Raw genomic sequence first — 58,681 nt, 5'->3', positions numbered from 1 at the left:
ATGTTGTGTTCGCCCCGTATCTCGGGAAGTTTATTCTTGTTTCTTTTTATGATACTTTGGTTTGTAGTAAGGATTGGAAAGACCATTTAACACAGCTGCATGACACACTGGAATTGCTAAAGAAGCATTAACTCTTTGCCAAGCATAGTAAATGTGATTTTGACAAGGACACAATTGAATATTTGTCAAGTTAAGGGGTTTCTACTAATCCTAGCAAGGTAGAATGCATGTGGAATTGTCCCAAACCAAGAACAGTGAAGGAATTAAGGGGTTTTCTGGGCTTAACAAGTTACTATAGAAAGGTTATCAAAGGATATGGGGTTCTTAGAAAACCTTTAACTGAGTTACTGAAAAAAGATAATTTCAGCTGGACATCCAAAGCTACTTATGCTTTTAATGCCTTGAAGCAGGCTATGACTTCGGCCTCAGTGCTGGCTTACCAGACTTCACCAAAAGTTTTGTCATTGAAGCAGACGCATGTGACAAAGGAATGGGTGCAATCCTTATGCAAGAACAATGGTGAATTGCTTACCTTAGTAAGGCCCGCAGCCTAAGGAATCAAGGACTCTCTGTATATGAAAAGGAATTTCTAGCTATATTGCACGCGGTTCAAAAGTGGAAACATTACCTCATTGGCCAACATTTTATTAATAAGACTGATCAACAAAGCCTTAAGTGCATTTTTGAGCAAAAGGTTGACAATGCACTACAACAAAAATGGATTTCCAAGCTCTAGGGTTTAGATTATGAAGTACACTACAAAAAAGGGAAGGAAAACAAAGTGGCAGATGCTCTGTCTCGCAAGGAACAAGAAAATTGTTGTTCTGCTATGACCATTGTCATACCCAACTGGGTTATAGATATGCAGAGGAGCTATGAAGGAGATAAAGAATTCCTTCCTATCATACCAGCCAAAATGATAAAAGATACAACCTATCCCTCTTACACTTTACAAGGAGGTATCTTGCGGAAAGATGGCAAAATCTATGTAGGAAGTGGAACTGAGCCAAGGAGGAAGATAGTCAGTGTGCTTCTGATGCTACCATTGGAGGTCATAAAAGCTACGTGGGAAGACTACGATGATATCATCTCCAAGTTCCCAGACATTGACAACGACCCTCAGAGACAAGGGTCAACTTTACCAGGAGGCAATGTTATGTCCATACTTGGAGGAAGTAGATGCAATCCTCACCATCCATCTACACACAAATTGAACCGTCGGAACAAGGGATTAAATAAAGAAGCAGACGGCCGCCGTTTTGATTATTAAAAGACGAATTCAGCACGATCGATCATTACAATAACCTCTCTCCTTCTACAAGATGGGGTGGAGGCGGCGTGTGGGGGGATTGGGAAAGATAGTTTTGTTTTCTTTTTTTCAGGTGGTGACGGGCAAGGTAAGAGGATGAAGTGGATGATGGGTGAAGTTGTCTATATATATGTAGTGTTATACTATTCTTGGATATATATTAATTTATTTATTTACAAATTGAATTAGGAACTAAATAGGTTATAAAATCTTAACGATTGATTTTACCCAACTAAAATCAAACAGTTTATATTTTGATAAAAATATTGTTGCTAATGGATGGTTTGCTATAGTTTATTTTTGGGATAATTATATTTACACCCTTCACTTATTATTTTTTTACACAAACCATTCCCGCCTTTTTAATAATTACAGAAACCACCCTTGGCTGTCTTTAAAACTCTAAAATACCCCTATTGACTTGATCAAACTTTAATTTAATTTTTAATGACATAAATGTCCTCAGGAGTATTTTGTAATTATCAAAAGATAGAGGAGGTGTCAAAGTAATGTTTATGAGAATGAATAATATGACCCATATATATATTTTTATTATTTACACTACATTTTAATTTAAATTATTTTATTAATTTTTAATTGAATCGCATATAAAATTATACCTTTTAATAATTGAAATATTAAATTATTTAATTAATATATTAATCAAAACTAGTTACTAACTTATAACTTCAAATTAAAAAATTATCTTGTACAAATTATTTTAAATTCTTAAAATTAAATATTTATTTTTATTTTTTTTATAACTAAACTTTGTTAAAATTGATTAATTTATACATATATGTATAAATGTTTATACAATATAAATATATAAATATGTATATAATTATAAATATTTATATGTATATATTTATATATTTATACATACATATTTTTATGGCGAATGATGGGGAGCGAGGTGAAAGGCTGGGCATAAGTGGGGCGAGAACATAATGGGGCAGTGGGAATGAGCGCACAGGCAGGACTTGAGGGTGGGCATGGTCATGGGATTGAAAGAAGGAATAAATGTTTTAAAAAAATAATTTATAATTTAAAATATTTTTAATAAATAAATTATTTATTTTGTTATTTTTAATATAATTTATATAAATTGCATAAATTATAATACATTAATTTTATAGAATTTAATTATAAATAAAAATAGAGAATAAATAATTTTTTAATTTTAATAATTTAGAAATTTATAAAAGTGTGATGATTTATTAATTCAAACTTATAATCTAGTAATTAATTTTATTAATATATTAATTGAATAATTTAATATTGTAATTATTAAAAGAGTAATTTTATATAGAGATTCAATTAAAAAGTTAATAAAACAATTATAATTAAAATAAAGAATTAGTATAATTAATAATAAAAATATATGGGGTCATATTATTCATCCCCATAAATATTACTTTGACACCTTCTCTACCTTTTGGTAATTACAAAACACTCTTGAGGGCATTACTATCATTGAAAAATTAAATTAAAATTCGACCGAGTACACAGGGGTTATTTGGGGTTTTAAAGGTTGTCAGGAGTGATTCTGTAATTTTTAAAAAAGCCAGAATAGTTTGTGTAAAAGGGCAATAGGTGAGGGAGTGTAAATATAATTATTGATTTAATTTTTTGTGTACAATATACATTAGAGGTTATTGTCAACACTTAACAGATTATTATTACATTGTTAATTATAATGAATATTCATATATTCAATGAGTGAGTATTATTAAAGTACAAAAACGGTTGATTTTGAAAAATAATGTATATATGTAAGATTTAATTACAAATACGATATATCATAACATCTACCCCTCAAAATTTTAAAACATTACCATTCATCTGAGGCATTTTGGTATGAGAAATTAGTCAAATTTTAGTCAAACTTTTATAAGGGGTATTTTTGACATAATTCGTATTAAATTAACTGAAACTCTACCGATAAAGTTAAATGTTCGAAGAAACAAACCTTAAGGAGGGAATGTAATTTTTCAATTTAATAGGAATATATTGGTAATTATATCAAACTTTAGGGATGTGAATATAATTTACCCAATAAATCAATATGTAAACCAATTAATTAATCACATAGGCACAAAACTGTGGATCGAATTAACCTTTAGTAGCAAAGTATGTCGATCCACGTATCAAATTTGACTAGTTTACAAGCCCATAACTTGATTAGGTTATGAATACATCGTCTTTCTCATAAATTTGAGATCACCGCATAAACACCTTTAAGATCTCCCACGAATAGCTTCATGATCTCCTCACATTGGATCTTGCTCCAAATATTATAAAAACTACGAACACGCGTTGCTCGCCTTAGTGGATTACTACTACAGTTACAAACTCCTTTACACACCTCAAGTCCAAGGAGTCTATGGTGATGCTCCAAGAAAGAGCATATTGAGAATATAGAGAGAGAACGTATTTGGAGAGAGTATATTTTAGGAGAATGTTGTGATCAACTCATTAGTTGTATTACACTTGTGTTTCTCTGTCCCTCTGATTACAACCGTGAACCCTATTTATAAGTGTACTCAATCATATCTTTAAGATAAGTTTATATCCCAATATATATTTAGAGGACTATAAACTTTTTCTCAGATGGGGTCTATCCCAAACGAGTCCATATCCCAACATCTATTTGGTGAAGGAAGTGACTTAGCTTGGGAACGCGAACCCAAAGCGCGAGAAAAGGAAAAGAAATGTGAGGTAAGCATAATAAAATTCAATCCAACCACGGGGTTTGCCCATGGTGGTTCTCGAGTGCTCGATGTAGTATGAGGATTAAAGCTATACAAGTATCCACACATACTAGACTATAGATAAAAATGGATGAATAAAAGAGATATGTTATAAAAATGATAATTACCTTTTTCCTTTTGATTTCAATTGGAAAAGCTGATCTCCTATTTGTTCACCTTAGACTCCAAAGTAGAAGTCCTCTAGAGATGATCCATACCAAAGGAGGGAAGAACGGTTTTGATCTTCTTGTTAGAGGAAATCAAAACCCATTTGGATGAAGGTGATAAAAAAGAATTATACTACGAGTTAGTATATTCTTTTTATCACAAGTCTCTATAACTTTACACTACTGGATCAAAAAGAGCTAGAGAATTAGTGGGATAGAGAGACATGAGGGGGTTTGCCGAATTGCTTAGTAGGGTTAAAGAGTTGTGTGTATTCTATTTGTTATGGTATATATGATCATGTATATATGGCTTGTATGGAAAAGTGAAAATTTATTTAGATACATCACACTCAATCCCATAAGACAACCCCCCCTTTATATATTTGTATGGTCCAGTCATATCATATAGAAAGGGCACCATATATGACCGTGCTGTACTTTCCAAAAGTGCAACGTGGTCAACTCTAGTTTTCAAGTACGGAGGAGTCTAACTCTTCATTTCTTTTATTGAAAGTCAACCCTTTAGCTTATGGGCCTTAATAGTGAATCAGGCTTCATTTTAAATAAATTAAAATAAGCCCAAAGGTGCATTGAATATAATTAAATCAAAGTTAATAAAATTCAAACTAAATTAAGTTCAATATCATTTAATCCAATTAAAACATAACCCCAAATATCTCTAATTAATAAATATTTAATTTATTAATAAGCTAAACTCAATTAAATTAGTTAAATTAATTTAATCTTTGGTTATCCATCCAATGGGTTATCCCACATGTAAATAATCCAATTATTTATATCTTTTGAAATCAATTCTTAATTAATTCTCTTTTCTTCCTTGGTGATTTGTGTGTGACTCTTTCCTTATATTTGGATTAATGTTTTGAATGTTTTTGTTTTGGTGTTTTGGAGATAGAGAGAGAAAAATAGATATAAATAAGTATGTGTTTTGAGATAGATGGTATATTTGGATTTGTATTTTGATTTAATAGAAAATAGTGTAAAATAAGTGGTGTAGGTTTGATGTTAGGATTTGGGAGACAGGAGTTACTGTTCATTGTCAGATCATGTCTTTGAATATATATATATATTTAGTAATATATATGCGTATGTATATAGTATTTTGTTTGTTAGTGAAATATAATATATATATTTATGTTAAGAGAAGAATAAAAAATGATAAAAAAATAAATTACAATTGCACACCTAGTGGAGGTGTGCAAAACACAAAACCAAACATAGCCTTTAGGTTTACCCTCAACTAGACTTGGGCTAGTATGCAATACAACTGGTTCTTTAAATCTAATTTAGTTAATCATCCCTAATCAACCATTGATCAGGAGAGCCCGATACATTGGGTGACAGTCTATTAACAGTCCATGGTACTAGACACTAGGTGAATATCTGTGTGAACATTTTGCTCGTGAGTTTCGTGCAGGTATTATCCTTTCATTTATTGTCTCTCGGCCTTAATCTAGGGCATAAAATTTGGTATCGGTTCTTATCCTGGACTAGGTATCTATGCTTTAATACTTGAGACAATATTTAGTTCATTGTTCGCCATAGGGAACCATTTCCCAATTCAATCTACCACTATGGCTATATGTTCAGAAAGTGCAAACACATCTCCAAATGCATAGTAGATACCGTTGTCACATACTGACAAGGGACGACTCTTCTTTTTGAAACCCACTGTCCTCATTACACATTCTGACTGCATTGGACAAGTCCTACAATGATCATGCCCATGAAATAATCACCTCTTGCCAAATCCAAGATATAGCCATCGTGTGCACGTGACTGCCGTGGTTCTCCAAAATCTCAATACTATTGGAGTAAGAGATTCCAGTCATAAGGATCAAGCCTCCAAAGTTTCCATATAACGATTCACGCGAGTCAATTCAATCGATTTGACACCTAATCAATCAAACTACTAAGATCATATAGACGTCCAATGTTTGTTACTAATGAAACAAATATTAATATAATTAAATGAGCACAACAAAGATAAAGCTAAGAATGAATACTCATTTCTATTCATTGAATAATATTATATTACATCGAGTTTGTTAAATTTATTACATAAAGGCCAATCTATTTGATTTTCTGGTCACCTATTCTAATATTTGGGAGACTACAAAGTCTATTAAATAGTATTTATCTTAGAGGAATTCAAATCCTAACATCAAGTTGGGAGACTTCAAACCCTATATCAAATATGGATACAAATTGCGTCACAGGTCCACAAACCTAACCCAATATACAAAATCTCCCACTCCTATACATTTGACTCAATCTCCATGATACTCATCATCTCAATTTCCTAATCTCATGTTCATCCTTTCATACAAGAAATGAAGCATGCGACCAAGCAAGAAGGAACATTGACGAGAGTTATATTAAGTCATCACCAAACTAACGTAACCCTACAACTTAACAACTTGTTGTTTATTCCAAATTATGTGGCTACACTTAGTCAAGCATATCAGGATCCCTAATAATAGAGCATGCTTAACTTACTTAAATATGTATCTATGTTCATGACTAGTTAGGAATTTTTCAACACAGTCTCCGGGCTATGAATAATAGAACACAAGTGCATTACCAACTTAGTTCTGCGTCGGTTTCTCATATCAATCAGCTTGGTCTTATCATGTTTCCTAGAAATGCTCCAATAGACTGAATCACACATGACTATTGGATATCATGCTAAAGAAGCTTCATTAAGTTTAGACCTTATGACATGGTCTAGAGTTACAAAGTGTATAAGAAACAACATGGACGCACATAGTGAAGAAGTAGGGACCCATTCAATCACTCCACATAAGAGGTCGTCCCAAAGCACATGTTGTATGAATACATGTTATTATGGAGCTCCCACTCAACTTAGACATGTAACTGTTCTTAACATCATATGAACCTAAGTCTAGTCGCTATCCAAGCGCCTAACTTGTGCGCTACCAGATAGCCACTCTCTTAATGCCTTCTAATAGTCGCACGTTCAGCTAAAAAATAAGGCATTTTATAAAAGTTGGACATACATCATAATTGATCAAATATATGACCGCATGTTAGCTTCTTTAGCTAAGGCGACTATTGATTGTATATTGGCCTTCCCCATTTATCAAATGCGAAGGTGATCACTTGCATGACTTATTTATGAAAAAAATTATATTTTAAGTCTCATCCTACTCACTATCACAGTGCTAGGGTGATTATTAGTGTGATAGGACCAATCAGGGCCTAGTGATATTTCATAATTCAATATCAATCAAATGTTCTCACAAGTCACAAAAATTAAGTTCTACACGATCCTTTACCACTAGCATGCCTTTATTCGTATCGAGGTTAGGTAAAAAGGAATAAGCTATCATACCGCTCATAGATCATATTAGTACACTAGGTCCTTCCACAATGTTAGGCGCACCAAGTACAAGACTTTCATATATGTGCATTGCAATACACATTATAACTAGACAATCTCTAGTAGATCTTATATTACATTCATAGATTTTCTATTGATAATTTGGTTGTATCACACAATGTGCATGAAGGATCACTTTGTTATCCATTCACTATTCTAATTATTGAGTAAAAAACTAGTTGAACACACATATTATGCATCAAATATTCTATAGAGCTCACTCAATTAGTACTCATTAGCATTTTTTCTCTTCTTTCAATTTTAAGGCATCTCATTTAACTAGTACATAGTGATTATGGAATATCAATAAGGATAATATGATACATATACTAAAAGAATCGGCACCTATTCTAACATATACAACCTTAGTATCTGGATACTAAGTTTGCGTCATACTTTCTCTTGTGTTTACATGAAAGACAACCACTCTATTTGACGATATCTCCATATATCAATTCTAGCCATCATACTTTTTCGTCCACATTGCAGTGAGCTAAATTTTTTCACTAACTTGACATATTTGGTGATCATCTTAATCATCATTGAACCTATTAAATAATAGCTCAGGGGAATCAATATTATCACTACTTGGACAATAATTCAAGTTATAATTTAAGCTTTCAAGGATCAAACTTATGCTTGCCTACTGCTTGAATTAACTAGAAGATCAAAATTTATCCTCACACCCGCTTCTCAATTAGATACGCCAACTATACTTAGGTGAAAGTGGCGATAGTGATGATGGAGAATTTAGACAATTCTCACCATCATGAAGAATGTCTTAAAACTAAATCCTTCAAGTAGCTATAAACAGTTAGCCCCAATTGACCTTTATACTCAAAATAAACCATTTACTTTGCACTTGACCTTTAGAAACCACATGTTTCCAATGATCTTACACATAGATAGAAGATCAACATATTATTTTAGCTTTGTTTTTTTTCATTAGGGTTATCAATTTCCTTTAAGCAGTTGTCCACTTGAAGTGTAAAGAGAAGCCAATTCTCAAAACTTGACTCATCAACATCCACATAATAATTATGGAGGATACCCACTTAAACTCACATAGTCGATGAGGAACATTTTAATGTTCACTCCTTATTTGTGGAATTTGAGAATCTCTTTCCAAGTCAGATACTCCCACTGACTTTTGAATCGCTTCTATTATCTCTTGCAACTGGATATAACTAAAACATCTTCATTGAAAAGAAATGGGATCTTCGGTTATGAATGTTGGCTCTCATAGTTAAGAATCCTATTGACCTAACAAATCTCAAAAGGGTTACTCTTAATAAATCCTATTTCTCCATGAACTTTTGTTCACATCTTGTCAATTCATTAGGGATATACCATATGCTTGCTAACATATCAACAAGAGATAGAGAACTACGTAGAGACAGTTTTTCATATTGTAGTCTACATTCAGATATTGTATTTACCCAAGTAAAATGCAAAGTGGTGTTGTGCCGAACAAGTTCTAGACATTTCTAGAAATGTTTGATTCTTTTTTCCTTGCAAGCCCATATAACTGCTAAAATTTAGAATCATTATTAGTGTGCAGTTATATATTTCTCAGTATTTGTTTAACATAATCAGACATGATACTCTTGTTTCCTACCAGTACATGGAACCATAATGTCACATCTTATAATTCTTTACCCTTGTAAAAAAATTGATAAAATAGTGCTTTTTAACTATTAAGATGCGATTACACTGATCATTACTGTGAGAAATGCTATTGCATCATCTAATGTCTCATTCTCATAAGTCTGCAGTCATTTAGTGGACAAACTTTAGAGGTTTTGAGTAGCCCCTTTATTTTCTAGCTAAATCTTTTCACTAGAAAAAAATTCCAATGAAAGTAACTTTTAGTGAATGAAACCAAGTGACACCCTCTAACTAAAATAATCTTCCTCAAAGGATGTTCACTTTAGCGAGTAAAAAATGTGGTTTTCCTAACTAACATTGTTATTCTCAAGGGGAGAATAGCTTTTCAGTGAGTGAACCAAATGGCTTTCTCTAACTACCCAAATCTTCCTCAAACAATATTGGCTTTAGCAAGTGAACCAAGTGACCACCTCTAACTAATATAATCTTCCTCAAAGGAAATTGACTTTAGGAATTAAACCAAATGGCTTGTTCTAGCTAACATGGTCATTCTAAAAAACTCATATGCATGTAAGTAAAAAATGCATTTAGAATGGATAAGCCAAAGTACACAATAAATGTCTTAAAAGTACTTTTAGCTTGATTAGACTATATTGGGTAATTAGTGCCATTTGCCCATTATTTAAGTGTAGCTCTATTGCCTTTTGCATGGATTTTAAAAAATAGAGCTCATTAATTAATACCGTGAGGTGGAACTTTGCTTTTTCTTGTGCGTTATGCCATAAATTTCTTTATTTATCGCACAACAGTGCCAATAGTCATTTTTCTCAATCTCCAATTATGTGTCAGGTCTTGCCACATCTACCCATCCATCTAAGGAGAGAATGAGACTCTAGAAAAATAAATAAGAGAACAATTACTGAGTCAATCTTCCTCTCAGTTTAATTACGAGCGAAATGATCATTTTTTTTTTCATAGCACTTTAACATTTGTTGGTGTTACTTTCCTATACGAAAGTGATATGATTATCACTATGCAGATCAAACTTTTAGAATCTCACACTTATCTGCCACTCTTTGTTTGATCCAGCAACACTTAAGTTGGTTCGACATAAGCAATAAATACATCAATTTTGTGTTTCAACTCTAAAAACATCAAGTTTGGTGATTTCTTTAGTTGTACACAATCATAGATATCCATAAGTTAGCTTAATTAGCAACATAAGGATGAGTGAGGCCATATTAAAAACATATAGCTTAACAACTCTGCAATCAGAGTTTCTAGTTAGCAGCTTAATTAATAAAAGCGCAAATGTTTTACTTGATCTATCATTATTGTCCGCGTCTAAGTTGCAGTAATATTAGGCAATTATCCCATAAGTTAGCTCAATTTGCAACTTAAGAATGAGCGAGCTCATATTAAAAAATATAGCTTAACAACTCTACAATCAAATTTTCTAGTTAGCAGGCTAACTAATAAAAACGCAAATTTTCTACTTGATCCATCATTAATGTCAGCATCTAAGTTTGTGATAATATTAGGCAATCATCTTCATCAGTTAGCTCAATTAGCAACTTAAGGATGAGTGAGCTCATATTAAAAAATAGAGCTGAACAATTCTCCAATGAGATTGTCTAGTTTGCAGCTTAACTAATAAAAGTACAAATGTTCTACTTCATCCATCATTAATTGTCAATTAATATTATCAATTAACTCTCACTTTTTATATTTAATTTCTGGAAAAACAACCTTATATCATCAATCCAAAATCATTTTTCATTTATGTGGGCTTACTTTTGTTTTATCTTTCTTTTATTTATTTTTTCAAAAAAATTTGTCATTTATATATATTTTTTTCAATTTCTTTCAATGTTTTTAGTATTTTTATTCGTAAAAGAAAAACATCGCAAAAGATTCTTGTTGAGATATCATTATTTGTTTAGCAAAATGGTCCTATGTATATCAATTATAATATTTACTACAAAAAATAAATAAATAAATTTTCACTACACTATAAATGGGACAGTTTAAAAATCATAATAAACCAATACTATTAATTACGGTAAAAAAATAAAAATAAAAAATGTAAAATTTTACCACGATTAATCAATATTCACCATGGTTCTTACCCATAGCCAAAACATTTATCATGATTTTTGCCATAATTAATGTTTTATTCTTTTACTTGTTTGGTATATATGATTAAGAAGAAAATAAATTTTAAATACTTTTGATGATGAAAGATATAACAAAACTCGTACGGACGAATTAAGATACTAAATTATAAAAAGTCGGGGTAAATACATTTTGTATGCCTGAAGTATATTTTTCTCATCAATTACCCCTCTAAACTAAATAAACCTTCATTTACCCCTCCTCATCTTTGAATAATCATTTAAATTAAATAATAATAAATAAAAATACCCTTAACTATTAATAATATGATATATATATATTAATGTCCTCTGTTGTTAAAAATATCAATCAATTTAAAAAGTTTATTCAACTATGTTCAATGTTTGTAAACTAATACTATATTTGTATAAATTAATTAACTACAAAATAATTATTTCAAATTTGAGTGTATAAATAGTCCTATTGATAATTAGCAAAAAGTTTATATATTCACTAATTTTAAATTAACGAATGAGGAAGTATTTTTCGTATATTAAAATTTTACCATATTTTAGAGTGTAGGCTCTATCCAAATTCAAAAAAAAAATTATTACCATAGATATATGTATTCAAGTTTGGATCCAATATAAAATATTCAGTACAGATACGGGTTATAACTATGAAAATGGATTTCAGTCTAGGTCTAGGTATTGGATACTAATTGATAGGCCGAACGTAGTGAACCTAAAGTTAGAATAAGGGGTGAAATACAGTTAGTACATAGAAAGCTAATATATATATAATTACCCACTAACTCCCAAATTACCTCACTTGATATTTTGGTGTCAAAATAATAGACTCGACAACTACTTGCAATATTTTGTTTTTAAAATTATATCTAGTGTCATGCATATAAACACAAGTTTATAAATTTATTTTAATTTAGTACATTGATTTATCAATATTTGACTAATCCAATATTAATTTATTAAAGTCATAAATGAATAAAAATTAAAGTCAAATTGATCCATATATTTAACTATAGAGGCTACTAAGTGAATATAGCATATTATGAATTATCAAGGGTATTTTTGTTTATTTTCATTTAATTTAAAGAATTATCACAAAAAGAAGGGGTAATTGAAGGTTTTTTTAGTTTAAGAGGGTAATTGATGAAGGCGATATACCTTAAGAGTGCAAAATGTATTTAACCCTAAAGAGTATTTAAAATGTGATGTAAAAGTAAATTATTACTTTGTATAGGAAATATTTACATATATTTCATGATATCATTTTACGTACAGAAAATAGTTAGTACTGTAAATTTTCTAAGACATGACATTAATTAGAAACCAAATTAATGAATTTTAAGTGAAATAAATGATGAGAAGAATTTATTCTTTCAACCAAACATTAATGAGTATAATTAATTTTATTTTATTTTACTTGATCTTCTAAATCCAGAAATGAAATTAATTTTGTTAGATACAACATTAATTGGTGTAGAACTTTAAGAATCAATTAATACTATTGGTTGACATATATTTCAATATTAATTATTATTTTTATTTACATATATTGTTAATTCAACAAAATTATATCTTTAATCCCATAGGATGGAAGGTTCGACGTTTTTAGTTTTCTAGTTTACGAAATTTTAAAATAATCTCAAATTTGAGAAAATCAGATATATGTAGTTCTCTGCTTTACGAGATTTTTGAAATGGTCCCAAAATTGAGAAAATTCGACACATTCAGTCTCATGTATAAGTTTTCATAAAAAAAATATAAACCACAAGGACACGTGCAATGTTCATATTCGTTGGTTTGGCTGCTTAGAGAGCAGATGGACAAGCACATTACACATATATGTGCCCCTGTTTTTTTCATGGAAACTTGAATATGAGATAAATTTATTGAAAATTTTCAATTTTAAAATTATTTTAATAATTTCATAAAAAATATTTAAAAATATTGCCCCTATCCTTTGAAATTAAAAATATAATTTTACTTAGTTAATTCATATGGCGTTGAACTAGCAAGAAGTTTCTCTTTCTCCTTAAACTTGAACAAAAAAAAATTAGTATATGAATTTTGTACATTCTATAATTAATTAGGGCTGAGGGCTGACGACGCTTTTGAGAGGTTGGAACCTTAACAGCAGGATGGCAACATCATGTGGTAGAGACGACCAGCAATAAATGCACTAGTTTCCTGGCCTCTGCTCCTTTGAATTTTTCACATCTTATTAATTGTCCGTGTGATATGGATATGGGTATATCATGCCTATTTGAAAATATATATATATAAATAATCCTTTAATAACAATAAATATTAATAGGGCACAAGGATCTGTGTTTCTTTTATCTCGAGTCAAATCGCTCGACGTGTCCTGCTCACCAACCTGCTCCAGTGACCCAAGATTTGAACCATAGATTCTCTGACAACTCATTATTTGAGATGCAATGTGGACTATTAAAGTGAATAGGCCCTATAAATACCTCCATTCTACTGCATTTATGGGTTTGACACATTTATTACTTTTTACCTCATTTATTACCTTAATGCAAATAATATCATCTCAGTCTTGAGCTGAGTTTTAGCTAGGGAATTCCCAACTAGGCTAACGTGCTTCTCTTTTCTTAGGAACTATACTTTTATCTGGGTAGGCATAAGGAGATCGAGATATGTGACCGCACGGAGATCGCCATAAACGACCTAGATCAGTCAATTGCTGTTTGTGAGAAAAACACTCACAGTTCGAGGTGGAAGGAACATCCAAGAGAGGAAACTCATATGGAGGGGAAGAGACCCCCCTAAGACAGGATGACTAGATAATTCAATTATCACGAAGTGATTTACAACGTATGATAGATGAAGCGTAGGGAGGCGATTGTTGAATACGAGAGAAGAACAGTCACTTTGGCAGCACATGACGCTATGAAGAGGCAATTATGTAAAGAAAAAGAAGTTAAAGAAGAGCTTAGAGAGGTGACAAGTAAAGCAGGGTTGAGAAAGGCCAAGAATTATCAAAGGTTGAGGTTGAGGATGTACGCTGACAGATAGAAAGATTGGGGCTACAAATAAGTGAATTGAAATGACGTGGAGAGATAGTAGCCTGGAATAGGAATTCATTGTTTTCCAACAAGATATTGACCGAGATAGTAGACCCAACAACAGATTCCCAAATTTTCCTAAGTACAATAGAACTAAGGACCCTCAAGAGCACATCACAACCTTTGAATTGGTAATGAACTTATAAAGTCAATTTGATTTCATTAATGTAAAATGTTTGTGACTATTTTGACAGGAGAGGTGCAAAAATGGTTCACCAGTATACCCAGTGTCACGGTTGATACATATGGGACGCTGATCCAAATTGCATTCAATTTTGAAAGTAAAAGAAAGCAAAGACGTCAACCACATATATGTTTACCATAAGGTAAAAGGAGGATGAATTTCTAGAAAGCTTTGTAGGAAGGTTCAATAATAAGAAACTAGAAAGTACAGGGTGTCCGCATTGATATGATGATTAGCATTCTAATACATAGCTTAAAAAAGGGGCTAGAGACCCCCCCGAAGATGTTGAGCAGTTAATGAAAATTGCTCAAAAGTACATTAATGAAGGAGAAATGAACACTATGAAAGATGGAGAATGGTTAAGTTCTAGGGTTTGAGATTTAGACAGAGATAGAGGAAGAGAATGAAGAAACAGATATGAGAAAGATCAAGAGATGCCTTATCAACCCAAGTATCATAGATACACCCCACTCACCACAACCTGAAGAAGGGCAATGATGATGGTTGAAAAGGCGAAGGTACTACAGTGGCCAAGGAAAACCCCGGACACGCCAACCAAAACATACTCCAATAAATATTGCAAATTTCATAAGGATAAAGGTCATTATATGCAGGACTACTACCAACTAAAGGATGAGATAAAATGATGGTGAGATAAGGTCAATGTTAAGGAGTATGTGATGGAGTCGAGATGGTGAAAAAGAGAAAGAGAAAACATGAAAAGAGAGGTCAAGGAGTAGATCCCGTAGCAAGTGAGAGATTCAGAGGTGAAGGAAACGAGGTGAGAAGAGAGGAGGGATCTCATGGGGGAACTCGGTAGATGTGGAAGTGCACACTCTCAATTCGCATGAGCAACTGATCTACTATCATATTGAGAAATGATCGGCTCACAAATATTTCTTGCTCTCAAACATTTATGTGGCGAACAAGTTGATTAATCGAAGACCTCTCTAGGATCATCAGGCATATGTCCTCTCTAGTGGAGGAGGAACAGTGGTTACTCACGGGGGCTTTCAACTGCGTGGTTGATGAGAGTGAAATTTGCGACACTGCGACAAATAATTCAAATGCCATGAATGAGTTTTCTAGTTGTTTGGTTGGAGCCTGTTTGCATCCTTTTCCCGCCTCTGGTCTTACTTATACTTGGCATAATTACAATTTCGGTACTTGAAGTCTGTGGAAATGACTTGACCGTATTGTTGGGAATGAAAAGTGATTTGCCTTTTGGCCTCTAAGCTCGTACTTTGCTCCACATAGAGGACCTCATATCACTTTCCTTTGGTCCTAATTTAGGCCAAGAATCTCATTGTGGTCAAGGTTGTTTTTGTTTTGACAATTTCTTAGTTAAAGAGTCAGATATTTTATAAAAAGTTCAATGTATATGGCAGAATGAAATCTTTAGTGTTCCAATATATGCTGTCTTTGAAAAGTTAAGAGCTGCTAAGATTATGTTCTGGAAGATGTAGTAGTGGAAAGGGAATTTATCTCAGAACGTTCGCAAAGCGTTTGTTTCTTGCAGAAATCTAGATCCTTTAGCAAATATTTTCTAACGTGGTGTTGTTCCAAGAAGTTGAGAAATTTCATAAAATGATTTACTCAGAACAGTTCAGTAGGTGGTAGACATGTTGTAGCAATGTGCTAAATTGCGGTAACTCAAAAAAGGTGACTAGTGCATGAAACTATTTTCCAAAAAGTCGCCATACAACGGGTTAGAAGATGAATCTATTAGATACAAACCACAAATAGAGTTACTATCCTGGATTGTTCCCTTGTAGACCAAGAGCTCATTAAGTGGTACCCCCAGCTACTGGGAGGTTCGAGGGACAATAGGGAATGCAAATTGATTGATCTTGGGGTTTTCCTCACTAAGATAGTTATCGAAAGATGAGGCCGAGGACTTTGTGGCTGAGGTAACTAATGAGCATATTAAGGCTGTGGCTTTTTCCTTCGACGATGACAAGGCGCCTGGCCCAAACAGCTTCTCAACCTATTTCTTCAAGAAATCATGGTGTGTGGTGAGTGACACGGTTTCATGTGTTGTCAAGAATTTCTTCCTCACCTTGGTGCCAAAAGTTCAACCAAGTCAGAGCTACTAACTTTAGGTTGATTGCTTGCTGCAACATTCTCTATAAAATCATTCCAAAAGTATTGGTGTAGAGATTAAAGCAAGTCCTGAGTAAATTAGTCGACTATAGCCGAACAACATTTATTTTGGGATATAGGATTAGTGATAGTGTGCTTTTGGTTCAGGAGTTCCTAAATGGCTATAAAAGAAATCACCTATCATTGCGTTGTGTGATGAAGATAGATATTATGAAGGCCTTTGATTTTATTCGATGGTATTTCTTGTTGACCATACTTCATTTGCTAGGGACTTCTTCGCGATTTCTAGGTTAGATTTAGGAATACATGCTCACTGCATCCTACTCTATTGCATTAAAGAGGCAGCTGCATGGGTTCTTCCAAGGTGTTTAGGATTACCTTAGGTTGATCCTATTTCACCCTATCCTTTTTCCTTGATCATGAAAATGTTGCATTCAATTATTATGAAACATATTCGAAATTATAAGGGCTTTGAATTTCATTGGAAGTGATTGAAATTGGTTTGTGCATACTAAGTTGGCAGATGATATTCTCCTCTTCGTGGATATGCTTGGAATGGCAATGGAAGTCGCTCTTTTGTTGGGTTTGCAACTCAATGCTGGAAAAACTCTATTATTTTCTCAAAATCAACTTTGGCCCCAAGTTGTGGCGCTTGAGGTGGTTGTTTGCTTATCTGAGAGACATCTCCCATTCAAGTACCTTAGAGTTCCTCTTGCTTCTTTGAGGTTAAGAGTGAGTGACAGTAAGCTACTTCGGGACAAAGTTGAGCACCGAATTGCAATATGGGGCATGAGCCATTTTTCTTCACGGGGAGGCTTCAGCTAGTGAAATCCATTGTCTCGAGCTGCCAGATTTATCAATATGCTAACTTTTTACCCAAAAAAAGTTATCAACAATTTAGAGCTGCGGTGGTTTTGATAGGATAGGAATGGCACGCAAACGATAGCAAGGGGTGACCAAGTAGCGGGTTTGTTAGTCGACAAGGGTTGGGAGTCTTAGTATCCTTTCAGTAGCAACAAACAACAAGGCTCTTATATGTAGAATCCTCTTAACAGTTGCTACAAAGGATATGAGGTCAATTTGGGTCAAATGAATTTTTGGCGTATCGGTTAAAAGAGCACTCCATTTGGACCATTAACAGCCCAAGAAGGGCATGGAGATGGAGGGAAATGATTTAATTCAGTCATCCATGCTGCGTTAACAACTAACGAAAACAACATGTGAGTTGTCACGTATCGTTGGTCAACTGACAGAAAACAACATGTGAGTTGTCACGTATCGTTGGTCAACTGACAGCTGGCAAAAAAAACAAAGACCAAGCTTCTGTTCAGTTTTTGGAGGGAAAAAAAAGCCCCAAAAAAATATTTGTTTGGTATTTATATATGTAAATAACCCACAAACACCACACAACATTTTCAAAATACTTCAAATATTGAATGCTATTGTAATGGTGAATTATGTGTAAAAGGATGTTATATATTACTAGATGACCTTTTAGTAATGGTGAATTATGTGTAAAAGGACTAATGGATATGCCTTTTTTGCAAGTAATTATTGTTCAAATAGTGAAACCCATAGATTGTACAGCAACTTGGAATCCGTTTTCTTTCAACTCTTTTCAGTTTCAGTTTGCAATTTGAAAAGAAATTCAATTGCTGCTGTTACTTTCAATTTGCAATTGTGAGTGTAACAACAAATTTTTCTTCATTGCTGATTCAATTTTGTTCGGTTTCTTGAGAGGGGGGATTAATTGCCATTATGTTCTTCTTTATGGCTATAATTTGGGCATGCCTATATAAAAGCATGCCACTTTCCACTTGAAACACACAACCACAATCTTATCCTTTGTGATCTCTCTCCTTCTCTTTCTCGGCTTCTATCATTCTTGTAAAGATTTGAGCGATAAAAGTTTTGATTACCAGCTTTTAAGCGTTTGATCGAGGTGTTTTTCGGTATAGTGCTAAAACCGAAAGAACTGTATCCATCTTATCTTGGGCAAAATTACATTGAACCCGGTGCACTCTGATATGGGGCGTATATTTTCTTCAAGGTAAGCAGTAATTCTGCGATTCGGTTAAATCAACTACTTCAATTAAACTGAGAATTGTTACGATACAATTCTTGTTGTAAGTTTTCGATTTAAATTTTTTTAACAGCGTTTCTAATTGCTTTATGCTATTTGTTTCAACATGGCTTTAATTGCTTTTGATTACTAAATCCGATTGAAATATTTCAAAACGTTGTTTCAATTGCTTGAAACCAAATTTTTTTTCAACAATTGTAGTTTATGTTGTGTTTAAATGTGTAAGCATAAATCTTGAAAGCAATAAAAATGAAAAACTAAAATTGCACAAAAGCACTAAAGTGCGAAAAAACAGAAAATATACTGAAATTCACTGATTTTGATCATTAATGAAATGTGTTGTAAAGTGCAACTTTGCATGCTTAAAATCTGCCAAATACTACCACTTTACAAACCCAAAATGTGCCAAAACATCCCCCAAAAGTCTTACAATACCTTGCAACATTTTATTCCTTAAAACATCACACAATATTGGAAGTATTTTGAGATGTTTGTGACATCTTTTAGCCTATTGCTCTCAAGATTAAGTGATGAAACAAAGATAAAAATGTTGTGTGGTTTTTGTGTGTTATTTACATATATAAATAGCAAAAAAATATTTTTTTTAGCGCCTTTTTTTCACTCCAAACACTAAATACAAGCATGGTCTTCTGTTTTTTCGCTAGCTGCCAGTTAACTAATGGCACGTGACTTGTCACATGCCATTTCCATTAGTTGTTAACAGAACAGGACCATTTCTATTAAAAAATGGAGTTTTGGGGCTAAAGGTGTTGAACACTTAAAGCGTAGGACTGCAAGTGAGAAGGGCCCTATCTAGTGGGACCAAAAGTGATATTTTGCCCCAGTTGACTAACAGGTCACGTGCCGTTTCTGTTAGTGTTAACGGAATAGGACCATTTCTATTAAGAAAATAGGATTTTAGGACTAAATGTATTGAACACGTAAAGCGTGAGATTGCAAGTGAGAAGGCCCTATCTAATGGGACCAAAAATAATATTTTGCCTTATAATATGATCCATTACTTGGCAATGATGTGATTCTAGCAGCGGCTTGCTGCTTATATGCTTCTTTTAATTAATGAAAATTATCTTACCCAAAAAAAAAATTGATAATAATGGGATCAAATGTACCATTTGAAAAAGGAAAAAGAAAAAAGAATAAATAGTATAGTTGATCCCTTAAGTTTATATTTCTAATCACTTTATTTTCTTAAATTTATTTTTGAACTTTAGCGTTCCTAAATTTTAGTTTTCGTCTCATATTGGTTTAAAAAATGTAGCCAAATTTTGACTTGTTGGAGCATAAATTTGTCAATTTGAACTTGATTTTCTCAACTTTAATTTCTTTAAGTTTATAAAATTATCCAATTACTCTTCTTTTAGACAAGAAAAGTATTTGTAAAATATATATAATTTGAAAAGGGTTTAATGCAATTTACCCTCCAATAATATTAAAAATAAGTAAATTATCCTTTTATGAAAAAAAATTATAATTTACCCCCTATATTTTAAAAAATAAAATAGTTAAATTATTTCAAAAACATAGAGAGATAAATTACTACATTTGAAAAACACAGGAAGGTTATAACACATGTAGATAAATTGCAATTTACCCAATTTGAAAATATAAGAAGGAGATCTATTCAGTAATTTTCTATTTTAGAAGTTAAGGACAAGTTTAAGAAAATTAAACCTTAACAACATTTCTAGACAAGTTGAATTTTTTATTCCAAATTTTATCCTTTTATTCTTTTGTTTAATAGATACACATTATTTGTATAAAATTTTCTTTTAAACGTGACTTGCACATGAACCAATCAAATTGCAATTCTAATTCTGTAAGTTATCTCGTGTAGGACAGCAAATATGCTCCTAAATTATAGGACTAATATTGCCTCTAAGGTTATGGATTCGAACCCCACAATACGTGGAAGTTGTTCTACTGCATAATTAGCGTTGTCTTTTTACTGTAATAGTAGATGTTGTATAGAAATCATTGTTGGATATAAATATTCGATATGAATTATAATTTTAAATAATAATAATTCATCGCTTTCACTTAAAAGAAAATATAAATTAACACACACTCGAGTGTGAATCACATATGCTTCACATACGGCATAACCCAAAAAACCCTTAAATCAGAATTGCATAATTAAATACTTGAAACATTAATCACCTTTTCCGACAATCATAGAAAGTCAAACAGCACATGTAATCTTTTTGGAGGGAGGAAAGGAAAGAAAACTGCATGAACGTAGAAATGCAGCATTGGATCTGAATTCTTGACCACGCCTGTATTATTTTACTCCTTGCAGGAGGATGCAACTACCACCAACCCATTTTCCCCTTGTCCAGCGACCCGATTTTAATGTTACTCTGAATTCATTTATACATCTGTTACCTATATACCTGCCTGGAAAAAAATACATTAAAAATCCCTCTTCTTCCCTCCCTCCTCTCTTTCATTCACTAATCTCCACAGAATCTTAAGAACAAACCCACCACTCTCACACTTGTCCAACTCTTACCTCAAATATCTGCATTGTTTCATTCCTTCCATTTGTCTAAACACCCTGGAAACAGAGCCTCAGCTCTCTATTTTCCATCTTTCTCTCCTTTCCTTTTTATGGTCCTGGATTGGAGTGTGAGTGGCATTCTCATACATATATATGGCCGGGGCCTGGACAAGAACTCCCTGGATTTGATCGCTGAATCTTGTATCACTCCTCATTTTTGTTCTGCTGTTCTTGATTCTCCGGGCCTTTCTCTTTGAAATAACTGAGAAATGGCCGTCGAGAAACACGTTGTATCAGTTCTAACAATGGCAGGAGGAATCCTGCACGAAATCTTGAGTTTCATCGTTTTTACTATGTTAGACCTCCTGGATTTCCTTCTTTGCTACGCCTTCAAGGTCGCGGATGTTATCATGGAAGCTGAGCGGAAGCCTTGCTATTGTTCATCAGGGAAGGAAGCAATCACCAGCAGCGGGAAGATCCTGGTTTCCGAACAAGGGGAGTCAAAGATAGTCAGTTTAACTTGCAGCAAGTTGCAGCTGGAGGAAATCTCCGACACTCTCTACGCTCGCCCGTCGTGGGTTTCCAAGTTCTCGAAATGCAGCTTTCTGCAGTCCTCGAAGAGGATCAGCCGACGAAGTGCGGGGCCGGTTCGGCCTACGTTCACTGTTAATCCGACCATCGTTGAAATGCTGCAAGGCAGGATTGGGAGGCAGCAGATGTTTCCGGTTCCTAGATGGTCGGATTGCGATTGCAAGACTTGCACATCTTGGACTTCGTCCTCCTGCAAAGAAACTCTCTTTGTGAAAGCTGATGGTGCTAAAGGTAAGGACAGAAACACGGACATTTGCGTTTTCGTCCTGTTGTAAGTACCGGGTGGCACCTCATTACAAAAGAAGACAAGATTAACAGACAAAATAATCAAGTGAGAATTTTAATTGGTCTCTAGTGATTTAGTTATTTTACTTTGTCACGTTAATGAATATATTTTATAAACATTATCATTAGTAAGAATGGGTGACAACATTATTTGTATAAAATTGTAACTAAAAAAGTAATTAATGACACATGTACAATGACGGCATAATGACAATAACTATTTGTCATAATTATACATGCGTCACTAGCTAATTATCTATATTAACGACCTGATAAAAGATTTTTTATCATCAATAATTATATAATAACAAAATTAATATTATTGTCTATTTAATATATATTTTTAATAACAATTTTAAAAATTGTCACTTGATATTTTAAAGAATTGTATTTTGTTATAGTTAGTCCACTTCAAATTTTATCACTAACATCATATTTTGTTGTGGCACTTTAACAATATTTCTAACCAGAAATTGTCGATTTAGTCGAAATATGGCCAAAAGAGGTCTAAAATGTGACAAGTTCCGGCGATTAATACCCTCAATTTGTTATTTGTTTTTTAAATTGTTGTCCTTCATGACCAAATTAAGTTCCAAGTGGAGCAATTAAAAGTGCCACCACCCCATACTTAACAGCAAGAAAATTGCACTTTCCCCAAAAAGAACAAGACCCTTTAACTCACGTACCTGCCCAACTAATTTTCTGACCAATGCATGAAGATGTAATGAATGCAGTAATAATTTTGATTCTTCTCTTGTGTTTTTGATTCTTCTCTTGTGTTTTTTTGGTGAAACTCAGACATTGTGCAAGAAGATGTGTTGTTCATTCATGGGTTCATATCATCCTCAGCATTCTGGACCGAAACACTGTACCCCAACTTCTCAAAGTCTGCGAAATCCAAATACAGATTGCTTGCGGTGGATCTGCTAGGGTTTGGGAGGAGCCCTAAGCCTACGGATTCGCTGTACACGTTGAGAGAGCACTTAGAGATGATTGAGAGGTCTGTTCTTGAGGCGTACAATGTCAAATCTTTCCACATTGTGGCGCATTCGTTGGGCTGCATTTTGGCTCTTGCTCTTGCCGTCAAGCATCCAGGCTCGGTCAAGTCCTTGACGTTACTTGCACCGGTGAGTTGAGCTTTAATCTAGTTCATGTGTTGTCGGTTTTGCCTTTATATATGTATTATGATAAAACTAGAATGGTCTCACTAAAAACAATGACTTTTTACTAGGATTTTTTTATAGCTAAAAGAAAAAAATCGTGGCAAATAAAAATAAATCATCGCTTTGCAAAGGCCATTCGCCGTTTTTTTGCAAGTGCAGACAAAAAATATTAGTCATGACCAAAATATAACAAATAATTTGTTTATGGCTAGTGACGAATATTAATTAATTGTAGTAAAAAATATTAAAAAATTTTGTTTTGATTTTTTTAACGTGATTAATAGTATTAATTTACCACTATTTATAAAATGTGGTTATTAATAGTATAGCAAAAACTTAATTTTTTTTTATAATATCTGCGACGAAGTCCATGGGTGTGGTTAAATTTTTAAGATAGAACAAAGAACACAAAACACACTCCCATTGTTTTCCTAGTGTTACCAAGATAAATTGAGAGAAAAAATTTAAAGATATTATACACTCTCCTCCTTTGAGGCTTGGTGAAATTACACGTAAACCTCCTGTATTTTGGAAAATTAAATTTAGCACCCCTGAGTTTGCTTTCATCTAACAAATAAGTCCCTCAATTAGTTAAAATTCACCGAATTTGTTGATACAAAAAAAATAGATAAAAATCTGTATGAACCCTGATTGACTTATTACTGATTTAGTGCACGTCAAATAATTATTTTGACCAAATTACCCTCAGATACTTTCACGTATTAATGCATGTGAGGAGGTATATCTTCACCGTTATAAAAGTAGTTTAGTCCAAGAAAGATTATTTGTCATTCAACAAGTCAGTAATTAGTCAATCGAGGGTAAATATATTTTTTCATTGAGTTATTTTTGTTATCATCAAATTCAGTGAATTTTGACTAATGGAGGGACTTATGTGTTAGACGGAAACAAACTTTTGAAATACTAGATGTAATTTTCCAAACCACAAGGGGTCTAAGTGTAATTACATCAACCTCATGGGCGAAGAGTGTAATTATCCCAAATTAAAATTCTTACCCTACAACAAAACCCAATCAATGACATAATAACAATGAAATAATTATCATATAATTCATGACTTTTTATAAATTGTATATTAATTATACGATAAGCGTATTTGACGTACATACGTTTCCATAAATTGGCAGCCATATTTTCCAGCGCCAAAGGGTGAAGCATCCGCACAACACATGATGAGAAGAATTGCCCCACGGCGGCTGTGGCCGATGATCACATTTGGTGCGTCAATAGCTTGTTGGTACGAACACATCACTCGGGCGTTTTGCCTTGTGATGTGCAAGAACCACCGTCTCTGGGAATCTATCACCAGACTACTCACCGGAAACAGGTGCCTCTGCTTCTTCTAATCTCAAAGGAAAATACTTAATTGGGATGGACTTCCCAAAATTTTCATTACTCATCACGTGAAACCTACAACATGATATATAGTGGGGATTTTTTCAAAAATGATGGGTCCAAAGTACGACCTGGCTTTCGTGCATCATGATCAGAATCATTAAATATGAAATATTACATCAAATATTAATGCACTATATATATTAAAAAATTATAATTTTAATCCTACAATTCAAAGGAGGTGGCATTTTTTAGTCCTGTACAAATTGAATTTTGTAACTTAGTTTTGTAACTTTATACTTTTACCAATTTTAATCCTTTTCAGCCAATTTAACTAGAAATTGCAGGACTAAAATAGCAATTTAATTGGACTGTGTGCAAGTCACATGCAATTTTCTAACAAAATTGGCAGGAAAAGGATGACACTACAAAAAATAAATTACAGGACTAAATTACGAAAGTTAAATCGTGCAGAACGAAAGTACGCTACTCCTTATAAGTTACAAAGCTAAAGTTGCATTTTTTTTCCTATATATATAGATAGCTATATATATATATATGTGTGTGTAGTTTGACGACACTACAAAAAATAAATTAGTTATGTTACAAATGATTATGAATTAAATTAAAACTACGAATTCAAACCAATAAAACTTAAATTTTGACCATGATTGATTGATATTTGTCTTAGTGTTAGTTATAATTAAAGTGTTTGACATGATTTATACCTGTGACCAAAACAATTAATAGCAGTTATCGTGCTACCGTTCAATTAATATTCACCATTATTTTATTTTTAATTATGATAATTAATTATAACAAAAAGAATTATATTTTCTTTTTAGTGTGCTCAGCTAAATGTTCTTGCACTTATTGATGTACAACTGTATTAGTCAAAAATAACAAAAGAAATAAACCAAAATTAATTTATTACAACTAGCAATAATTCTGGAATGATATTATTAATTAGATTGATAGTTTGCTATTACATTTCATATATAATTAAACTAGTGATATTGAATACACGTGATATCTAATATACATTAATTAGACGTACATAGAGTACGATTTCCCTTTTTCTTTTTCTTTTTTTAATTACATGGAGTATTATTTCATTTCTATTTTTGGAAAGTCATTGATGCCACATTTTGCTACTATATGTATTAAATGAAATATTTGCCTGACCAATTATATATATATCCTTAATTCAGATGGTTTTCCTGCTAGCTAAGTACAATACAATGATAATATATTCGACACGTTCTTAGGGATCGTTTACATTTGTAGTTCAAAAGGTCTGATCGAATAAAGTATGATAAGTTATAATTTTTTTACTTTATATACCGCATTAATCGATAAATAACATTAATGTGTGTATAAATAATTAGTGATTGATTTTAATTTTATTATATTTATTTAAAAAAATGAAAAAAGGACATATAAAATAAATAATTGGTCAAAATTAATAATTAAAATAAACCAATTTGAAATTTGTAGAAATAAGAAATTATTAGTAAAACTACTTAATGGGAAAGATGGTTATATGAGAAATAAATAAGTGTAATTGAGGGTATTTTAGCCAATTTATATTTTGCGAACTATATAAGATATTTTAGAGGTTTCACCTTTAATAAATAGTACTAGCAATTGAGCACACTCGATGCTTGTGTGGGATTAAAATATACAATATTTAGTTATATTTATGAAAATGATCATTTTTGCAGGGTGAGAACGTACTTGTTCGACTGCTTCTTTCTTCATACACACAACGCTGCGTGGCATACCCTACACAACATCATCTGTGGAACTGCTGGAAAGATCGAAGGCTACTTGGACGAGGTCGAGAACAAATTGAAGTGCGAGATCACGATACTTCATGGGAAAGATGATGAGCTGATTCCTGTCGAGTGCAGTTACAACGTGCAATCAAGAATCCCTAGAGCCCATGTTAAGGTGGTCGAGAACAAAGATCACATTACCATAGTCGTCGGAAGGCAAAAGGCCTTTGCTCGGGAGCTTGAGGGTATTTGGAACAGTGCAGCAAGTGGCCATAGGGTGTGAATTTCCTTAGAAACTCAACATGAAAAAACGTTCTTTTTTTGGTTCTCCGACTCCATTCTCAGGACTCGAACCTATGATCTATTTTTTACACGAACAAGTTGCATCATTAGGCCGCTTGATCATCCTTTAAACATGACAAAAATGGTTCTCATTGATTTTCATCAAGATTAGGGTAAGAAAATTGGGGGTGTTTGGCAAGTTCTTTTTTTTCTTTTTTTTTTTTTATCTGATCCTTAATTTCTTGTTCTCTTCTTATGAACTTTATATATGTTAGGGTTGTTGAAATGTTCATAAAACAACGTTGATGAAGTTTTGTGCTTCTTGTGATGGGAATTTGGTGTGGATTTGTTATGAATATAGAAAAATCGAGAAACTATGATTTTTGTTATCCAATTATTCAATTTTTGCCACAGTTTTCCATCTATTTTATTTTAGGCTCTTGGCATCAGGCACGGATCGGCTGAAGTGAGAATTTGAGGGGATCGAAAAAATTATTAAAATACTTTTATAATGATACTTTTATTAGATCTGATTCAATAAATAAGTAAAAATAGTAACTGACATGTCTAATGAAAACAAATTTACATATATATGTAAATTTAATCATAGTTGTATTTGACATTCACATTTAAATTATCTAGATCTATAATCTACTTAATATCCAATTTGTCTACTATTATTTTTTCAGTGTAGGTAATCTAGATCTATTGATGGTCTCTAATACTTCCCCTCTTTTAATTTATAGTCTATTTTTTGGTGCATTAATTTTTTTCAAGATTTTCAGGCAGATCCATGGCAAGCCCTACGAACCAAGAAAATAAAAAAAAAAGAAAGGTGACTGTTGATTTGGAACCCTTGAGAGTTCAGCCTTCAGATAAATCCAAGAGAAAGCCTTGTATCTAACCTGTTGGATGGAACAAATTTTCTTTCTTGGAGCGCATCCATCAAGATAGCCTTAGGGCCTAAGATGAAGTTGGGTTTTATCGAAGGGAGAGGTCCCAAGCCAGCTGAAACTACTGAGGAATTTGTGTGATTGACTAGGGTAGATTGCCTGGTAATTTTTTGGTGTTAGGATTTTACATCTATAACTATTATGGAAAATTATAATCTTTTCAAGATCTAGTTAATAAATATACAATGTACCATGATAAAAATTGAATAGAAATATTACCCTTAAAACTTAATTCCACATGTAATATTCCAAAGATAAATCCGCAAATGAAGCTCATCTGCTAGTGTCATAGGATCTTCACCAATGTAGAAGGTACGATAAAACTCTACTTACTCTTGTAAAATATCGAAAAGAATAATGGAGGGGGATCATCAGAATGTATTAGCACATTCTGCAAATAAGACACTCACAAAGTTTGAAATGGCCGACACTAGTATAAAAGGGAGAAGGAAGTGACTCTTCATTCATCCGTTGGGCCACATTCTTCCCAAAGGAAAATGGTTTGTTCCTTTTAATGTTCCTATCATAATTAGATTTTTATAATCCACATTAAGAGTGAATGGAGTTACAAAACTCCAAAAGACTTCACAAGTCACTCACCTTTTCATCCTCCGTTATAATATATACCACATGTTAATAACCCATACCTTGTTACTATAGTGTGTAACCAACAGGATTTGATTAATACTAAGTTAGGGACTAAATCCAACAATATTAAGTGGTTTCTAGCAAAACGTTAGTACTCCTTATCGTTAATTAAATAATTATCATCTACGATTAATTATATTATTTAACAATTTAAATAATACGCTTGATTTGTGGAACAGTTTCAACACTTGGCTCTTGAATACATTGTCAAAAAACATAGTTGAGTTGTTCTTGTACATTAACTCGGCTAGGGAACTTTGGCTCGAAATAGAGGTAAGGCATGGGGTGAGCAACGACCCTATGGGTTACCAACTTCAATGAGAGATTGCATCTGCAGCTCAAGGAACACTTCCAATTTCTGCCTATTTTAGCAAACTCAAGAAACTTTGGAATGAGTTGGTTTGCTTGAAATCAATACCTTCTTGCAGCTGTCATGCTTCAAAGGATGTAGCTGACCTGCTTTAGGGAGATTATTAGATGCAGTTCTTAATGGATCTTACTGTTGGAATTGAGTGCTCACCATCTTCTACTGCAGTCACGGCGTCCTAGAAGAATCATATTCATCTTGTTGCTGGAGCAGGCCTTGATGATGATCTTATTGATCAAGGATAGAAGAAGTCGTTTCTTTGAGCAACAAAAGCAGAAGCGTGGCCACGCTTATTTCAGTTTCTGTATTTTTTGTACAGTCAGCTTGTTTGTATAGTCATCTCAATGAGTCATTTATTCTGAACGTGATTGGGCCACGTAAGGCAATAGGTAGTTGATAATCTGTTACACGGTTTTAGCGGTAGATTTGTCTATTTAAGCATCGCCTTCTTCATTGCTCTCTGTAACACAAAAATTTACCAGAAATGAAAGGAATGCCTTTGCTCTATTTTTCTGCGGAATCTCGCATCTTTCCTACTTTGTTCAACTTGAATTTCTTCATGGTATCAGAGCCTTCTTCTTGAAGTTCTCTTGATACGTTTGTTTTGCTGGTTCAAATTTCTATTTTACTAGAGCAACGAGTGCAGATTTATGGTAGATTCACCAACACTGGAAGCAGACCAGTATGAAAGAGAGGTGTTGTATTTGCATCCCTCAGACAATTCCAGCTTTGTGTTGGCATCTTCGCCCTTAATAGGCTCGAATTACTTGACGTGGAGCAGAGCGGTGTACGTTGCTCTAGGATGCAAGATGAAGCTTGCATTCATAGATGGAACATTTCCACGGCCTCCAGCAGGATCCGCTTTGTTTGAACAGTGGAGAAGAGTGGATTTAATGGTGACTTCGTGGCTGTGGAATTCAATTTCTAAGGACCTCGTTGAGGCCTTCATGTACGTGAGTTCTTCTCGTTAGTTGTGGCTGGAAATACAAGCTAGATACGGATGGAGCAGTGGTCCGTTGATATACCAAATACAGTGTGAAATTTCGTCGGTTTCGCAAGGAGATATGACCTTAACTAGCTATCTGACAAAAGTGAAAAAGCTATGGAATGAACTCTTTTGTTTGGCGCCATCACCCAAGTGCACTTGTGGAGGATGCACTTGTGGAATTAATAAAGCTTAGGAGAACAATGGAACACAACTTATGCAATTTCTCATGGGACTCCATGAGAATTTTGATAAAGAGAGGAGTCAATTGCTTATGATGGATCCATTTCCTGATTTGGAGAAGGCTTTCTCCATGATCTTTGCGGTAGAACAACAACGCAATATACAGAGACAATTGGGAGACAACAACAGTAATGCAACTTTTCAAGTTTCCCTGAGAGATAGCAGAGGTAATCCAAAACAAATGCAAAAACGCAGAAGTTTTGGGGACAGGGATAAACGGACTATGATGATTGGATAAACGATACCGGCGCCACAAACTATGTGTGTGCGCATCTGTCAAATTTTGATTCTTATTCTACTCCTGTACACACTCATTTCGTGTATCTACCCGATGGCCTATGTTGGAGTTGTGAAGTTAACGGATGAGATCAAACTCAAATCAGTGTTCTACATTCCCAATTTTCCTGTCAACCTCTTGTCAGTGAGTCAGTTTTGTAAATAGAATAATTACACTTGCTTTTTCAATTGGTTTGGTTGCGTGTTGCAGGACCAGGGGAATAGACGAGTGCTTGCTAAGGGAAGGTTGAATAAGCGACTGTACATTCTGAAATCAAGTGGATCTAGGAGTTTAACTGCTTCGAATTACATTACTCCTACTTCATGTAATGCCGTAGTTGATTGTAACGATAGTTTGTGGCATGCTAGAATGGGACATGCCTCTATGGCAGCCATTAGGCGTATTCCAGCTTGTAATATCTCAAGAGATTGCTTGAAAATAAAATGTGACATTTATCCTCAGGCGAAACAATCAAGGCTTCCGTTTACAGTTAAGTGATTCTCATGCTACTGCAATTTTTGACTTGGTGCACTTAGATGTTTGGGGTCCTTACAAGACATCTATTTTAACGGGCAGCAATTATGTATTGACGATTCTAGATGACTACAGCAGATCGCTATGGACTTACCTCATTAAACATAAAGATCAAGTGGTTGGGACTTTGCAAACGTTTACAGCATTGGTTGAAACTCAATACAGAACTAAGATCAAGGTTAATCGCTCAGACAATGGGTCCGAGTTTGTGAATGCACAATGTCAAAGTTAGTGTCAGAAATTGGGAATTTTGCATCAAACCACTTGCGTTTATACTCCCCAGCAGAACGGGAGAATAGAGAGAAAGCACAGACAACTTCTAAACGTTGCTAGAGCATTGCTCTTTCAAGCTGCATTGCCGCTTCGCTTTTACTTCGAGAGATGTAGTGTTTCGCGAACTGGTTTTTCCCTTTGCTAAGGAGGTGACTGCAGATCAATTGAACTGTCCTTTGCCTATGATCACTGCTGGAACTAAGAATGAGCATTCTGCCATTCCTACCTTTTCTCCAACTGTGGTGTCATCATCACATACTGCAGAAACTGAGCAACTTTATGCAAATGCAGAATAACAATCCTCCACAACCTCAACAATAGTCACCAACGTTCCCTAGTAGGTCTGCCAGAGTTACTCGCAAGCCATTATGGTTAAACGATTTTGTATGTTGCAATGGTGCTCTCACTCCACATCCTTCCTATGTTAGTTTTCAATCCTTTGTAGCTTCCCTAACATCTTTACAGGAACCTCGCTCCTTCGCTGAAGCTGTTCAATGTCCCAAGTGGAGGGCAGCCATGGATGAGGAGCTCAAAGCGTTGGAGAAAAATAAAACTTGGGAGCTTACTCACCTTCCAGTTGGGAAATGCGCCATCGGATGCAAGTGGGTGTATAAGATCAAGTTGCGAGCTGATGGTTCGATGGAACGATACAAGGCTCGCCTTGTTGCCAAAGGTTTTAATCAAGTCGAAGGTGTCGACTACACTGAGTGTTTTTCGCCTGTGGCTAAGGCAGTAACCGTGCGCTTCTTCTTCACACTTGCAGCAGTAAAGGATGGCTCCTTCAGCAGTTGGACGTTAACAACGCATTCCTGCACGGTTTTTTGGAAGAAGATGTAGGGTACAAAACCCGAGTGGTATACTTTATCAACGAATCCCTAAACAACTATTACACTTGATTTGGAGTACAAAACTCCTCAAATATTAAAAATCGAGATTACAGTAATAAAAGAAAAATACACAGAAATAAAGAGATAAAGGAATAAAACCGTAATTTCGAAAGAGGCTCAGAAACTAAGCCATATTCAGTCGTTAAAAGGTCACGGTCACTTGGCGACGCACCCACTCAGGCCAAACCATGGGTGCTCCACACAAACTCAAGATCACAGAGATCAACTCAGTAAATCGTCGGTCACAACAGACCCAACTGTTCACACAGAACACTCACAAAGAAAAGGAGGTCTCACAGAGAGTATAGGTTCAGATTTTTTTTTTGGTTCGCATATGTGAGGGCTTGAAGAACTCCCTTTTATAGGTCTCAAGAACCAGTAGAAATGGAAGGCAAGGTGGCTTTCCTAAAGCCATTAAGTTGGCTTAGGAAAGCCACCGTGACCGTCGCCGATGAACGGAGAAGGAAAGGGGAGTCATGGAAGGTAGCAGAATATTGAGAGAAGAAGAGAGACATTCCATCGGAGCTAGTGAAGTAAGAGAAGGAGAAATGGGTTAGGACTAGGGTTTGACTGATATATATGTAAAAGGCACCTGGGTCGGGTCGTGGGTCGCAGCGGGTCGGGTATGGGCCACCAAGTGGGTTGGCCTTTTGTGGGCTTGGTGAGTTTTGGGCCTACCAGTAATTGGGTCCTGGGCCATAAATCACAACAGAAGACATTTACATGATTCCTCCGGCCGGTTATAAAGTGAATTATGGACAGGTTTGTAAACTAGTGAGGTCTTTGTACGGCTTGAAAGAGCCTCACGACAATAGAACGTCGAATTGACACAGAAATTGCAGGAATATGGGTTTATCCAATATGCCAATGATCATTGTCTTTTCCTCCTTTCCACTACCAATGGATTAATTTGTCTTCTAGTGTATGTCGACGACATACCTATTGCAGGTTCTGATAATAATGAACTTCAGAAAATGAAGGATTATTTGTACCGGTTGTTCACTATTAAAGATATTGGCCAAGCTCGCTACTTCCTGGGATTAGAGATCGTGCGAAGCTCTGATGGGATTTATTTGGCACAAACCAAATATATTATGGACATCATTGCCGACACGGGTTTACTCGACGCTAAAGCCATTCCCACACCTCTGCCTGCTGGACTTAAATTGAACTCTGAAACTGGACCTATGCTTCCTAATTATGAGTCCTACAGACGATTAATAAGCCGTCTACTATACCTCAACTATACCAGGCCAGATATCTCTTATTTTGTGCAACAGTCCAATATCTCAATAAACCGTGTGCATTTCACTGGAAGGTTGCACTTCATGTGGTCAGGTATTTAAAAGGTTGTCCCTCACTTAGTTTATTTCTCCCTGCAGCCAACTCATTGGATCTTCAAGCTTATTGTGACGCCTGGGGGTCTTGTCCTGATTCTAGGCGCTCTCTTACTGGGTTCTGCATTTTTTTGGGTGGTGCACTTGTTTCTTGGAAAACCAAGAAACAATCAACAGTTTCGCGTTCGAGCACCGAGGCGGAATATCGAAGTTTAGCTGCCACAGTTTGTGAACTTCGTTGGCTGTCATTCTTACTTGCTGATTTTGGTGTTTCTGTGACTTTGCCTATCTCACTTTTTTGCGACAACAGGGCTGCCGGCACATCCTAGCTAATCCCGTTTTTCACGAACGAATGAAGCATATTGAGATAGATTGTCATGTTGCCCGTGACTTACTGACTCTTATGATCATGTTCAGAACTAGATATTGATGTTGAGCCGTTACTAAGAGTCACTAAGGTCCATTTGATGGTTTTGTGAGTAGAAAAGAAAAGGGAACTTAGCCCAATTTTCTCAAATTCTTTACAAAACATGGCTATGCAGGTGAGAGGAAGTGAGTCAGGAATGAACAATTCTACCAATTATTACTAGAAAGAGAAGGCTGTAATAGACAAGCAAGGGCAAATAGAATTGCTTCAAAATACATAGCTATCCAGACTGGTATAAAGCCCTCATGGACCAAAGAAAGAAGGGAACAACTGCACTAGCAGGGGCATGTGTGCAACAGAAGGTCAAAATCTTGAACAGTAGTCTGTACAGAGTTTGGTGGATGATGAAGCTATTTATGAGTTTACCAAAAGTGAACTAAGAAGGATTTTGAGGGGAAGTGATCCAAAGTCTTCTAATGGCTCAACGTTTCATGAGTTTGAGGACTCGATAGGTAAGTTGCTTCTAAATTCTGTGTACAATTCCTTAACTTGTTGGATTATTGATAGAGGGCCTACTCCACACATGTGTAATTATAGTGTTGTGTTCCAATGCACCAACCACAATAAGTTACTCCTGCATTCATTCGGCAGATGGTTCTAAGCCGAAAGTAGGTACTATGGGGAATATTCAATTACCTAGTGAACTCTTGCTTAATAATGTATTGCATGTTCCTACCTTAAGTTTTAACATGCTATCTGCTAGTAACATTTGTGATACTTCAAATATCAAATTTAAGTTTTACCTAATGTATTGTGTCTTGCAGGACTACAAAACTAAAAAAACTGTACCTCTAGGTAGACTTGGAGAGAAGGTTTATGTCCTAGAAGAGAACTCCTTCAAGACACACACTATTGAACAGTATCTGAGGCACTCAAGATGTAAGATTAACTGCTAACACAGAAGATATAAATTTATGAAATAAAAGATTAGGCCACACATTTTTTCTTGTATTGTAACATTTGGGTTTTTTGAATCCAAGCAAAATAGTTGTGTACATATATATGTATATATATAATATTATATGTGATCCAGCATTTATTTAAACCAGAATGCAAGCTGTTGTGTCTGGAGGCTACCTTTACAATTAGGAGGCAAATATCTTGTAATTTGATATTCTCCATCCTTCCCACCCACCTTCAAATTTACTTTTATAATACCATTATATATATGTTCAATTCAATAAAAATACATAAACTATTATAAGAAGCTACTCCTCTCTTTCCTCACACACTCACCAACCCTCTCTCTCTCACTCCCCTTCATATAAATCCCTCTCAAACGCCCTTTCAAATTCCCACACATATACGAAAATAAAAAATCCTAATCCCAATTCCAATTCCAATTCTACCTTTCTCTCAATCCAAACAACCCCTCCCCACCAAGAAAGGGGAAAATATGGCCTTAATATCTCCAAGAAAGCTGAGATACGATCTCTACTCATACTCATACCAAGAAAACTCAAACACGCCTTTAGTCATTTCAATTCTTGCATCCCTGATCGAGAGAACGCTGGCTAGGAATGAAAGAATCGCTAAGAAGTACTCCAAATGGACGGGGGTTTCTAAAACACGAGTATCGACTGCAACGAGACGCCCGACATGACGATTCAGTCGTATTTAGAGAGGATCTTCAGATACACTAGAGCTGGACCGCCGGTCTACGTTGTTGGGGCAAATCGTGTTTTGGTACTATTAAAAAGGTCAGTTTTGTTTTTGGTACCACAAATTTTGCAAGTCCGGGTTTTGGTACGGTTAAACCAAAAAATGAATATTTTTTGTACCAACTTAACAGTAGAGCCCATGTGCACGGCACATGGGCCTTAACGGCCGTCAAATCCCGTTAAATCACGTTCCAATTCTATTGACCTCCAAAAACCAAAAAAAGGGGCAAAAGTATAGAACCCTCTTTCACTCCTCCAAAGAAGAAGTTTCTCCCTTTTGAAAACCCTAACCTCAAACTAGAAGATAAATTCAAAAATTAAGCCAAATATTTAATTGAGAATCTGAATCCGAGAGAGAGGAGACTGGTCTTCGTGGTTGATTTGAAGAAATGGTGTTGACGCCCATCCTTCGACCCGATTCATTGGTGTCCGATGGTTTGCTAGATTATGGTGAGTTTTTCTTCTTCTTCTAATCTTTTTGATGCTTTATCTAAAATGTAATGTGCCTTTTTTGCTTCTCGTTAATTGTATTATTGTTTATAAATTCTTGAAGTTAATTCTTTATAATGATATTTCTTTATGCCGAATGCTTGTACTTGGTCAAAGCTGAGTTCTTGCATTGATTGTATCCATCTCCTCGTTCCAGAGCAAATTGTATTTGAGCCTCATGTTCATCCTTTGGGGCAAAAGAATGAGTTAAAAGGGAACTAAGTTAACCACAAAAGGGTAGTAAGCAACAAATCCCTGCTCAATGTGATAGACTAATCAATACGCCCCAGCAACTCTGACCAAGTTCCAGCACATTTGAAGCACAATATCATAATATATCTAAAACATAACAGAATAGATGCTAGTTCCATTTCACCAAGGAGAGAGGTGATTAACTATTCTCATAAGCCATGAAAAAACCGACCAAAAAACATTGCTAGTCCTCGCTCAAGCAATCATGTAATACAAAAATGGAGAAGGTGGATAGCAAAACATGCATTCTATGTACCTTTAACAATTACAATTCGTAAAGAATAATTAACGTTAGTAGAGTAAATCTACAATTTTCTGAAGCTTATGCAAATTAATCTAAAATCTTAGAGATGCCAATTGTTTTGTATCTAAAATGGATATGCAATGCTTCTTCTTTCTATGTTTTAGTACTCTGCTTTTCTCTATGTGTTTTTATGCATGCATATAATTGGAGATGTTATCCAATGTGAACATATCCTTGCTCCCAATTAGGTGAAATTCAATTTATACTTCATTATAAACCTTAAGCAACAACACTTAAGTAGAATTGTAACATTGGTTGTTTTGGATTGTCCATCATAAGTTATCATATGGCAAATGCTTTTGTCTGTTATGGACTCTATAGAATTACATTCTATAGCATAGTAGTAAATCATGAATCAGAGTGCACTAATGAGTGCTGTGAATTGTTATTGTTGTCTCTATGCTATGATTGATAACCTTTTTCTGGTTTAATTGGAACTTCATTAGCTCTGTATTGTAAGTTTTGCAAGTCATTCCAGTTTTTGCAAGTCATTCCAGTTTTGCAAGTACTTCTTTGGAATTTGTCATCTTATGTTTAAATATTTTAATTTGTTATATTTGCAGGTAAATATAAATTTTTTATCAGCTTATGAATTTATCATGGAGGTAAATTGATATTCCATCCTGTTCAATGCAAGTACTTGACAAGTGTTTTGAATAGTTGGACGATTTGGGTAGGAAAAAATACTTTAGAATTGATATGTTAAAAAAGTTTACAGCATTATGCTTTGAAACAGACCTTTTTCAACTTAGAGATGGCCATGGGGGCGAGATTAGGGTATACCTTGAAGCAGTTAGAAGCCCCATTGTTGCTGCTGAAATTCAGGGGAGTGATAAGGGTAAGAATATTGCGACTGAGGGAATACATACTATGACTGAGGGTGATAAGGGAAAAAACACTGTGATTGAGCGTGATAAGGGAAAAAATACTATGACTGAGGATGGTGAGAGGGCTCATTGGGTTGATTGGGATAGGGATGACGAAGATATGAGAGAAACTGAAGAATGGGTGGTTGATTCTGAAGATAACTTGTTCGATGGAGATGAAAGTGTTGATTATGATGAGGATGATGAGTGTTTTGATGAGAATGTAGACAAGGATGCAGAATGGGCTGGTATATTACAAGATGCCTCTGAAGATGAGATGCGGTTTGACAGTGATGATCATACCGATGGTGATAGCCCAGATGAATTTGATAGTCAAAAGAACAACGATGATGATGATGTTGGGAAGGTGCTAGTTTTCTGTACCGATGACAAATTAGATCCTAAATTTGCATTGCGAATGAAATTTAGTAATAAAAAGAAATTTCGGGAGGCCGTTCATTCTCATACCATTATGACTAGAAGAAATCTTGTGATAACAAAAAATGACAAAAGGAGGATTTATGCAAGATGTAAGGCCGACGGGTGTTCATGGCATATTAATGCAGTGAAGATACGAGATGAATTGGGATTTCAGATCAGGGAGTACAATCATGTGCACATTTGTGGGGCCAGTTTCAGTGTGAAAATATGAGGATAAATTGGCTATCACAAAAGTATGTGGAGGTATTCAGATCTGATCCCAATAGAAGTGCGAAAGGTTTCAGACAAGATGTAATGAGACAACTACGCTGCAATGTGTCTAGGGGACAAGCATACGCGACAAAAAGAAGATGTCTACAAGAAATACAAGGGTATGGAGCTGTGCAATATGCAAGACTGTGGGATTATGCTGGTGCTTTGAGAAACAAGAACCCAGGCTCAACAATAATCATGAACCTAGAAGACTGTGGGTTTTATGTGTGCTTTGCAGCAGTAAAGAATGGATTCTTGAGCGGATGTAGGCCTTTCATAGGTGTTGATGGCTGTCATTTAAAGGGCCCCCATGGTGGTGTTCTACTCACAGCAGTAGGTGTGGACCCAAATAATAAACAATTTCCACTTGCATATGCAATAGTTCTGAGTGAAAACAAAGAAAATTAAGAATGGTTTCTAATATTATTAAAGGAAGATTTGAACATTATAAGGGATGATGCCTACACCTTCATTTCAGACAAACAAAAGGGCTTTTTACCAGCATTTGAAAAGGTTGTTCCTGGAATAGAAAACAGATTTTGCGTGAGACATTTTCATGGTAACATGAAGAATGCTGGCTTCAAGGGGTTGGGGTACAAGAAGACTTTATGGAAGGCAAAAAATACTACTACAGTCAGTCAATTTCATAGAGCAATACAAGACATAGCTGATTTGGATGTAAGATGCCTTGAGTGGTGGCAAGACAAGCCAGCCTCACAATGGTCAAAGCGTCATTTCAGTACGTACCCGAAGTGTGATTTTCTGCTTAACAACTTGTGTGAATCCTTCAACAGTTGTATCCTCGAGGCAAGAGAGAAGCCTATATTGACAATGTTGGAGTGGATAAGGGAGTATGTAATGACTAGAATGCAACAATAGAGATAGGGCTGAGAGGTTGTGGGAAGGCAAGAAATTATGCCCAAAGATAAAAAAGATTGTGGATAATAATATGAAAAAAGCCGCTGATTGCATCACAGTGAAGTCTGACGACACACATTATGAGGTACAAGGTTTTAATAGTGCAAGATACACAGTTAACTTGAAGGAAAAAACTTGTTCTTGTAGATCATGGGATTTGACAAATATCCCATGCAACCATGCAATGAGTGCAATATCTGCGCAAGTTTTGGATCTTGATGACTTTGTGCACGAGTGTTATCATGTTGACACTTTCTGCAAGGTATATGCACCAGCAATCATACCTCTTGATGGACTAGAAATGTGGGAAAAAACTGGTTATATTCCACCTGTGCCTCCAAATTTTGGGAGAAAAAAGGGGAGGCCTGCAAGGTCAAGGAGATTGGAACCGGACGAGGTCCGGAAGGGCAAGAAACCTGCAACAACAATCAACAAATTGCAAAGGCAAAGAGGAAAAGGATATGCAAATTCTGTCATCAATTAGGACACACCATAAAAGGTTGCAAGTGGAAGAAATTTGTTGAAGAATTCCCAGTCAATGATGGGTTTGAGCAGGCTGCAGCAACTGAACATGTAACAACACCTGTACAACAAGATGAGGTGATTGTGAATGAAGATTGCCCCCCAGTAAGCCAACCTGAAGTAGTTAGTCAACATGAAACTGATGATTCTGTAAGTTTTCATTATTTTCATTTGTTTACTATTAATATAAGTTATGATGTTTTATTTTTTCTATTATAGTGTTGCTATTAAGTTTTTATAATTAAGTAGTTACTATTAATGTTGTTATTCATGTTATTCTAGTGTTAGTGTTGGTGTTCATGCTTCTATACTGGTGTTGGTGTTATTGTTTTGTTCATGTTTCTATACTAGTGTTGGTGTTAGTGTTGTTGTTCATGTTTCTATACTGGTGTTGATGTTAGTGTCGTTGGTGTTGTTTCCATTCTAGTGTTGATGTTAATGTTGTTGTTTCATATTACATGGCCAAGATCAAATTAATGCTCCTGTATTAGTACCAGCACCACGTTTCATGCATGCAAGGGTCAACATTAGGGCACCGCCACCTATGGTAGGACACCCTCCTGGTTTTGTTTCTCGTCCCACCTAAGGTAAACAATTCCACATTAAAGTTTATCTTGCTATTATAATTCTGTTTCGTATCTAATCAGCCTTAACTTGAATATGGCAGGTCCTATTGGAGATATTATTATACAAGATGGTAAAAAATATATCACTTTATCAAACTTGCGCACTGTAATGACATCTCAGAAGGCACAACCTAAGGATAAAGGAAAGAGAAAGATGTAGACAAAAATGTAGAGACTTTTTGTACAGGTTGAAGTCTTTTGGCAGGTTATTAGTGAAAATTTGTGCATTGCAATGCATCTCTTTTTGTCAAATCAAGTTTAATGAGCTCAAATCGTGTATTTATAACTAATATACTTTGCTTCATGTTTATGGATTTCATCTTTTCTTCTGAAATGTGTTGTATTACTTATTTTGCGTCGCACATAACTTTATGGGACCAAAAAAAGCTATTTTTATGTTTAATGTTACCAAAACACAAAGGATGTTGGGAGACCAATTTTTCCTCCTTTTTCTCAGCCTCACGTGACTTTTCCTTTCCAAAATTCTGGGGTTGACGGCCTTTAAGGCCCATGTGCCGTGCACATGGGCTCGGGCTCTACTGTTAAGTTGGTACCAAAAATATTCATTTTTTTGTTTAATGGTACCAAAACCCAAACTTGTAAAATTTGTGGTACTAAAAACAAAACTGACCTTTTCTAATGGTACCAAAATATGATTTTGCCCACGTTGTTGCCTATGTTTATATCGACAGGTTTTGCCAGTTTTACCCTGAGTTTAGGATTGGAGCCAGGAATGTGCATAGGCTGCTCATCACTACAATTATGGTCGCATCTAAGTATGTCGAGGATATGTAAGACATTTCCCCTTAATTTCTTCTTCCCTACTTGCTCAATATTTATTTTTCCATACCAACTACAATATTTATATCTTAAAATATTTGTTTAGTTTATCATAGCTAGAAATTCTTTTCATTTTCTTTTTTTAAAAAAAAAGATTGGAATTTATCATTAATGCACGTATGAAAATATTATTATTGTACAAATATTTCATGATTTAATTACAAATAATTAATATGAAAATGTCTAATTAAGTCTAGTTTATATATATGTGTATATTAATTAATTTGTCGAAAAAATTAATTATAATGTATTACTTATTCTATTTTTTTGTATGATGATTAATTTGGACAGGAATTACATAAATTCATACTTTGCTCATGTGGGGGGATTGACAACGAACGAACTGAACAAACTGGAGGTTGAATTCTTGTTCTTGATGAAGTTCAAATTGCATGTGAATATGAGTGTTTATGAGAGCTATTGCTGCCATTTGGAGAGGGAAGTGAGCATTAGCGGAGGGTACCAAATAGAGAGGACTTTGAGGTATGCTGAGGAGATCAAAACCAAATAAACAGGTGTGCTGAGGTATTGTAACATTTGGGTATTTGTGAGGTGTGCCCTCAATCCAAGCAATACGAAACATATTTGATCTTGTCCATATGGACATAAAGGATCCTTGCAATATCCTTATCTGATTGTACATAGATGTAAACTCTTATAGATTATCATAGTAGAAGTACCTGGATCTTCTTGATGAGGCATAAGTCTCAGATATTGTCCATGTTAACAACTTTTCACAAAATGGTCATCACATAATTTGATAAAAGAATTAAGGTGTTTAGGAGTGATAATGGTATAGAATTTCTTAATTTGGAGCGTAAGAATTTAATGAAAGATGAAGGCATTCTACATCAAAGAAATTGCACCTACACCACACAACAAAACGAGGTTGTAGAAAGGAAACATAAGCAATTCCTTGAGGTAGCAAGGGCCTTAATGTTCCAATCAAATATGTCTAGTATGCTCTGGTCTGAAGCCATCCTTTGTCGCTAGTTACATTATTCAGAGGTTACCTACACATGGTTTAAAATTGAAAAATGCCTTATGAAGTTTTACATAACAAACCTATAGATTACGCTCATTTGAGAGTATTTAGCACTTTGTGTTTTGCTACAAACACCTTAACTCTAAAACGAAAATTTGATACTAGGGCTGCTAATTAAATGTCTCTTTCTTGGTTATGCACAAGGTCATCAAGGTTATAGGTTGTATGATTTAAACAAACACACCCTTCTTGTTTCAAGGGATGCAATGTTTCATGAGGACGTGTTTCCTTATGTTGGGAAACAACTTTATTGTGTTACCTATCCCATTCCTGTTATTCTTGATGATCAAGAGTCCTTAGCTTCTAGTAACTCTGCACCCAATGATGATGTGCCTCCTACTGTAGATAATTCTACCACTAAGATTAACCTAATACTTGCTGAAAATTCGAGAAGATCCACTACAATCATTAATAAACCTACATAGATGCAAGACTTCCATTGTGATTAATCAGCCACAGATACTTGTTTCCTTTGGTTACACAGTTAGGTTCTTTTCATGCTTGTTTCTTGACTTCTTTAGCTAACTTGCATGAGCCTAGGAGCTTTCATCAAGCACAACACCATGAAGAATGGAGGGCTGCCATGCAGCTCGAACTTGAAGCACTGGAAAGCAATCACACATGGAAAATAACTCATTTTCCAGAAAACAAAAGGCTATATGGTGTAGATGGGTTTTCAAATTGAAAATGAAGGCTGATGGAACTGTTGACAAGCATAAAGCTTAGGTTGGTAGCTAAGGGCTATACCCAAGTGCAAAGGACATACTAAGTAGATAGCTCCTTTCCTGTGGCCAAAGCTGTTGGAAATTTTTTATGGCCCATGTCTCCTAGGTCCATTACCAACCTATTATCTCCCCTCACTTGGATTAAGCCCATCTCCCCACCTCAGCACACTGGCATGACCCGGCTTATCGATCTACACCCATTTCCTATTCTGTCTCCTTGTTTTCTTCCCTCTTCCCTCTTTTTGAATTTTTACTCTGTCGTCTCCCTCTCTCACCAACCTAAATGCCTTCTCATTTATTTAAGGCTGCTAGGTTTTTCTGGCAGAGAAGAAGCACAGACATAACATAAATTTTTTCTCCCCCTTTCCTCTGTGAACTAAGATCTTTGTGAAATTTTCTAAGTGAAAATTTAGTGTTATTAGTTTATGCTCAACGACTCAGTTGATAGGAATAGCGACATGGTTAGATGTTACAAATGATGAATCAGTTTCGTTTTATATGTCTGTCACTTTATCTTTGATCGTGTCGTCTATAATGATAGATGAATCACCAACTTTCAATTGAACTTATTCTTTCAATTGGTATTTTTGTATATCCTCCTATTTAACAAAACTGGAAACTTAGGTAAATGCTTTAGAAACATATGTATAAAAATACCATATTTCATTTAGCACCTTCATGAACCTCATCCTTGCCTGATCTAGCTCCTGAGCTAAATCCTACTGATCTGTTTAGTTTTCTTTATTCCTTATTTATTCGTTAATTTGTAACTATATTTGTATAAGGGTTTTCAAACCCATCATCATCTCAGTAATAGTTTGATAGGATTCATTTTTGGGTTCACTACTGGTGGTTAACACCTAACAAAAGTAGTCACAGTCAGGATATTACTTACTATTACAGCTTCTCTAAACTGGCACTTGCATCAATTGGACACAAATAATGCATTTGTACATGGGGACCTAAATGAGAAAATATATATGAAGGCCCCTAAAGAATGCACTGTGCCGGTAAGACATGTTTGCAAGCTCAGAAGATCCCTTTATAGGCTGGAGCAGGCCTTCAGACAGTAGAACAGTGAGTTTATTTCAAAGATAGAGTGCTTTTGGCTTCTCTTAGTCAAAGCATGACCATTGTCTTGTTACAAAGACAATCGCAACAGGTTTGTTAGTATTGATTGTATATGTTGAAGACATTCTTATTGCAAGAGCTTTAGAGGAGTTTAATTCTTGAGGTCAAGACTTATCTAGACAGACTGTAGCACCCCTTAAGGTACTACACTTATTTACCACTAATTATCATACCCTTAATTTCAACTCATTTCATAAGAAATTTTCATTTAACAAGTAAAATAAATTTATTTTTTATCAATATAATATATAAATATAATAAAAGATAATAGATACCGTCAAAAGTTTATATTTACTTTCCATGGATGTACTCATGTATATAACTTAAAAAAAAGAGATAACAAAACATTCAGCTGTACAAAATATTTAGTTCAAAACCGACCAAAACAAAACTAGTGTATTTAATGATCACATAGTCACAAGTCTCGACTTCAGATGTCACGGTTGACCCACCTAATAAGAGTGAAGGCATGGCTCAAAATGCAATGTGGCTAATCTATGTGACATATCTCCAAAACAAGTACGTGGCAAGGAATGAGCTGCCTACTCAATAAGTATAGCTAAACCAATCTATATATATGTACAGATGCAGCAAGTCAAGTATAATATAATCATACCAAACAACTAATATACGTCATATAATACATATGTAAGAAATGACACATGCCCACAATCATATATTAGCAGACGACATAATATCTAACGTTATAGTTTATGTTCTTAGGGCCCTGCTTACCTAGGCTGAAGTGCGTCACTCAATGGTCTTGACGGCTATCTTCACCTCAATCAGAATATCTCCTCATTTATTTATTTTTTTTCTGATATCACACAATATAAACTCATATGATACTCCATCATCAATAATAACACAGAACACATAGCTCGTATGATGTCCCAACATCAATCATATCAAACAACAGACAACTCGTATTATATGCCACAACATCTCCATTGATCATTGACAACACATAGCTCGTTACTAATCATATTACCATAAGTCATTGCAGTAAGCTCCCAAGTTATGGCCATCTTTTTATTTCAATTTACAACATCACATCATCACATTATTAACTTCATTATTTAATTTTATTTAAGAATTATTTTTCGTTAATAACTTTTTCATTCAATATCATTCAACAATCAATTATACGTTTACATAATCATTCACGTGACTTCTGTACAGCAGAACCACAGATAAACACATAATAACAATTTCATAAATATCAAGGTAATCCAAATAAATAGTCAATATTTACAATCAAATATATAATATCCATATATATAGAAATATAATTAGCTATACTTACCTCAAACAGTTATATTAATGTGAAGACTAACTCAATAAACCCCCTCTTTGTTCTCGTGCCCGATAGTAAATGATAATAATATAATAAATACGTTGTACATATCACAAATTCTGAATAAAATATTATATAATATTCGTATATTTTTCACTAATCTTTTAATATTTTATTTATATCAAAATTCAAATCTTTGTTCACTTTTCTTCTAGATAACTAAACTTTCTAAACTTCCCACGTATATATTCAATTTATCAACTATCTCACAATAATTCATATCTTTATAACTAATGTTCTCTTAATAATATCCCTAAATTAAATTATTACAAAAATCTCATTTTCTTTTTTAAAAATCATAATCTCTTTAAATATAATTTTTGAACATTTTTTTAATATAATTTCTAAATATTTCTATAAATCTTCTATCAATTTCTCGCTACTATAGAATTTCACTAAGCACCAATACATGTAATTAAGCATTTGGTTAATAAGTCCGATGAAATTAATTGACCTAGTTATAGTATGATTAAATCTAACAAATAAAATAATTTAATTAACCAACTATAACATTTTTAAGCCAAATATCATATTCAATTAATCACTAACTTAAATACTCAAACTCCTAGTATTTTTCGATTAAACATTACGTCGGTCAATATAAATTACATTTAGCAAATGGACTAATCAAATAGGATAATTATATTAATTAATAAAAATTAAAATAAAAAAATTTTCATACCTGATTCCGCGTGTGTGTATAAATGTGTGAGTTTGTGTGTGTGAATTTGTGTTGTATTATATATATATATATAAATATATATATATATATATATTAAAAGAGGAGAGGAGGCGAGTTGAGGCGGTCATGGGGGTGGCCACGTGCCGCTGCCCCTCCTTTTTCTTTTATTTTTTTTCTTTTATTTAAATTTTTTAATAATATTCATTATGTCCTCTAATTTTTTTAATTTATATAATTTGCCTCTAAACATTATAAAACTCCAATTTACCCAATTCAAATTTTAATTTATAATTTATTTATAATTAAATTTAAATTTTCTTAATAATTACTAATTAATCTCTCAAGTATGTATAAAATTTTATGAACATCACACAGACTCTTCACTACTAAGGACCTTGGTGTAGCCAAGCATTCCCTTGGCTTGGAGATTGCTAGGTATTCACAAAGGATAGCAATCACACAACCTAAATACAAGATGAACTTAGTTGCAAAGGTAGGTCTATTACAAGCCAAGGTAGCAACCACCCCACTACCCACGGGAATCACATTCACCATAGAAGCAAACAATACACTGACATATATCGAGCAATACAGACGACTGATTGGGAGGATAATGACTTGGGTTTTTTCAAGCGTGACATATCACATGCTTCACAACAACTCAGTCAATTCTTGCAGTAGCCTTGCATGCTGGAAGGGATATTGCACTTCATTTGTTATGATATCTTAAAGGGTCGACCAATAAATGATTATTCTTTCCAGCAACAACCTTCATAGATTTAATGGCCTATTGCGATGCAGATTGGGCTTATTGTATTGACATCAGGAGGTCACTTATATGTTATTGCATCTTCTTAGAGGTCAACACTGGTTCCTGGAGGACGAAGAAGTAGAATACAGTCTCAAGATATACGATAGAAGTTGAATATCGAAGTATAGGTTCCACAATCTGTGAGTTAACATGGGTGTCCAATTTACTTCATGATCTCAACTTTAAAGTGCACACTCCTATGCCCTTTCTTTGCACATAGTAGCAAATCCTATTCTCTACGAACGTACAAAACACCTAAAAATTGATTGTGATCTACTAAGGAACATGTATAAGGCAGGACTCGTTTCACCTAAATTGTGCCTTCAAAACTGCAGCAGACGAATCTCTTCACCAAGACCCTTACAGGTCCAGTTTTTCTAAATATGCTCTACAAATTAGGCTTGGTGGATATGAAACCAAGTCAAACTTGAGAGGGATGTAAAGAAAGGTCATTCCCATGGAGCTTTTTCAGCTATTTACTGAAGATGCTACAGTAGCTGCAATGATTCCTCCCAGTCCAAGACGACGAAGAAGAAGAAATTGTTTTCACGGAAGAAGCACTTTAGCCTGCCTTTTAGTTCTAGCGTTTTTATAAGTAAGAGTGCGACTTCTCTCGTTTGAACTTGTAAACCGCTAGTAATAAGCATTTTTACGCTTTACTTGGCAATTAGATATTCAAACATGTATATACTGACCATTGTCATCTTCTTCAATCAATCAAGTTTTACCAGAATTAAACTGTATTAGTTACAACTTTCAACCACCACTTCAGTTCTTGCTACAACAATGGAAATTGTAGTTTCTTGTTCATTCGCTTCCGCCATTTTTACATGGTATCAGAGCCATCTTTGATGGTCTCTAATTCCTTCTTCTTTTACATTTTTTTCTCTCCCTGAAACTTCAAAACTGCAAAGTACCAATTGACCTCAAGAAATACAAGAAATGGCAGAAGATCAAGAGGTCTTGAGATATCATCCTAATGACAACCCTGCGTTGAATCTGGTGACAGTACCACTAGATGGATCAAATTACCTATCCTGGAGTAGATTCATCAAAATAGCCCTTGGGGCTAGAATGAAACTTGGTTTCATAAATGGTGAAACAGAGAAACCTGAAGGAAAGGGCAAAGAGCTGGAGCAGTGGCTCAGAAACGATTACACAGTGACCTCATGGATACTTAATTCCATCACCAAAGATATTGTGGAAAGCTTCCTCAACACCAATAATGCCAGAAAACTGTGGATCGAATTAGAAAACAAGTACGGAAAAGTAATGGTCCCATGCTTTATCAATTAAGAAAAGAAATTACTTCTCTGTCTCAAGGAACAATGTTAGTAGCTGCATATTTTTCAAAAATGAAAAGATTATGGGATGAATTGGCCTGCATTACACGTGTGCCAAAATGTACATGTGATGCTGTGAAAGAATCTGCAGAAATCAAGATGGAAGATCGTTTGATAGAATTTCTGGTAGGATTAAGTGAGCAATTTGACAGTGTTAGAAGTCAAATTCTTATGATGGACCCTCTACCTAATGTTTCAAAAGTTTATTCCATGATTTGAAGGGTAGAAAAACAGAAAGAGGTGAATGCAGTTCAACCCTATACAAACCAAAATATGGCAATGCAGACCTACAAGAGGACTGACAATTTCAGAAACAATCAAGGGAAGGGAAATTTCATTGATAAAAGAAAACAAATGTGTAAGGAGTGTGGGAAAACAGGCCACACAATAGATGTTTGTTTCGAGATATATGGTTTCCCTAATTGGTACAAATTCCTTGTGGAACAGAGAAAGAAAAACAATCCAAATATCAACAGAGCCAATGCAGCCATTACAGGAGATGAGACTGTGAACAATGTTGCGGAGGAGAAAAGCATGTCAGATCTTATAAGAGCAGAGATGCAAAAGGTACTTGGAGGAATCAACCAGCAGACACCCTATTCCACATATCCATGGATGCCTGAATTCTTAGGTAAATTACTTCAAGATTCATGTTTAAATTCTTGAGACTGCAATTCTTGGATTATAGATAGTGGAGCCACCTCCCATATCTGCAGTGATCTAAATCTATTTGATAAATCCACACTTGATACACTAAACAACGATGTACATATTGTAGATGGCTCTAAATATCTAGTAAAAACTATAGAAAAATAACTTTATTTGCTAAACTTGTGCTGGAAAACACTATGCATGTGCCTAATATCAAATTTAACCTATTATCTGTTAGTAAACTTCTCATATTAGATTCAAATTTATAAAATCATATTGTATTCTGCAGGACCACAGGACTAGGGATGTGATTGCAATACGCTGCCTTGTAGGGAAACTCTATGCGATCAAACAACAATTATTTCAGAAGAAATTCATAGAAGAAGGTTTACAAAACTGCAAGGAACTTAGCCTTAGTACCTCTACTGTATCTGCAGAGACATGGAATAGGAGATTAGGACACTTATCATCACATGTTTTGATGCATACAGGCTTAGTCAAAGAGAAGAATAAACAACTTTCATCATGTGATATATGCCCTCAGGCAAAACAGCAAAGGATGTCCTTTCCTATAAGCACTTCTTTTTCTCAAGATTGTTTTGATTTGTTACATGCAGATCTTTGGGGTCCATACAATGAATACTCTATTTCTAGATGCACCTACATGCTTACTATAATTGATGACTGCAGCAGGTGCACATGGACCTTTTTAATGCAACAAAAATCCCAAACTGCCAACCTCTTAACTACATTCCATAAAATGATATTAACACAATTCATTAAAAGAATCAAAGTAATAAGAAATGATAATGGTTCCGAAATTTTTAGGAGAACAATGCCAAAATCTCCTTAAAAATGAAGGCATTATACATCAAACCACATGCACTTACACACCTCAACAAAATGGTGTAGTTGAAAGGAAACATAAACATTTATTGCAAGTAGCTAGAGCCTTCATGTTTCAATCTAATTTCCCAAAGTGTTTTTGGTCAGATGCCATTTTAACCTCTACATACATTATAAACAGAACATCTACACCATTCTTAATTGGAAAACCCCTGATGAAGTATTACATAGCAAACCTGTAGATTATTCCCATTTTAAACCTTTGGATGCTTGTGTTTTGCTACAAATAATCATCCTAACAAATCCAAATTTGACTTAAGAGCTACTAAATGTGTTTTCTTGGGCTATGCCCTTAACCAAAAGGGCTACAAATTATATGATTTGACTAAAAGAACCATCATAATTTCTAGAAATGTTAGCTTTCATGAAAATATTTTCCCTTACATAGAACAGTAATTTGACCCTATCACATGCTCCATTCCTACAGTTTGTACTGAAACTGACCTTGTAGACACTGACAACATCACTTCTATACCTAATATAGACAACAATAGCATTGATACAGAGGATTTACACCAAAATACCCCTCCTTTAGATCAGTCCACAGAAAGCAATAACCTCAGGAGATCATCCAGACCCACTACTAAACCAGCAAGATTTGATGATTATGTGTGTTCAACTAGTTCTTGTCATACTGATGTTCCCTTAATTACATATTCATCCAGCATAAATACATGCATGCTTACTGTAGTTTCACTTCCCCCAGAACCCAAAACTTACAAACAAGCAATCAAAAGTAAAGAATGGCAAGATACCATGGCAGCTGAAATTAAAGCCTTAGAATACAATCAAACTTGGGAGATTTCACCACTTCCACTAGGCAAGACACCCATAGGCTATAAGTGGATTTTTAAACCTTGGTACAGCAAGGTTTTTTCTTGGCCTAGAAATTGCTAGAAATACTGCAGGTATAACCATCAGTCAATGCAAGTATGCTCGAGAAATAGTTGCAGATGCAGGTTTAACACATGCCAAGGCTGCAACTACACCACTTCCTACAGGCATAAAATTCACATCCTAAGCACAAGAACAAATGGCCAACCCTGAATCTTACAGAAGACTTCTTGGAAGGCTGCTTTGCCTTGGATTTACCAGCCCAGAGTTATGCCATGCTAAACAGCAGTTGAGCCAATTCATGCAATCTCCCTGTAAGACACATTGGGATTCTGCATTACACCTGGTACACTATCTCAAGGGAACCATTGATCGGGGTCTTCATTTTGCTGCCAACGACAACTTTACCATCACTGCTTACAGTGATGCTGACTGGGCAAGTTGCAAGGATACAAGAAGGTCCTTGACAGGGTACTGTATCTTCTTGGGCACCAGCTTGATTTCTTGGAAAACAAAAAAACAAACTACAGTGTCCCGATCTTCAGTTGAGGCTGAATACAGAAGTATGAGCACCACCACTTGAGAGGTATGGCAGTTAGATATTCAAACATGTATATATACTGACCATTGTCATCTTCTTCAATCAATCAAGTTTTACCAGAATTAAACTGTATTATATAGTTACAGCTTTCAACCACCACTTCAGTTCTTGCTACAACAATGGAAATTGTAGTTTCTTGTTCGTTCGCTTCTGCCATTTTTACAAGGGATGAAAGTATGTATCTTTGTCTTTGTGATGAAGCAACGAGGAACAACATTCTTAGCAACCAAGGGATGAAGAAATCCTCTACTGTACTCTATGGTAGTTTAGCAACTTTATAAGTAGAACACGTTTTTAAGTTGTAACACTTTATATTAGCAACACGGTTCTTTTAGTTTGATATGTATTTACACATATTTATATGTATTTTTTAATATAAATATTTTTTTCTTTTTTCGGTAATGGTAAATTTCATTAAATAAAGAAAAAGTACAGAGTGTACAAATCAAATGACAATTTAAGTAGGCCATGGTATCTTCCATACTCTATACAAGGCGATAGTACTAATGCTATGATGTAGTTCAGCACTATGTATACGGAGTCATAAATAATTTTCTCTTCAAAATATATCTATGTATATTGAGCTGGTAAATATCTTTTGTACTATATAATTTATGAAAGCTATAAAGTTTAAATAATATTTTTTAAATAAAATATAAGTAAAATTTTAAATTACCAAAGTAGTTTTGGGGGAAACTTTTTAATTAAACATATTCTAGGAAGTAAAATAAAAAGTGTGGGGGTAAGTGAGAAGCACATATTTTATTTAGTAAATTCCAAATTATTTTTTTAAAAATTTTTTGTTATTTTTCATATTTTAGAAGAATAAATACGACCACATATACAATTTAAAGATGCAAAATATAATTAATGCACTACGAAGATCTCACGTCGACAGGTCATGACAACAACTCTTTCAATTAATTTAGTACAGTTCATGAACACCAATTTTGCAAATTAAAAATAAAAAACAGAAAGTACGATACCAATTTATGATGAGACAGTGATTTATGATGAGACTCCGAAACCAATTTTGCGACTTCATGTGTCAACTAATTTTTTTTGAAAAAAAGTCATTCTTTTTCGTTGCTAAAATGAATTTTTAGGGGATAATTATGATTTTAGTCCTATGCTTAATTATTTATTTAATTTTGGTTCCTAAATTTTTGGACTATACAATATTAACCCTTAAACTGACACTTTTTTAATAATTTTGGTCCCTGTCGTCGGAATGCTATGGAAATGCCATGTGATGTGCACGTAAAGCAAGAATGATAGAGAAAAAATAGGAAGAATTATGATTTTGGTCCCTAAACTTAACCACTAATTCAGTTTTGGTCTTCAAACTATCGGACTTAACAATATTAGTCCTCAATCTAACTATTTTTTAACAACTTGTGCTTCATTCCTCATTTTTTCCAACTCCCATTCTTTCCGAAGGAACCCTAGCTCGATTTTCACTCGATTTTGTCAAATTCACTGATAATTTTCTGTTACTCACTAAATTAAACCAATTTTCCTCATTTTTCTTCGAAACCCATTTGAAATTTTTGAGTTTTGAAGCCCAAATCCCAAAGTGTAGAGCCCTCAAACCCTAATCATGACTTGGGCAAGCATGAGTTCTTCTACCCGAATTGCAAGGAGTCCATGATCTTAAAAATGGAAGCTTAAATCCACAAGTGCAGAAGAATGGAAACTACGTCTCTGAGGAGTTTTGAAAATTAGAATTTTTTTTTTTTCAATTATCTCTCAAGTAAACTTTCAAGATTGAACAAAAACAACAAAAATTGATGTTTTTAACCAATTTTTGAAGCACCCAAGCTTCAAGGTGAAAAAAAGGAGGGTTTTTTTTCCTCCAATATTGCTTCCATCAATTCTAATGGAAAAATCTAACAGCAGAAACCGAAATTGTCAAAAAAGTATCAATTTGAGAATTAATATTGTCAAATTCAAAAATTTGAAAACCAAAACTAAATAAATAAGTGAAAATATAAGGACCAAAATCATAATTCCTCCCAATTTTTACCATACCGCTCCTTATCATTAGAGGGCGAAAATTATAAATTTCATGATAGTCAAACACCATTCCTTTTTTCACCTAGCAAAGTGTTCAAATAATTTCGTTAATGCACAGTTTATCAATTTAATTTAGATGCTTTTATTGGTTAAATTCCAGAATTTCCATTGCACAAAAACTATGGAAATTACCAATTGGAGTGGTTTTCCAATAAAGTTTGTTCACCCTCAAATTTAGATCCCATTTATGGCTTTGCTTCTTGTGGGGCCATTGTTGGAGATTTTAGCCTTATAATTATTATGCTTTTAGTGAGGAAGCAGTGGGTAGTTATATATGCAGCTACGAGTAGTAATTTGAACCCACGAATTAAGGAAGAAATAAATAAAGGATAGAAGAAATTTAAATAAAAGAAGCCACAATCATCCATTTATACAACTATATTTTTTTATTTTGTTTTTCATTGTGGGCTCACCCTATCAAATAATTATATCTCAGTTCACAGTTGTGGATTTTAATTGGACAATATTCACTAAAAAAATGAAGTTACAACTTTAATATTATTGTTCATTATATATATGTTATTTTGTCACAATAATATCTAATAGTGATTATTATTTTATAAATTAAAGTCTTTATTAACAAGAATGATGATATAACATTGTGCATAAGATTGTCACTAAGAATGATTTGTGTTCACATGATGATAAATAATTATTATTATTATATATTTATCATAAATACATTTAAATTTAAAATTGATGTAATACATTAATAATTCAAATCAACTAATACGTTTAAATGAAATAAAAAATAATAAATTATTATAAAAATAGACATATATCCGTATTTGTGTCACATGTCTTGACTTGCTTCAACGTTTCAACTCAGCCATGAAATTTAACCACGGTTTCTTCTACAAAAATTTACCATGGACAAAAATTACCTCATAGAGTGACAAAAATTCAATATTTTAAAGTCTAAATTATCCTCTCCCACAAAATTTGATTCAGTACTGACCCAGACCTAGTTTTCCCGGGCTGCAACAACAGGAATTCAAGGAGGAATGCTGTCAAAATCCACCGTTTTGGTGTTGAACGGTGATCGGCTGCGGAAGGAATATCATCAACACTTCAACTCTTTCAACCTCTGAAACCACATAATGTTTCAAACACGGCGATTCGGTCCGTCCGTCGTCGTCGCTTCTCTCAGAAAATGAAACTCCCGCCTCTCTCGGAGAATGAATACTTCTCCATCTCAGATCAACCATAAAAGCTACATCAATCCTGACATGAAGCAAAATAGAAGAAATTACCACAACAACCAAATTCCAACACTAAGTCGCCTACACTGACGTATAAACGTCTCCTGAACGCATCAAAGCATGTCTATTTTCCTACCTGGTTAAGAGATTGGAACCCTTGATACCAGCCGATCAATTTCTTCTCCCATTCCTCATATAGATTTTTCTATGGAAGATGTGAACAGAATCCACTCACTTTGCAACGAACTCTTATTGTTCCCGTTGCTGATTGTCAAAGTCGTAAACTAAGCAAAGGAAAAAATTCAGAGAAGATTGGAGGTTGAATTGAGCCATGATTCTCATTCAATCTGTAATTCTGTTAAAGAGTTCTGCTAGGAAGAAGGTGGAGTTCTGTTTTAAATAACAGATTGCCGCTAAGCTAATAACAAATCAACAACTGCCTCGTCATCCTACGTAGACCAATGAGATTAAAATATAAATGATTGTACAAGTGACTGCATAAAGAATAAAAGCAAACACGACTACACTTAAAGAAACAAGCCTTCTTCTTCCGCTATCCTTGATCAAGAAGATCAGCCTCTACACCAACAGAAGCTTGAACCTGCGAACTTGGAGGAGAAGGAAAAAACAGTAGCAGCAGCAGCTGCATCATCATCATCAACACCAACAGCCCCCCCACAAGTGGGACGTGGGCCAAAGGACACAAGACCCAACTTAGAGCGAAATGCAGAGAAAAGCTTAAGGGGAAGAGATTTAGTAAAAGCATAAGCAAGTTGTGTAAAATTGCAAATCAAAACAGGGGAAATGAAGCCAGCTTTATACGCATCTCACACCACATAACAGTCAATCTCGATATGTTTGGTGCGCTCGTGGAAGACCGGATTGGCCAAGATGTGGACAGCCGCCTTATTATCGCAGTGTAAGGAAATGGGCAATGAGAGAGTGACACCAAGATCAGTGAACAAGTAAGATAAGCAATGCAATTCACAAATCGTAGCTGCCAATCTACGATATTCAGCTTCGGCGGTCGAACGAGAGACTATCGTCTGTTTCTTGGTCTTCCAAGAGATGAGAGCACAGCCTAGAAAAAGACAAAACCCCGTAAGAGGACGCCTGGAGTCAGGGCAAGACGTCCAATCCGCGTCACAGTAGCCTTGGAGCTCAAGGGAATTCACAGCAGGAAAAAAGAGACCAAGTGAAGGGCACCCCTTGAGATATCGCACCACATGAAGGGCAACCATCCAGTGTGCTTCACATGGATGATTTAAGTACTGACTTAATTGCTGCACCGAGTGTGAGTTATCTGGCCTGGTGAAGCTGAGATAAAGCAAGCGACCAATGAGATGCCTATAAGAATCAGGGGCTGATAGCAAAGCTCCAGTGTCCGTACTTAAGACCAGGAGGAAACGACGTGAGAACCGCCTTAGCCTGCGATAAACCAATGTCAGTGACAATATCTAACACATATTTAGTCTGGAAAATATATATCCCATCACAATTCCGTGCTATTTCCAAGCCTAGGAAATAGCGTGCATCGCCAATATCTTTTATGGTAAATAGACTGTGCAGATAGGACTTCACTTTGTCGAGCTCAGTAATGCTAGCCCCAGCAAGAAGGATATCATCGACGTATACCAATAGTGCCACCAAACCGTGTTCAGTGTGAAAAGGAAAAGGCAGTGGTCATGCTCACATTGAACGAAACCAAACTGTTGCAGCTTGAAAGTGAGTTCTACATTCCATTAGCGCGAAGCTTGCTTCAAGCCGTATACGGATCGTTCCAATTTACACACGAGCCCGGAACCAACTTCATAACCTGCAGGTGGTATTATATATATATCTTCCTCCAAAAAACCGTGGAGAAGCGCATTATTAACGTCCAATTGTTGAAGTGCCCAACCCTTAGCTGCAGCAAGCATGAGTGGCACACACACAGTCACTAATTTTGCAACGGGAAAGAAACTTTCTGTGTAATCGACGCCTTCAACCTGGTTGAACCCTTTGGCAACAAGGCGCGCCTTGTAACGTTCAACACTTCCATCAGCATGCAACTTAACCTTGAATACCCACTTGCATCTAATTGCTCGTTTGCCAGCAAGAAGAGGCATCAATTTTCAAGTCTGATTATTTTCTAATGCTTGAATCTCTTCATCCATAGTTGTTCACCACTGAGGATGTTTGACGGTCTCGGCAAATGAACGAAGTTCTTGAATTCCATTCAAGGATGCAACAAAGGAATCATAAGTAGCAGAGGATGAATGCAAGAGGGAAGAATTGTGTTGGCACACAAAGTCATTTAGCCATTGAGGTCGTTGGATGGTTCGAGATGATCTTCGAAGTGGAGGATGAGATTTTGAAGCAATATCTATCTGTTCTGCCACAGGAACGTTCAGAGGTGCAGCAGCCTCTGAAGAGGAATTCGCACTCGAAGGTGTCTGCAATTGTTCCAAAACATCATTATCGGTCCTAGGTGGAATTACAGGCAGCGGGCAATTATCTAAAGCTGAAGCTTGTTGTTGAGCAAAAGGAAATATTCCTTCGTGAAAATTCACGTCCCTGGATGTGAAGAGCACATGATCCTCTAAATCGTACACCTTGTACCCCTTCTATGTCATCGAATAATCGAGGAAAGCGCACCTATGTGCCCTCTTGTGGAACTTCGTTTTGTGTGGATTGAGGTTTGTTGCGAAGCAGAGACTCCCAAAGATCTTGAAGTGATTGTAACGAGGAGAACAACCAAGCAAGATGTGAAATGGTGTTCGCCAACCCAAGATAGAAGAAGGGGTCCTGTTGATAATGTGTGTTGCAGCCAATATGGATTCCCCCCAAAATTTCAGAGGAAGTGCAGCTTGGAATAGCAGTGCTCTGGCTACGTAAGCAATTGTCTGTGTTTTCTTTTGATTCGTCCGTTTTGTTGAGGGGTGTACACGCATGATGTTTGGTGTATGATCCCATGTTTTTGACACATGTTCTGGTAAAACGAATTCACAAACTCAGACCCATTGTTTGAGCAATTATTTTAACTTTAGTTCCAAATTGTGTCTCCACTATATTCACAAAATTATGAAGAGTGTTTGCAACTTGATCTTTGTGCTTGATGAGAAAGTTCCATAAGGACCTACTGTAGTCATCCAAGATAGTTAAAATATAGTGACATCCACTTAGACTAGGCGTTTTGTAAGGGCCCCAGACGTCCAAGTGCACCTATTCAAAAATTGCATCAGTATGTGAATCACTTGTCACAAAGGGAATTCTCGATTGTTTAGCCTTTGGGCAGATTTCACATTTCTTTTCCATTGAGTCACTTGAAATATTACAATCTGGGATGTGTCTAATTGCAATCATTGAGGCATGTCCTAGCCTCGCCTGCCATAACGCATCATTGCATTCAGTTAAGGCAATACAAGAATTTCAAATAAAGGCACTAGGCATATTTATATCCTTGAAAACACATGTCTCCAATATGTAAAGCTTCTTATTCAATCTCCCTTGTGCCAGCACTTGTCTAGTTCCCTGGTCCTGCAATGTGCAGCCAAACTGATTGAAAGAGCATGAGTAACGATTCCCTTTACATAGCTGACTGACTGAGATAAGGTTGACAGAGAAATTAGGAATGTACAGCACCGAATCAAGCAAAAGTGCATCAGATAACCTCACAGTTCCAACGTAGAGCACTGTCTTCTTTCTCCCATGAGGTAAATGGACAGAATGTGTGTGTGTACAAGCAGAGTATGAAACAAACGAAGTTAAATGCGCACAGACGTGATTTGTGGCACCGGTGTCAAATATCCAAGTACCAACAATTAGTGCAGTAGAAGTAGAAATATTACTTGCGAAATCCTCATCACAGTGAATGGAACTTGCAAATTATGAGATAGAATCTGATGGCGTCTCATTGCCCTTCATCATTTGCCCTTCATCATCTTAAGCAACTCTCTCACCAAATTCGCAACATTTGCCTTTGTATCTCTCTTGACCACCATATTATCCACATTGCCGACTTGTTTTGCCGCTATATTTTCTATGAAATTATACGCTTTTGTAGAGCCTTTCTTCTTCTCATTTAGCGACTTGTACCATTCTGGTGTGCCGTGGAGTTGAAAACCTGTCCCTCTCAAGTGCCCTTGCTTGCGACAATGGCTGCAAATCATTGAACGTTTGTCCAGAAAAGGTCTGCGTTTCTGTGTCTATTTTTGAAAAGAAGTTCTGCTTTGCCCCAAAGACCTTTGATACGCTGCACTAGTATTATTTTCTGCAAGGTGTGTCTGCACACTTCGTTGTTGTTCGGCGGCAAAGAGCATCGCGAAAGCCTTCTCCAAATCTAGAAGTGGATCCATCATAAGCAATTGACTCTTCTCCTTTTCGAAGCTTTCATGGAGAT

General features: G+C 35.0%; 3 protein-coding genes across 3 annotated transcripts; all 3 read left to right on the top strand.

The window, feature by feature from the left end:
• Positions 1–21,264: 21,264 nt before the first annotated feature.
• Positions 21,265–27,168, top strand: LOC105164396 (putative lysophospholipase BODYGUARD 3). Its single transcript, XM_011083041.3, has 4 exons — positions 21,265–22,201; positions 23,054–23,382; positions 24,567–24,766; positions 26,499–27,168. The coding sequence occupies exons 1-4, from the start codon at positions 21,649–21,651 to the stop codon at positions 26,833–26,835; spliced, it is 1,419 nt and encodes a 472-aa protein (XP_011081343.1). The 5' UTR covers positions 21,265–21,648; the 3' UTR covers positions 26,836–27,168.
• Positions 27,169–29,452: 2,284 nt separating this feature from the next.
• Positions 29,453–30,268, top strand: LOC148787855 (uncharacterized). Its single transcript, XM_088881418.1, has 2 exons — positions 29,453–29,755; positions 29,984–30,268. The coding sequence occupies exons 1-2, from the start codon at positions 29,453–29,455 to the stop codon at positions 30,266–30,268; spliced, it is 588 nt and encodes a 195-aa protein (XP_088737544.1).
• A 4,893-nt stretch (positions 30,269–35,161) lies between these two features.
• On the top strand, positions 35,162–41,447 carry LOC105164457 (cyclin-U2-1-like). The gene is given in 4 exon segments (XM_011083108.1): positions 35,162–35,339; positions 35,342–35,425; positions 40,761–40,887; positions 41,228–41,447. Coding segments are annotated over 4 exon segments (609 nt in total).
• The last annotated feature ends 17,234 nt before the right edge of the window (positions 41,448–58,681 follow it).

The sequence above is a fragment of the Sesamum indicum genome, linkage group LG6 (assembly GCF_026168435.1).
Source record: "Sesamum indicum cultivar Baizhima isolate 11 linkage group LG6, ASM2616843v1, whole genome shotgun sequence".
In the NCBI taxonomy this organism is placed as follows: Eukaryota; Viridiplantae; Streptophyta; class Magnoliopsida; order Lamiales; family Pedaliaceae; genus Sesamum; species Sesamum indicum.
Note: the sequence above shows the minus strand (reverse complement) of the source record. Positions and strands in the feature narration are given on the sequence as shown.

Bases quoted from the DNA above. Each gene is read 5' to 3' on its own strand.
- LOC105164396 (XM_011083041.3), top strand. From the start codon at position 21,649: ATGGCCGTCGAGAAACACGTTGTATCAGTTCTAACAATGGCAGGAGGA. The intron at 23,383-24,566 runs GTGAGTTGAGCT...ATAAATTGGCAG, and splicing joins CCTTGACGTTACTTGCACCG to CCATATTTTCCAGCGCCAAA. The intron at 24,767-26,498 runs GTGCCTCTGCTT...TCATTTTTGCAG, and splicing joins AGACTACTCACCGGAAACAG to GGTGAGAACGTACTTGTTCG.
- LOC148787855 (XM_088881418.1), top strand. From the start codon at position 29,453: ATGGTAGATTCACCAACACTGGAAGCAGACCAGTATGAAAGAGAGGTG. The intron at 29,756-29,983 runs GTGAGTTCTTCT...AATAAAGCTTAG, and splicing joins TCGTTGAGGCCTTCATGTAC to GAGAACAATGGAACACAACT.